General features: G+C 39.8%; 1 protein-coding gene across 1 annotated transcript; it reads left to right on the top strand.

The window, feature by feature from the left end:
• The first annotated feature begins 13,179 nt into the window (after nt 1-13,179).
• On the top strand, nt 13,180-69,175 carry glra4a (glycine receptor, alpha 4a). The gene is made up of 9 exons (XM_028590232.1): nt 13,180-13,247; nt 49,165-49,295; nt 53,162-53,229; nt 54,614-54,837; nt 55,731-55,813; nt 60,010-60,147; nt 60,473-60,687; nt 62,774-62,923; nt 68,858-69,175. Exons 1-9 carry the CDS (start codon nt 13,180-13,182, stop codon nt 69,173-69,175), a joined length of 1,395 nt encoding a protein of 464 aa, XP_028446033.1.
• Nucleotides 69,176-72,089: the final 2,914 nt, after the last annotated feature.

Genomic DNA, 72,089 nt, shown 5'->3' with positions numbered 1-72,089 from the left:
GTCAGGTTCCTCCGAACCCAAGCTTCTCGTCGAGAAGATGGTGTCAATTGCGCTGAGAGACCAGTTGATCACATCCATAATTCTTGTTTTTTTGTTTTTTTTTGGAGCAGTGCAGAGAGAGAGACTCTCGAAGTACACAGAGACAAAGACTAGACAAGAGAGCAAAGCAGGGCAGGCTATGAGAGGAGAGGGAGAGAAATGCGACCGCCTTCGTTGGGAGCCAGAAGAGAATAATTATAAATGGCCTTCATAGTGTTACATTTTCAAGAGTGATGATAAATCCCTTTGTTAAAAAACAATCACAACAAATCATTGGTGGAAGCAACTGGTCAGTTGTATGGAGGGACGCTTCAGTATATCTGGCTGACCTACTACTGTATTGCACCACTTTTGTTTCTTTAGAGACCACATCATATCTGTCTGCTGCTGCCCACTGTTGGGTTACACATCTTACCAACCAAATCTCTCACTTTTCACTTTCTAACTCTCTTCACTTTTTATTCCTCTCCCATTGTCCCAACCTATAACTTTATGATTCTCTTTCTCACCCTCTCTTGTGTTGCCCCTGGTTGTTGGTCCGAAGCTCTCTTAAATATTCATAACCAGGGAGAGTGTTGAAACTGATGAGGAGAGCAACATATCACACACACTCTCAATAAAAAAAAGCACACCAGTATTGTACCTTGCTGCTAGTGCAGTAAACTACACTGGACAGAAATGCATCTTTAAACAAAATATGTCACTGACGGACATATTAAAAGTCTGCTACCTTTTACTGATCTATTTTTTTCTTTACCAGTAATCCTCAACAGATCCCTACCTCCTCTATACAGACAACCTTACCAGTCAGTAGGAGTCACTTTATGATCCCTCACTAACTTCCCACCTCTACAATGTGTTTAATGGCAGACCCAGCCAAGGCAGATCATTGAGGAAATACAATTCTGATAATACATTAAATGTTAAAACTGGTCTGGATAAAGGAACAGACACCAAAGATTGCAAATAAAAAAATGTACCTTAACAAAAACCCTTTCAAACTTTTTGCAGGAGATTACAAAACATGATGCAGTTCTAAAAGGTTATCTGTAATAGTTGCATACCACTATTGCATGCTAGAAGAATACTATAGCTCAGGCTGAAATGGTACAGATTTCAATATTTAGTATCAGAAACTATATCTATATGATGCATAGCAAGGTAAGATTCTGGTCCCAGGAGACCCATTATGTGCTCACTACACATGTGTGAAAGTATACTTCCTGGTACAAACATGTACTCCTCCTGAATCTTTATTTTTGAGTGTGCAGCAGCGAGTCCCTGGCTGAACTGTAAGGCAGAACTCCAGGTTTTCTTTCTTTATGTTAAAAACAACAGAGGTCATGACTATAAAAGACCTCAAACTTGAGTTGTTTACAGTGTTGTTGAATCTCCCGCTGTTTTTCATCTGTGGGCTTATTTTGATGCTGTGGTGTGAGAACACAGTTACATACAGTAGCTGAGACAGACGAAGGTCAGGCCCCCCAATACTGTAAGATTGTTGTCTTACAGGTATAGAGAAAACTAATCTTTTCTTTAAAGGAACACGCCGACTTATTGGGAATGTAGCTTATTCACCGTAACCCCCAGAGTAAGACAAGTTGATAGATACCCTTCTCATCTCCGTGCGTGCTGTAACGCTGTCTGACGGTTCCAGCATTAGCTTAGCCCAGCACAGATCCTGCAGGTAACTGGTTCCAACTAGCCTACTGCTCCGAATTGTGACAAAAGTGACAAAATAACGCCAACATGTTCCTATTTACATGTTGTGATTTGTATAGTTACAGCGTGTATAAAAAACAACGTAACATGAGGCACAGCAGTCTTCTAACAGTAAACAAACCGGGAACTATATTCTCAGACAGGCTTGCTGCGAGCATATCACTCCGCCCAAGTACTATATTCTTCCGCCTGAGAATATAGTTCCCAGTTTGTTTACAGTTAGAAGACGGCTGTGTCTCATGTTACGTTATTTTTTGTACACGCTGTGACTCTATAAATCACAACATGTAAATAGGAACATGTTGGCGTTATTTTGTCACTTTTGTCACAATTCGGAGCAGTAGGCTAGTTGGAACCATTCACCTGCATGTTCTGTGCTGGCCTGATGCCGCTGTAGCCGTCAGACAGCATTACAGCACGCACGGAGATGAGAAGGGTATCTATCAACTTGTCTAACTCTGGGGGTTACGGTGAATAAGCTAAATTCCCAATAAGTCAGCGTGTTCCTTTAACTTAAATTACTTTAATCTGTGTACAGTTCTGACTGTTTAAAGACATATTTAAAGGGCTAACCTAATCTCACTTCTCTTTAACTTTTTATCCAGTAGTCTCATTCAATCATACACAAACTTTCTATATACATGTGTTAAGCCTCATGTCTAAGGAAGACATGATTTGTCCCACTAAAATTATATGGCACAGAGATTCATTTACACAAATTTCTGAGTAGTAAGGAATGACTAAAAGAGCAATCAGTAACTGTTAATTCTGAATCATATTGTGAGTATAGCCATTGCAGCTGTTGGTCGTGCACTTCCTGCAAAGCAATGGGGTAATATATCACAATGAACTATTGCTATTACTCTTGAGAGATCCTTATCATAACCCAAGGTACAATACACTTCCTTCTGCTTAGAGAAAGATCATGATTTTGGATAAATAAATGATTGGTAAATTCTGTGACGATTACTGTTAGAAATGTTACATTATAAACAACTGCAGCTATGTGGGTTGGGTGTGTGACCTCAGGATATATTCATTGATAACCAGAATCTGAGGTTTTGGTGGGAAAAGTAAAAGCTTTTGAATTGTCTTCTGCAACAGTCTATTGGAAATGACCCCACAGGTCACCAAATAAAACAATGAATTATCTGAATGCTATAAAAACACCTTTTCAATATATCTACAACCTTCAGTTTTAGCCTGGTACATCCCGTGCCACCTCACGTAAGCACATTCCTGATACTGCACCATGAATCATCCTCTTCCCGTTTACTGCACTTGGTTTCTTGTTCTCTTGCTGCAAGCACAATTGTTGGTTATCCCCTCTTTCCTCTGACTGTTCTGAAATGAGTATAGTTAACCGTCTTTTTTTCCTATTTTCCTTTAACCTTGAGCAGCTGGTATATAATGTGCAAAGCAAATGATTTCTGGGAAAGGTAACCTCTCAGGTCTGTTACCTGCTTAAGTGGAAGACTATGTCAAACTTTTCCATTATATATATATATATATATATATATATATATAAATAAAGATAAGATGCAGTTGCTCCTGGTTTCATCATGTCAGAGAAATGTCTTGTTGAACTCGGCAGGTTCGTCTGGACACATCTGGCAGCTGAGAAAAGCTTCTACCTTGTTTATTTTGTAACATCTTATTATGTACCATAACTCAAACCCCTCTTAGACCCATTTACTCCAAGAAACCCTCCAGATCCCATTGCATCAATAACAATTGAAAGCAGACAAACAAACTTGTTAAGATTCAAGGCTCCTGAATACACAAAGGGGTCCATCAACTGTATGTTAATTGCCTCCATTTTCACCCTGACTAATTTAGCACCTAATTTGTATTGCAGCTTAAGAGTCACTGATCAATTATAAAAACGTTTTCAGAATCCACGCACACAAATGCACTTTCAACCGTGGCCCAATATGAATAAGAGGAGCCTATCCATTGCATATTCCAATTAATAAATTTACATTTAAACAGACATGTTCATTTCAAATGCCCCAGTTGGTTTGTTGGTGTGTTCCGGTCACTGTGAAAAGAAGATATCACCCCTGAGTAGGACTTGTACGTCTTTGTACTTCAGTCTGAGAAACTGGGTATACTGTATGGGACTAACCCAATTTCAGGCGCATTTACTTAAACGTCAGATGGTCCTTACTATATCTGTGCAGGTTTACATGGCCAAGTAGGACCATTATTCATGTTCAAACATCACAGCCCACTTCCAAGTCAGGACAGCTGCTCAATCAGACTGTGCCAGATGATTCTGTTGATATATAACCACATAAAAAAACATGTACATCAAAAGGAGATTTAGACACAACCTGAATAAAATTAACAATAACAACATATGTGACAAAGCTCTCTAGTGGAAAGGAGGAATAGTGTGACATTGTTATAGGGCCACACAGCACTAGGCTGCCCTACATGCTAGAAATCTTTCTGTGCGCTGGTGCCCCACCGCATGCAGCAAGTGTCCTTTTAATTTTTTAAGTGTCCTATATTTTTTTTCACCCAAGCCCCTCAGGCAGCCTCAGTCTACTGGTTTCTTGTTACCATGACCGCAATGTTCCCCTAACCTTGACCAAGTCACTTTTGTGCCTAAACCAAACCAAACCAAACATTAACTTAAGATATTAGATGCCACTTGTATGTGTTGTTCTGTAGGGCAGTTGCAAAGGACAAAACACATTTTCCCGTTTAATTTGCAGGACCTGTTGGAAACTGTTACTGGGCTTAAGGATGCCGTTTTTGATGATGAAATGAGATTAAACTAAAAACTAAACTTCTTTTTTTTTTTTAAAACTGCACTATCGTTATTGTCGGGAACCAAGCAGTAAGTGTTGAAAAGCCGATTATTTGAGAATAAATAACATGGGGAGAGAGATAAGGTGTATGACTTGAAACAAAGGTATTTGGCCAGGTTCAAACCATGGATACTGTGGTTTTGTGGTGCGCACCTTAACCCTTTGCTACCAAGACATGTCATGAATTATTTGATTTCCAAAGTGTATAATTACTATTTCAAATTGTAAAGTGTGCAGCACAGGTGATTTTCCACAAAAGGTAGAGGTTAAAAATGGATATGTACTATACTGTCTCTGTTTGGTGCAGTTACGAATCATACTTCAGAGACTATGTGAACTTCAGCGCATCCATGATTGATCATAAATTCATTATTAATTTGAAAAGATGAAGGACATGGGTTGAATAAAACTCTAAGTATACAAAGAAATGATGGCACTGTATCTCCCATAAGACCAAAAAGATTCCTTGGTGTGAAGGAAAACTACAACCAAGAGGAAGATTTCTTAACTCTTCACTGCTTGTGTTATTTAATTAAAATTGAATGCATTACCACGTTGCTTTGCATTCTATTCATTTCTGTCACATGCTCACAACAACAACATGAAAGAAGCCACAGGGCACGGTATTGTTGCCTGCACTTTTTTCCAGCCCTGCGAGTGTCACAGGCATAACGTGGAAAATAGGACAGGCATTGAATGCTCCTTCAAAATCCACTCCAACCCAAATGAGTCGCACAGATGCTGTTCAAAAACTGCGATCTTCAACAACCTCTAATGAGCTGTCTCACATTAAATAAAATAAAAATGTAAATATTTCCCCCAAGAAATGGTTCCACAGCCAATTAAGTACATTTGCCTCAGTAAGTTAAAAGGAGAACAAAGGCAGTATAGAGCACCTTATTTATGGCTGCTGCAGGTTCCTGCCCCATAAAGCTGAGCGCAGCTGCACATTCAAGTCAACACATATAGAATTGTATTTCATGGTTACAACTGTTTGATACAGCAGCTTGTGTGTCATAAAAGACGTTGCAATTAAAACCCACCATCATAGTTGGAACATGACACAAAGCATTACAATGGATCTATGGAGGATGGTGGGTGAGTTATGTGTGTGGAAAAAACACAGCACACAAGCATGCTGTTTATTCTTGGTTTCTGCAAACACTATTGAATGCCATTTACATGGATGTGTATGTGTCTATAGTTTAACAGGCAGAATCTGTGTTTTTGTAACCATACACATAATTGAGCACTTTGTTTCTCCGGCAATCATAATGTAAAGTTGGTTTGTTTTACTTAAATGCTAAAGTAAACAAACCTTTTAAACAATAACTACATTTAATTTAAATATCAAAATACGTTGTTGCCCTCTAGAGCACACAGTTCCATCACAGATTGTTCCATTAAATTGCACATGCATGTGTGTTCATGCGTGGGCCTTCTTGTTTAAAGACAGCAGTTGGGAGGTATGGTCATCATCGTCGTCATTCCTATCTTCAACACAAAAAAGAGGAACGTGGTTTGGTGCCTCGAAATAGAAGGAATGGAAATGCAGGTGCGAGGGGTTACATGGTGTCCAGTTTGCCATTTAGTCCTGTCATCCTGAGAGGCAGAGACAGTCTCCTCCTGAAGTTGGAAATAAGGCTATGAGAGTGTAAAGAGGGGCACAAGTGGCCTTTTCTTGTTTGAGAGATGGAACAGAGTTGCTGTTTACGTTTGAAGATCTTATCTGGAATTGAGCAGTGTTTGCTTTACTATTCTATGCAAGACCAAAGCACCAGCATCTGTCAACTTTAGAGGAATGTACCACAAAGCACTTGTTGTTGTTGCTGGAGGAAAGTGTTCCAAACAGCAGGCTATGTTGAAGACGCACACAGCAAAGATACAATAAATCATCGCTTGTTCAATGCCTACTATAGCATGCAAGATGGAGAGCACTGGAATGCAAAACACTAAACGGAGATCCCATCTATCTTTGATCAGGCCTCCAAAACATTCACTGGTGACCTTTTCCTCAGTGACCTGCCTAACCTGTGTCTCTATATCTATGTCTGTCATTTAAGTTTGACCTTTTATTTCCATTTTAGTCTGTCAAGCTATTGTAGTACTGTAGTTTAATATTACAGGCCCTCAGTCAAGCTTTGACCAGCCTTTGTGTAGCTCGGTGCAGTTGTTTGGCAATATCAGCAGATCCCGCGCTCTCCTCATTGGAGTCTAGACTGGCAGAAGGCAGGTCAGAGAGAAGGAGCAAGGAAACAACAGGACATACTATATTTTCATTTTTATTCTATCTGGGTTAATGCATCTTCGGTAGAGTCAAGAGAATGCAGCGTGAGTTTTCCTTATAATATAACTCTATGTCAATCAAGTGATAAAGGCTGTCTGCCTCAGTGGAACTCTGAGTCAGAGCCAGTGAGGTGAATTACACTGCAATAATTAGTTATTTTTCTAGTGCTTAAAAGGCTTGTGTTGAATGGGTGGGGGCTTATTTTGATATATTTGGCTATTATTCACTCCCCAGTTTCATGGTAGTAATACATGAACATGGTGATACTGCTAAAATAGCTTTACAGCAGGCATTCCCATGTGAAGGATTAGACAGTAAAACATGGGTAAGTAGGTTAGGCCAAAGTTTAACCAGGAGGCAGCCCTGCACAGCAATGGATTACAATAGACAATAATGACATTAAACTTTGTTTTCAACTCAAAATCTGTGAACTAGATAAGTTTTAATAAGGAACTATTTTAAAAGCTGTCTAATCACTAATTCCTCATTCTTTGTAAGACTAGTATTATCATTGTTTTCCTGTTTCTCTAAATTAAGAATGCTATCACAACTGATAAGATGACCGAAAGTACAACATTTTTCCTTTAAAGTAATAGTTGGACATATTGGGGAATATGCTTATTTGTTATCTTACAAAAATAATGAGATGGAAAGATTGATACCACTCTCATGTTGCTATGATGCTGGAGCCAGGAGATAGTTAGCTTAGCACACTAGACTGGAGCATAACCATCTGCTGGCTCCAGTTTGATATTCATCATATTTATTGATTGTCACATCTAACTCTCGCAAGTAAAGCAAATCATGTGTCTTCAATCAAGTTTATTTCCAACAATTTCAAAGCTTAAATTTGCAGGAAAATATATGTCTTATATAACCTTATTACAGCAACAACATTCACCACACAATGAAAATCACCACATCCATGTTATGTCATGTTTTACTTGACGAGAGGATACACACCAAATATGTCTGCATTCTAGAAGAAAGTGTTAAAAATCTAATTTTGGATTAAATCAACATGAAGATGAGGCTGCATTCTCACAAACAGATACAAAAGTTATATGTATGTATATATGTAAGATGTTGGTGTCTAATGCCATTTTTCAGCCGGATTTGTGTCTTGTCCACAAACTAATCATAACAATGGAACTGCCCAAAGCAAAACCAAACCCTAAACCTCAAATAATACTAGTGGAAGTTCCTTTAATACACTTTTTCTCCTCTCATAAGTTCTTTGAAGGAGATTGCCTCTGAATGGAGGGCTGCAGTGCTGAAGTGAACTACGTGCTCATGAATCATAAAAGAGTCTTTGACTACCACTAATATGAATAACATGTAGAGCCCATATTGTGTTAAACTTACTTTGACATTGTAATCTTGCAATAATTTGGCTGACTGACTCTGTATTGCCTTGTCATTTCCTTTGCGGCTACCGTGTCCGTCTGTCAAAGCCTATCAGCTTTCTATTGGATTGACTGTCTACTTTGGCTGGCTGTACAAATTGAATGGATGCTTTATGCATGCAGACTGATGGTCATGTCTGTCTGGATTATTTCTTTACTTTATACATCAGTGAAGACCTGGGGATGGTCATCTCTACACATTTATGTAAACACGGGAGGATTCATCATGTGTCACACATCTAATCAAGTGATTCACAACTTTTGACTTTTCTCCTGAATAAAGTTGGTCTGAAGTCAAGTTTTTAGAGCTGAAAACATGATTGAGCAAACAGCAAAGGCCATGAGGATTAGGCTGCAATGGGTTGAGTCCCATAATTATGTATGAGGAGGTTAGATATGACCAAGCACGTTCTTCATTGAATGGTGTGTAGTTTGTGAATAGGTTTATCTTCGTAACTTTTAGAATACCTTATCAAAAAGATTCAAAACACTTATCTAACACTGCCTCGTTTGACATATAAGTCCACAGAAAACTACAGTACAGTATTTAAGGTCTAAGCATTGAAAAATGAGACCACAGAACATTTTAAAGATCGTATCAAACAAAAAGTAAAGCCTTTATCAATGAATCTAATAAAAGGAGCAACAAAACAAGATAAAAACTAAATGAAATTCTTTTTAAAAATCGTACTGTATTGGTTCCGCTCTTTGTGTGTTATTGTACTACATTTAACATGCATTTCTGAAGCACTTAGTGGGGGCAATTTTTTTATGTTTTAATTTTAACAGTCAGATTTTATGATTATCAATAGTACTAATAGCAGTCACATAATGCAAATTAATAAAACACTTGGCTGAAAAGCTAAGTCTTAAGTCTAGATTTATAAACAAAACTCAGGTAAAAGATACTTAAAAAACCCAGAATTAAACGCGACAGAGAAGAGATGAAAAACATCGCTAGCGTCAACATCCAAAGACTATTATGACTATCGTTAGAACAAATGAGTCAATGATTTGTGTAATTGATTTATTTTTATGAATGGTTTTATCATACCTAAGGGAAATTAAATATTTTAAAATATGTTTACTGACCATTTTCTAGTGGATATAGATAACAAGCACATATGCCACCTTGCCAATGACAACACCTTGACAATATAGACAAATCAACATTTACAGACAATGTGCAGATACATTGATGGAAGAGGACACTTGTTTCCAAAGTCCTATCAAATCCAGACAGCTGAGACACAACAAGAGAGGACGGCACCTTGACCTTGTCTCTATGCAAGTTTCTCTAAACATTTTGAGGATAATCACATCTTTAAGCCATAAACAACATGGACCACTGCACAGAGCTTTTCGTATTCACCCAGACCAACAGCCATGCAGAATGTTATTTACTCTGCAGCTGAGGATAAGGAAGAGGTTAGGCCACAAACTACTGCTCCAGCCGCAGGTCAATCCCTGGCACCAGATTGGGATTTTGTGCTAGGCTGAGCAACCATTTCTCGGGGACTAAAAACCTCCGAGGCACAACTTAGGCAGCTAAAAACCACTTTCACAGCAAATGCAAGAAAGCTGGACACGATGACAACATAATGGATAGCTGATAGTTGGAGAATTACATAGAAATGTTCTCTCTATGGGAATATTTCTAGTCTAAATCATGGTGTCAGGATCTTTCTTTCTTTCTTCACAGAGCATGGCCAAGTAACGAAACAAGCCTATGAGGCAACGTGTGCAAATATTAGAGCCAATCTCAAACACGGTCTCTTCAAGTTACTGTGTTAAAAGGTCAAGTTTGGTATATGACCATGAATAAAACCGAAGCATGACTCGTGGTTATATTAAGGTAGGTTGGTCAAAGAACACGTTCCATTCGGTTGTAGGGGTTAAAGGGGAAAGAGGCTGAGTGATGACCACTGCTGGAATTTGACCTTTCATTGGCAAGCCACCCATCAATATACAAATCTGAGATCAGGGCAGGTTAAGAGGTTATGGAGTGACAGGCAAGATAAAAGGGTTGAGATTTTCAGCATTTGCTTCAGATATCACTTATTAGCAACTTATTTTCTTTATGCAGAGTTGTTTATTTCCATGTTGAAACATTTAAAAACTTGGAGGTGTAAGTGGTTGTCTGGACTGACATATTTCTTCATTACCGGCAACATGGGCACTGTAGTTTATTTTGAGTCAGCCCCACATACACTATCCTGCTGCTGTAAATACTCACTAGCAGACCAAAGTTGTATTAATCCGCTGATGAAAATAGTCCCCAACAGATGCACCATTTACTCCTGTTTGAAGAACTTTTGCTTTTTGAAAAGTGAAACTATGTATTTGTGATGTTTTAAAGGAATAGTTTTGTAAATATATTTGTTTACCTTCTTACCGTAGTTACATGCGAAGATTGATACCACTGTTCAAAAGTGTAAAAACAACACTTTGGTTTTAAGGGGGAATTATATTCTACACTATTTCTTGATCTGGTACAGTCAGTCTTGACTTATACTACAGTGGATAAAGTCTGCCTGCCAGCTCATAGCAGAGCCAAAAACAAAAGCAGCATTTGATTGATACAGTATTAATAAAAACTGTTATAAATTAATTATCAGAGTGAAAAGTCAAAGAGGCTTATGATTTTCAGTCTAAGAGATAAATCCAATACATGTTTCATAGCCATGCTTCACTAAAGGAGGAACAAGCAGATTGAGTAATTGTGTAAAGCAAAGGTTAATCTGCTGTGTCTGCCCACATAAAAGAGTGACACCTCGGCATGCTTAGGAAACACTGGATCTGCTAGGGGTTATACACTCGGAAAGACAAATGACTACAACAGATGCAATTTGATGGTCGGACCCTGTGAGTGATGTGTCACAATGTGCAACTGCCCTGTGATCTCTAATACACAGAGACTTTAATGGGTCCTAAAGTGCAGATACACTGATCCATAACCCAAAACACATAGCGGGTGTCTTTTAGACATGCAGTATCAGATTGCTGTAGAGATTTATTCAACATATTCCCACAAATAGAGTGATTATGGGAATACTGTATTAGAGACATCCCAATGCTTTGAGAAAGCTAATGTAATTCTTAAATAGGTTACTGTTGAAGTCAGTGAATTAGTGAAAGCTAAATTTGTGTGTAGTCATAAAGGACTGATAACTACTTGTAGGTACTGTTAAAATCGGAGTGGCTATACTGTATGTACCAATAGCTTTTTCTCTGATACAAAATATACCATGATTCAGTTCAAAAAGTGGTGGATAGGGGTGTGACTTTCATGCTGCGGCCCAGAATTGGAGACGGATCTGCAGTAATTTTAGTAGGCTCAATCAAGTCCTTATGCATTAGGATTTGAAAATGTCTCACTTTAGTGACTACAAGTGGTAGTATCATGAAATAGACTAGGTCTATATTCCGCCTGGTTTAAAACTAAACTTACAAGATACACAAGTGACTTCAAAACAATAAAAAAAAAACTAAATAATTAATGTTTCAATAATACAGTACACTTCCACAGTACATTAATACTGAAAAATAAATTTCCTTAAAAGTTACATGTTAACATATGTTTTTTTACCACTTGGGGGCAGTGCTACAAGTAGAAACACACCACTGACATTAGCCTTCTAATGTTGATAGAACTTGGTTCGAACTAACCTTTAGAGAACCATTAAATTAACGTTCCCTAAACGTTCTGTGTTAGTGGGGCAATTGCCTATTTAAAGCTATAGTGCGTAGTTTCTGTCGCCCCCATGAGGAATACTAAGTAATGACATCAAAACTGTTGGCGTGTCCCCATGATCGCGCACCGCCCCCCACCTCTCCTCCATGCAGTTGCTAGTAGCCAAGGAGGACACAGAGGATAAAAAAAAAATAAATAAATAAAAATACATGATGGATACATGATCTGAGAAATACAGAGAGAGTTTTGTGGACCTGAAAGTCTTAATTAACTTTGTATCAGCTCATTTGGCGATTGCTTGAATGTAACAGACGTTTGATAACATAAAAAAATATTATGCACTGAAGCTTTAAACGTGCTGCAGACAGCTGCAACATTAGCATTTATTTTAAGTTGTGTTTCTGTCCACCTGATGAATGTAAGCCCAATTATCCACTATGTTCACCAACTTCTTTCTCTCTAACTTTGTCTGTCTGCCATTTGGAGGTGCACAGGTTGTGCACTGTGGGTTTATCAGAGCTTTTTTTTCGCTCAAACAGTTGCCTGCTGCGGCTTACAGGAGAGTTGGAAGTGACTCAAGAACCCCCAAAACTCAAAAGTTAGATTAATTTAGAGATAGCCTACTTATTCAATCGACAACAAAACTCTACTCTAGGCTGCATGGTGTCCTCCTAACTTAAATGTTTAGTTGGATATGTTTCACTCCAGATTGGTCATCACCAGAATGCATTCAACACAGCAATTTAGCTCATCATCACAGCAATCACTCCCTCCATCCTAATTAAGCCTAATTACACATGAGGCAGCCATCAAAACGAAAGCTACCATTCCTTTAAATCTTCACCCCCTTTTTTTAATTTATTGATGTGATGAAGGAAAATACACGAGAAAAAAATAAAAATAAAAGCAGGCGAAAGCATAGAAAATACACACACTGACACGAAATCCGACACTCCCCTCCAACATAAGCACCAACACACTGACTGACCAGTGCTGTCCAGCCGTTTGAAGCAGTGAGCCTGCTGTGTGCAGCCCTCTGGACTTGGTGGGAGGGGGAGAAGTTTCCCCAAAGACAAGCTTGGATCACTAAGAGAGACGATGCCTTCCTCCTTCAGCCCAGTCTCACAAGCTACTTTGTGGATTTGCTGATTTCCGAAATTAATTTTTCTGCAAGTTATTCAACGGGACTGAGGAGAGATTTTAAAGCAGAGGATGCTCCCACAGGTCATTCGGATTCTGTATGTCTTGTCTTTCTGCTTTTTCCAAGGAGGCTTTATCAGGTGAGGCGCACTAACATGTATTATTCTCTCCGTGTGTTTGCGCGAGTTATTTTCTCTTATTGTCTCCTCGACATTAACTTTTCGACCATCAGCGGCGACGCTATACTTTGCTGTTCACGTCACATCTGTCATGTCATAGACTTTTTTGACTTGATTTGTATACAGCTCTCTAGATAATTATCTGTTGTTTGTTGTTGTTTTTGTAATTGTTGAGGCGACGGAACGGTTTAAAGCTACCCTTAACTAACTATCAATGTATCAGGTGTTGCTGCCATTTAATAAAATGTAATTGAAGGACGAGAAAAAAAAAGCCTGTTAAAGAGCGCTACATGCGAGAGGTCGTGGGCAACCAAATAAAATCCATCATTTTACGCACAGAGCAAACTAGGATCACTCAACCCACAATACAAAAAAAGAAAAAGAAATCACAATTTAAAATCATGGTCGCAGTTTGCAAACTGACAGCACATGCACATTTAGTAATAAGACTTCATGCAAACAATTTACTAAGGAAATACGGCATCAAATATCAAACCTTGTTGTCTTAGTGCTCAGAGAAAACCTGTCACGGTCGCAAACTACCTGTGGAATTGCCGCTTGTATTGCATGACTGATTGGTGTCTTTTGGGGGAGGTTAAAGGGTAACGTTAATGTAAGATATTTTATAGGGTTCATTAACAATTTACCAACATGTGGGAAACATCCCATTCATTGCTTGCTTACTCAAACCTGAAGAATTTGGATCCCCGTTTTCAGAAACAGCAACACACCACATGTCTCTTTCCTCCCTCATTATCTCGCACAGACCATCCACCAGCAACCAAGCTCCCTCTTCTCTCTTCCTTCCTCCCCCTCTCTATCCTTCTAGGTGGCAAACACTTTTATTTGCAGTGAACACTTTCCTTATTTCATGCCCTGCCAACCTCAGGTGTGAGCGAAAGGGAATTAAGATCTGCATAATCCTGGAGCAGAACAGAGCTGTGACTCTGTGAACCCAGGGGCGAGGAGAGCAGCTCTTAGCCTGGAGAGCAGTCAACTGACAGCACCTCCTCTCAGAAATGATATGCTCTCCTACCATCCTGTCCCCTCGCCACGTAGGGAGAGAGCGAGAGAGGCAAGGAAGGGATCGAGGAGAAAGAGGAGGGCAGGTGTAAAAGACAGAATGTAATGAAGGTGTGGAGAGGAAGGGGGATAGATGGAGGGTGAAAATGGGAATGGAGCAAACTGGGATGGAGAGAAATTTGAGAGGGCGATTCATTTAGCTGGAGGCGGCATGGAGATTAGTAAAGTGAAGGATGGGGCTGGGAGATGGAGAGAAATGGTTCACATAGGGAAGAAGAGAGGAGATGCAGAGAGAGAGAGAAAGAAAGAGAGAGAGAGAGAGAGAGAGAGAGAGAGAGAGAGAGAGAGAGAGAGAGAGAGAGAGGGGGAGTGGGTGGGGGAGAGACAGGAAGTGTTGTTAGAGATTTGAAAAAAAGATTGCCACGTAAAATAGTGCACAAGCTGGATTGGTATGATATGTTTCGGACAGGATGGTAGTTGACAAGAGGAAATGAAAAACAGGAATGAAGGGTGTAATAAATAAAGTTCATATCAAGGCTTAAAAGGGTGGTGGCTGAGGGGTTACGAGATCTGTGTGTGTGTGTGTGTGTGTGTGTGTGTGTGTGTGTGTGTGTGTGTGTGTGAGAAAGTGAGACTGTGACACTTAAAAAGAAACCCAGAATTCTGAACCTAATCTGCCACCCAGTTTAGCTGCATGTGAGTTTTCTTAGAAGGTTTCATTAAGAGACTTCTCAAGGGAGAAATATAATACAAAATAAATTAAAATGTGCAAATTTGTACAGTCATGAAAACAGTGAAACAGTGTTCATTTTATGGCCAAATTGAGATGTTGCGTTGGGTTTATTCGTTGCAGTGTCCACAGGCTTGTTGCAAGCTTAATATTTTTGTTCACTTTTCCTCACGATTGCCTGCAGTCGCTTGACATTTTGCTCCAGATTGGTTGCATTTTTCATGCATGTTGTTAGGCTGCATGTTACTGGTTTATTTCAGTGGTTTACATTGCGATCCTCTTTGTTTTTCAATATTAATTAGTTTGAGTCTGGGTATGTTGAAGTTAGGGCTGAGTATAGGATCAGTGTAGATTAGATAACTAAGTTTTAGTAACTCATTTATACGATAAAAATAGTGTTCCGTTGGCCTTACACTAAGAGATATAATTTTATTTTACAAAACCTTTTTTGATTCAACAAAAGAAGTCAAAGTTCTGAAATATTAAATGTTCACACTGTTGGCGCAAATGTGGATGTTTTAAATTTTGGTGAAGTTGCACTCCAGGGCAGTAGAGGGCACAACATGGCTACTGTGGTGGCACTCACTATTACACATTATAATAATTATTATTATTCAGAGTTGTGCATGAACACACTAAAAGTGTGGTGAACTGAACGATTCAGTTTGCAACTTATGAACTTAAACTGTAAAACCGTTCACTCTCGCGACAGTTAACAACGCCCACACACTGTGTTTATTTATTTATTTATATCTTTTATTTTGAACAATGTAAATACAACACAACATCCAAAGAAAATAGTAATGTAAAAAAAGAAACCGTTATATAACTCCATAATTTCCAGTACTTAAAGACCTACATTCAAAAAGGGGTAGGAAGAAGTAAAACTTATGTACTCCTACCCCTTTATACTCTCTTTCCTATTAAATTAAATGTGTTAGCTACAAAACAGAGTAAGTCAACAGAGATAAAAAAAATGTAATCAATGAAAATTCATATATTTACCTATAAACAATAATTATACACATACTACACATTGTTCAGTGTATGCCCAAATTATTAATTAGCTGTATTTATCTGTACCTCTGGAATATAGTTTTTTTGAACGTCTTTTTAAATTGGATTGGTTTTGCAGCACCCAAGGATTTATAGCACCCAGCATGCCGGTGTTATGTCCAAGACTGTTTCCCTGTCGATATGAGTTTACCTATACTCATATCTAAACAAAACCCTAACCACGGAGGGAGCACTACGGGAAACATAATTTTAACAGGAGGGGAACACTATTCAACCAGGGAACAGATTTCAACACAACACCTGTTTTGAAAATATGAGGCTTAACCGGACCGAACGTCAGCCACATTGCCAACGAATTTGAAACGACACATTGAGTAGAAGCATCTGAAAAGTTTGAGCAGCTTAGTTTAAAAAAAAAAAACTAGTTAATTTTTTAATTGTGTGAACTTTGGGCTAGCTTGTATTAAGTATGAACTTGCACAACACTGAAAATCTTAGCTGTGGAAAATGCTTCTTAGGCACATAGATATTTGCAGCAAATGGCTATCTGGTGTTGTTTTGCCTAAATGGAATCAGCCATACAAGAAGTTTGACTAAATAAAAGTCTAAAAACTTGCAATTTATTTAAAAATTGGTAAATACATTACATTACATGTCATTTAGCTGACGCTTTTATCCAAAGCGACTTACAATTAAGTGCATTCAACTTTGAAGGTACAAACTCGAGACAACAAGTAGTAAGTGCAAGTACATTAGCTTTAAATAAGCAAAGCTACAAAGACACTTTGTAGCAAAGTCCAGGTTTAAGAGTTTTTTTTTCCAAAATGTAATACCTGATCACTTAACAAGAAAACAAGATAAGGGATCTGACCAAACATCCAATGCCAGCTTTTGCTCATTACATGGCAGTTTTTAATTTAATGTTATTGACACATTTTGATCAGAACCAAAAACATAGAGGTGCGTAGCCCAGCCCCGTTTGAAGTAGTGAGCATTCAGTTGGAGACTATAAAGACACTTGACATATTGTATATTAAACTCTGATTTGCAAGCTCCTCCATCTGCTGCGGAGTGTCATTAACACAGTGTTCACAGTGGGGTCTTAAACTGCTTTTTGGATTTGTGAAAGTTTGAGTTTGTTTCTGGTACACTGCTGCCCTAAGAACATTGAGAGACTTTTGTTCACTCTATTCGGAGGAGTTTTAGAAACTCAAAATGATCACACATGCTGACTTCACCAGTATGTGGAAAATTGTGCAAATGTATCCACACCCTCTGGTCATCTGATGTGTGTCTGTTCATTGGAAAATTGAGAGTGAAGCGTAGTGAATTGCATTGAAGTGAAGGGCATAGAATCGCATCAAGGATTCCTGCTGTCCTTGCCTCCAGTCAGTGAGAAATCATGAGTCAGAACTGCAATTATCAGAGAAGAAGTCTTATCGTTTGATGGAGCTGGGTCCTCATACTGTAAGCTTGGTTATTGGGTGTCCACTTGATAGTGTGTGTGCATGTGTTTGTGTTGTGTGTATGTGAAAGAGAGAGGTAGATTTTTTTAATTAATTAAAAAAATTAAAACAGCGCCATCTAAAGGCCAATTGACAACATATTTGGCAAACAGCCTCATTGGCACATGAGGAACAACTTTCTTAAGTTTTGTGTCCATTGGAATAACCGTATGCAAGATACAGCTGTTCCTGTTTCCACAACCACCTACAGGAAGTTGGTCTTCCATAACTTGCGCATTGTTTTAGCTATCAAAATTCTTTTGATAAATTTTTGTCACGAGGGTCCTCGAAGTCTACATGCAAGTTTTAGTGCTGATCGACTCACGTCCCAGGAGTAGTTAGACAAAGTAGGCTTCCCATAGGTCAATATTTTGCTGATTAATTAAAAAAAATGTAAACAGCGCCATCTTATGGCCGATTGCCGCCAACTTTGGCACAGATGCTGAACCAGCCATGGGGAACAACTTTGCCAAGTGTCAGGGCAATCGGAATAATTGTTGCCAAGATAACGCAACTTCCTGTTTAGAAAGGAAGTTGCTATAACTTGCGCATTTTTTCAACTATCAAAATTCTCTGGATAACTTTTCGTCATGAGGGTCAACAGATAGTACCTGCAATGATTCAAGAAAATTGAAATCATGGCCTAGGACGAGTTCGAAAGAATGTAAAACACCTGAAAAATTCATAATTAAAAATGGCCGCCTTCCGGTTGGGCAGAGCTAATGAAGGTAAATGGGAAATATGTCTGCAATGATTAGAGCAATATGGGTATTAAATCTGGTGAAGATCGGAGCAACTATGTCCAAGTTAAGACCTTCCATGCCTTAGGGGGCGCTATGGAGCCCGCTTACAGGTATGGCCCAAATCACTGTACAGTCTCACAAAGCTCCCAGGTGTTTATGTTGGTGCCAATTTTTGTGAGTTTTCGTATATATTGAGGCCGTCAAAAATGTGCCCAAGGGCTAAAACCAATTAGGGGGCGCTATAGAGCAACCATACCACTCCCAGGCCTAAATGTGTATTCAGATGAAAGGGTTTAATATTCTGCACATGGCTGCAAAATTTTGAGAGTTTTCGTGCATCCTAAAGTCCTCAAACAAGTGTTCGTATAATGAAGATTTTTGCACAAAAAACAAGATTTTGGAAATTTTTGTAAAAATAGCTCCATGGAGTTCAAAATGAGAACTATCTTCCCTATCTTCCCTCAAAAGTTGGTATATTAACTTCTTACTTTTTTCGGAATTAAGGCACACGTTAGGGGGCGCTATGGAGCCCCCTGGCAACACCCGAGGCCAAGCACTACAGAACTTGACACCTGTGCAAATTTTTGTGAGTTTTCGAGCATGTCAACGCCCTCAAAAATGCGACAAAGGACTCGGAAAAATAATAATCTGACGAAAAACAATAGGTTCCTTCGCACTTTCAGTGCAAAGCACCGTTGGGGCCTTGCACTTTCGTGCTCGGGCCCTAATTAAAGCTGCGAGCAGCGTTGGATGGGCCCTTGCTCCTCTGCGCACATGAGGTTACTGGCGTACGCCGCTCCTTGCGACCGTGCATTTGCGCGGCACTCAGACACTGCAAATTGTCACCAATGAAAAGGGAACTCCCTGCTGAGTTCAATGATACCTCACACAAGACTCTACATCATATAGTTCATTAGCTGTAAAAAGGGGCGTGGCTAAAGCATATGAGGTGGTCCAAACCATCACCAATGAAAACGGAACTCTCTGTTGAGTTCAATGATACCTCACACAATAGTGTACAAGAAACGGGTCATTAGTTATTAAATGGGCGTGGCTTAAGCATATTGGGTGGGGCAAACCATCACCAATTGAAAAGGAACTCTTTGCTGAGTTCAATGATACCTCACACAATAGTCTACATCAAACGGGTCATTAGTTATAAAAGCGGGCGTGGCTAACGCATAGGGGGCGGGTCAAACCACCTTTAAGAACCACAAAGGCACTCTTTAGAACATGCCCCCAAAACTGCCGTTTTAACTAAGTGAGAGCTCGACACTGCAGCTGCAGCAACTTTTTTCTATCGAGAGTACTTGCATATTCATAGCGATCAAGATTAATGTAAAAATTGGCCAGAGTTTTCCTTTAAGTAAGTGGGTCAGTTGCAGAATTATCAAAATAAACAAATTATATGACATCTTTGGAGATGAACATCATGCTCTAGTCCAGTTAGGGATTTAACAAGGACATTTATTTTCTACTTTAAAGAAAAGTAGAGACTTTATTGCTTAGTCATGTTCCGTTTCTCATATTTGGTTATAAATATGGGGGAAATGTTTTAATGTACTGTCACTTGGCTTAAAGGAAAAATCCAACATGAAAGTTTGTTACACTGATTTTTAGTCACTGAACACACTGTTCAAAACCACTTGGGATTTGCATTTCAGTGTCCATTTAGTTTCTTGTATCCCCATAGAAGCCCAATTAAAATGATGTAATGCCACTGAGATACTTTCAGTGTTACTGCAATATTTTAGTGCAACAGAAAAATGTTCAACTATATAAACAATCATCTTCAAATGTCAAATTTAAGAATCAAAGAAAGTATTCTAGACTCTCCAGTTTGTAGAAATGCCCCAAAATCTGTTTAAGGCTGAGAGCTCATTATTTTCAGTTTAAAATCCCTGTTAACGGTCTCTTACTCATACTGCCAGAAAGCAAAACAACTTTCAATGCATTCTTTTCCAATTAAAATGACGAGCCTTACTATGAGTCCATTTAAACCCCATATGAGCTGCATTATATCAGCAACATCTTATAACATAACTCCATGTTTAAGCTTTTTTCCAGCTACTGCACAGTTTTAAAATTTCAGTGTGTGAAGTGCAGACAGAGTAATATGTTTCGGGACTTCAGTGTAAAGTTTTCTCTGCAAAGAAGTCTCCCTGCGGTGGGGAGCGGATTTGAGGGAGTTAGCTAACATTGGCTTGCTACTTCCACCCACCTAACATGCCTTCATCCTACCAAAATGAGCCGAACAAAGGTGTCACTCTGGCGATAGCAATGTGTTTTACTATGATGTGACAAGGGGTGAATGAAACATTAAGTTGTTACATTTAACTTATTTAGAGGCCGGCCGGCTGGCTAGTTAGCTGGATTGTCTAGCACCAACCACGGTTCAGAGAGGTCTAACGTTACAGTCTTTATATTAAATTTCACGTTAAAACATTAGTTCTAATTTTAAAGTTTTTTGACTGCTCTTATGTGTATTGGATTGATCAGGTGAGATGAAAAATGAGAAGAGCCTTCTGTATGCGATTTCACAGTGGTTTGTTTACTTTCCTCACTGCCATTTTCAAGCTGAATAGCCAATCAGATGGATTGGCTATTTAGCCGACAGCTGACATGTTCAATCGGCCAAAAAAAGGCCAATGTAGGCAGACGTGTAGCGACGGTGCTGGAAAAAACGTAAAAGCTAGGGTGACCCAACTTGGACCGATGGCCGACATCGCCTTGGTGTGTTAGGGCCTATAAAGAACAAACCTTTCATTGAGATAAATTTATTTTAGTAATCTCTGCATGGCAAGGAGTTGACCAATGGCAAACGGACTTCATAGTGCCGTCCTTTGAAGAAACACTGAATCAAAGTATCCAAAAATGGAGGAAGCTAAAGTAGCTTATTAGCTGCATTGCAGGACCATTTCCCATTGGAACTATTTTTGAACCATAACGGAATGTCTTGATTGGACGTTTAAACAACGGCCATTCAACGTCTCGTTTGCTGTGGAAATTATGTACAATTCGGAGAACATCCTAACAGAAGCCCAGTACAGGAAAATTAAGAAGTTCAGATAGCTATTGAGACTGACTAGCACTTGCATGTCCCTAGGCAACCAGTTCTCACTCGCAACTCTTAAAATACTGACGTTTGGTTAGTGGCTCTTAGCATCAGATACCGGCGCAAAAATCACCCTTTAGCGTCTGTATGGGACACACCGGGCAGAGCAGTAAGATGTAGCTGTAGCGAGTAGGCTGTATATGTACACTGGAGTATTATTTTTTCCTCCTACTTCCACTTTTACTTGAGTACATATTTTTGATGAGTTTAATACTTTTACTCCGATACATTATTTATGTGCTGCAATGTTACTCGTTACAACCAATCACCGTGAATTTGGTGCAAATTTGACCAATAACCGGAGTTTCCCGTGACTTCAACCAATCCCAGCAGTCCCACATGCCAGACTTTGTATCAGTATGTGACTCTGAGAACCAATGACCAAGTGGGAGTGAATTAATTTCCTTGTTTCAGATATGACGACGAGACGTACAACAAAACGTACAGCGAAAGACCGTGCAAAACATTTCAGACTGTCCTGCCAACCTGTACACATTTTAACATCAATGTACACTGTGATGTTTTTTCACTCTAAAGTCGCTGAAAGCTGCTGCTGTTTCAATCCTGTTGGCTCTCTGCAGCTGATGGGGCTGCTCAGTTCCCCCCGTGACTGGCGCGCGCACGCACACACACACGCACGCACACACACACGCACGCACACACACACACACACACACACACACACACACACACACACACACACACACACACACACACACACACACACACACACGAAAAACCGGAGTGGAGACGTACAGGATGACCTAAATTGAGGACAGCTACGCTCGTTATTGTAAGTGCAATGATAAGTTAAAGTCCTATAAGTACTTTATCAAACCGTATGAATGTGTGTCCCAGGCCAGGTTAGGAAATGAACTAACAATGTAAAGATCAACAAGCCACTGACACATATGTTCAAATTTGATAATAATTAATAATAAATTATTATTTTTTGTCTTAAATCCACCAACCATTTTCATATTATACCAACATTTTCAGCATGCTGAGCCTTTTTGGTAAGGGTACTAGGAAAACTCAGCCCAGAGTAATTTTATTCTCTCCAAACAAGTTTCCTTTTTAGGATAAAAACAAAATTTGAAATAATATAAACAATATGATATTCAAACTTTTGACTGCTCTCTTTAATAACTACATAACACAATACTTGTACTTTTACTTTCAGTACTTGAGTAGTACATTTTAAAATAAACTACTTGCAATACTTAAGTACAAAAAATGTTGAATACTTTACTACTTCCACTTAAGTGTTGTGCTTAAGGGCCGGGACACATCAGGCCGATTATCGGCCGTGGGACAGTCTGGCGAGGTCAGTGACTCAAATCTGTTCGGTGTGTCCCGTGCCCTCGTCCGTCTGGGGGGCTGTCGCCATTCATTTTGGCCGACCTGACATGTTCGATCGGCGGCAGGGTAGTCGGGACTCACCCGGAAATTGCGAGCGGAATGAGGTGACTAGAGTCTCTCAAAATCTGATGACAATCTTTTAAACTGACCTTTGTTGAGCTGAAATGAAGACAGATTCAGGAACTGCACGGCCTATTTTTTCGCTTAAAATGTTATCAGAAACATGTTTCAGTGAACTATTTTAGTACAATATGAGATCGTATTCTGAACGGCCGCCATGACAGTCCAGGTCTGAATTTCCGGAGAAAACAAACCCATGTGACGCGTTCGTCCAATCAGCTGCCTGTTTTCATTTCTTGGGCAACATTACAGATTAGCGCCGCCTGCTGTTATAGAGATGTATTACATCTCGTCTCCTCTCGTCTTTTTGGTCTGTTCTGTGGCAGTTTTTTGGACCTCGGGGACGCGACTGATCATATCGACGGGGTTTTCTGTCAACGGTCGGCCGTCGGCTATATGTGTCTACACCTTTAAGAGCATTTCAACTTCTACTTAAGTCACTTTTTTGATGGAGCACTTGTACTCTTACTCAAGTCTGGGTCTCTAGTATTTTATACATGTCTGCCAGTGTGTCACTGAAACATACATTTTGTAACCCCACCCACGATCTTTTCCTAAACCCGTTCTCACTCCCATCTCGTAAAATACTGATGCATGGTTAGTGGTCCCAGACCCGGAGTGTCAATAATTGACGCCAAGAGTACCGACCTAGAGCGTCTAAATATGACCCCCGAGGGCTAGATGCAAGTCCCGAGACCGTCAAAAAGTGACACCAAGGGTCCCGACCCAGAGCGTCAAAAAGTGATGTCAAGAGTCCCGACCAAGCGTGTCTAAATATGAATCAATAACAAATGCCAAAGGCACCTGACCAAGCATCGCTGTTTGACAAGGGTGAGAATATGTTGGCTGTTGCACTCAAGTGCATCGAGATATTGCATCACAAACTTAAAGTATGTAATGAAAAGTGAGTAAGGGCTTCCTACAGAGAAAAGTTAATAGACAATAAATAAAAAAACAAAACAATGTGTGCTTAAAACATTCGTTCAAATGACTTTTATCAAAATGGTTTCTTTTGAGGCATGTTTTAAAGGGGAACTATGCAGTTTTTTTTAGCTTAATTTACCTTAACTGAACAGCATCGGAGTCATTGGAATGGTTATATGACTGCCAAAACTGCATAGCGCCCCTTGAAGAAACAGCCGTTAAACAGCAGAGAGATAGTATTCCTCACAGGAAACACTCTGGGAAAAAAAAAACACAATTTAGCCAGTCCACACTTCAAAAGTTTAGTTGTTGGTCGAGGACACAGTCTCTCTGTGATAGATTTTAATTAAATTCTGATGGTAGTCCCAGCTGGTATATGGAAGTATCTGCAACAGCAAAGTGATTTCTGGAGGCTAGTACACAGTAGAGGGAAGAGGAAAGCAAAGATTGTGGGCTTTCATTTTAAATGTTTCACAACCAACAAGGAATTGAAAATGTGGCGTCTCCCTTACAAAAAAATGTGCATGTAAAAAGCTTGGGTGAGAAAATTTCCACCTGTGAATTTGATTTGATGAGCAGCGAAAACTTTTGCATACCAGTTTAAACTTTAATTGTTGCATCTAATCAATTAGTGTCACATAGCTGCAGATAACTATTGTAGGATTTAAAAAAAGCTCATAGAAAAAACAAACATGCAAAGAAAAAACAAACATGCAAAAAAACAGACATGCTTTGAAGTCACATGCAATTTTGAACACAACAGTGTAAGAAAAATATCAACTAAATGTTACTAAGATTTTACCTTGAGTTAGACTGTCAAACATGTTTAGGGCTCTTTTATCCTTTAAAAAAAAAAAAAAAACAGGAACTTCCTGTGCACTTGGCTGATACAGTGTAGAGCAGCGAGGAGTGCTGACAAAAAGGAAGCGTGAAAGAAGGACAGATGGGATGTTTACGTGAGTTAATGACTAAAAAATGAGAGCCAAGCTGGAGACAGAGGCAAACAGACGGTTTGCTCCCCACATCCAGCGGCACCACGAACATAGTGGTATACTTATCAATGAAATATGAAGACGACAAGGGATACAGAAAAAAATTCATCAAAAGATAAACAAAGAGTTTATATTTTCTGGTAAGCTTTAAGTTCCAATGACGATGTGTTGAAGATTAAATTGCTTGCTTGTAAATAAAAAATTTTTTTTTATTCTGCTCATCCTCAAAGGAATGTCGGGATTTGTTATCAACAATCTACAATTGGTTTAATTTTTACAGTTTAAGTCACTAAAAACACTTCCCTCCTGATTATGAATATTTGTTATGAGCAATTCTCTGTGGAAAAGGGAGTTGAGATAATGTATATTTATTTGGTTTCTCCGTGTTTGTAGACAAATGTCACTATTCATCCCTATTCTCTCTTTTCTTTTGAGAATAGGAACTTTATGTGGACATTGAGAAAATGCAGAAATCCTTGGCCTTTACACAACTCTCACACTACAGGAAAAACCAAATGATATGTCCAAACCCTAATCCCCATCACAGTTTCACCGTTAGTAAGGAAAAAGTTGCATTGCTGTCCATGGGTTGCTCTGTGTATGAGGCAGAGTAGCCTTTTTTTATTTTGAGAATGGAAACTATATGTGGAAATTGAGAAGATGCCAAAATCCATGGACTGCCCCCTAAGACATATATGCCTGTGTTGGGTCTCTGAATAGATGACGGTTCTGTACGATTGCACTTCACAAAAGGATATAAAAAGAAGTTTAAAAAAAGAAAAGAAAAGGGAGTTGGTGAGCACACATACTTGGCCACACAGTCTAATTTTAAATTCCTCACAAGAAAGCAGTGTCTGACACAGATCTGCCCATTGCTTCAGCGGACATTAGATTTGTGTTTGGATATATGGTGGTGGTGACAGCCTACTGATGGTCTCAGCAGTCGGCCAGCGCCTTCAGTGTTAGGCTGAGACCTTGGGCTGAGAGATATGACTGATTGTTTTCTGGCCATTTCAATCAAACCACATATGACCTTTCCTTGTTTCTGTTATAGGAAATGTGCATAACAACCTCCTTTTTATTTTCACTGAGATCCGGATGCTACTGACAAAAACAGTTGCTTTGACCTCAGGTTGTATATCCTCTGAAATGTGCCAATCAACGTTTATCTTATTAAGAGTCACACCATGAGTTTAAAAGCATCTTACAAATAATGTATTTTTCATCCTGAAGGAGAAATGTGTGTCCCTCCCAGGTTATTCTTTGCCCACACTAAACCATGCATTTATGACATGCCTCTGCTGCCAGCCAAATTCAATACCCCAAGCAACTGAATAATACATGCATCATGAAGTGTAACTGATGGGCATCAGCATACCTGCCAATACCTGCTTTTCAAAATCCAGGAGATTTGTGCAGGGGCATGGTGGCACGACTGTTAAGTGTACTGTAAGTGTTAGTGTTAAGTGAGTTCAGCTTGCATCATGTTTTCTGCTTCTGTCTGTCCTTTGTGCGTGTGTGCCCTTATGTGCCTCTTCTGCACGATGGTGCCGGTGTGTTTTAATGTGCTGGGTAATGTAATTTTTCCCGCTCAATGGGAAAATCAAAAAATCAATGCGACAAACCTTACAAAAAGTGTGGAGATTGTCGATACGACTAGGTAAGATGCATGTAAATTGTTGCGCCCAACACTGTTGAAATTTACGGAACACTGCCTTCACCTGCCATTTTTATCGGCTCGCTTTCGGGTCTGACTCTGAATTTTCTGCCAAGGTTGCCAGGTTGAGGTGACAAACGAGTTGAAAATTGTATATGGTGTGTGGATTGTGTGAATAGGATGCATTTCATACAAGATCTGGCAACTGGTCAACATTAGACAAATATTGGTCAGATTGTTTATAAAGGAGTTTTGGCCATGCAAATTACGGGAGTTTCCCAGGAGAAATAACAAACCAGGAGAGGTCCCGGACATAGGGTTAAAAAACGGGAGAAACAGTTTTATCTACGCATATATGTTAGCCTGCTAATGCTAAGCTGGAAGAGTATTAAAATGCAACATTGTCCATTGGTCATGAAGGGAACCATCAAAACCTGTCAGGCATTTATTCCCAGAGGTTAAAATCAAATGTGTTTTGTGCTTTTGCACTTAATTCGTTTCATAAACATGAGAAAAGGTTTGCCAGAGGTAAAATAAAGCATTGAGTTTAAATGTCACCTCTTGGCCACAAACTATTCTAGCCTGCACACTGCAAGTATATTTAATCCAAGATAAACCAAAGAATATGGGTAGGAAAAGAAACATTGCTAATGTATGTCAAAAATGCATTAAATTAAAGATACCTTAACCAATATTTTCATATTAATATTGGATTAAATAGAGTGTGGTCTAGACATACTCTATCTGTAAAGTGTACTGAGATAACTCCTGTTATGATTTGATACTATAAATAAAATTGAAATTGAATTAAAGGACAATGTATAAAGTGAAATGGGTAACTAATAGTGGCAAGCCACAAAAATGTATCCCCTGACTCTGCATTTCCCCTCAGCTCTATGGAGCCTTTTAAGCATCTTTTAGTTCATTGTTATGGTTTTATAGTTTGTAACTTTACGGTTCACTCCCACTGCTCATTTTCACCAGCATCATTTTTCAGGTGCAGGCAGCTGTTTTCAGTGAAAAAGCCCTTATAAACCCACTGCATACTATTTGCCATGTACTAAACAGCAGACAGAGAAAAATAGTGATTAGCTGGTCATAGAGTAGATTCTCTGCATGTCCTGCACTTGAGTTTGAGGTAAACTGTGCTACATCGTGTCTCCCCCATCTGCAGCACTGTTGTCGGCCAGTGCGTCAGCATGCAGACCGTGGCGAAGGACAGTATTAATTAGTGATCAAGACAAGAAAGTCTCCTATATTCCAGGGCTTTGATTATGTTGCTGCCTTGATCTGTTACCCACACTATTTGGCTAAGGGAGATAGGGTCTTACATTTCTTCATTCAGATCTATTTGCGAGCCATTCCAGGCTTGGGCTCATAATTACAGTTAATGTGTCGGGCCAGGCCGGGCTCGGGCACAACATGCACAGGTAGGGTCGGGCTTGATTTTTTTTGGGCCCAATCTAAGCCTTAGTTGGTCAACATAGTGCAGCATTTAGCAGCTAAAGAGACAGATGTTTTCATCAAGAGGCGGGGGTGACCAAAACAGAGCTTTCAGGAGAGTGAATAATTTACTTGGACACAACCTTGAAATGCAAATGTTTTAGTTTGAATTTCTGCTCCTCATATGGCTTTGTTAATTAATCAAAAAAACACAACAAATACTGTTGGATCAGTATTGTATGCATAGGCTTTGGATCTGACAAGCTTTCAGTTAAATGTACATGGGAATTTGTTTTTTTGTACCTATGAGGGAAGACCCATACCACAGCTTTTATATTAGCACTGCAAACTTGTTTTTACCACTACTGACAATGGACAGACTCTACAGTCAGGCTGAGTGTTTGACCTTTTTGCACTTTGCACTTTGTAGTCACAACAGGTACCGTATACCATCCATCCATCCATCTTCGTCCGCTTATCCGGTGTCGGGTCGCGGGGGGAGCAGCTCCAGCAGGGGACCCCAAACTTCCCTTTCCCGAGCAACATTAACCAGCTCCGACTGAGGGATCCCGAGGCGTTTCCAGGCCAGGTTGGAGATATAATCCCTCCACCTAGTCCTGGGTCTTCCCCGAGGCCTCCTCCCAGCTGGACGTGCCTGGAACACCTCCCTAGGGAGGCGCCCAGGGGGCATCCTTACCAGATGCCCGAACCACCTCAACTGGCTCCTTTCGATGCGAAGGAGCAGCGGCTCTACTCCGAGCTCCTCACGGATGACTGAGCTTCTCACCCTATCTCTAAGAGAGACGCCAGCCACCCTCCTGAGGAAACCCATTTCGGCCGCTTGTACCCTGGATCTCGTTCTTTCGGTCATGACCCAGCCTTCATGACCATAGGTGAGGGTAGGAATGAAAACTGACTGGTAGATCGAGAGCTTTGCCTTCTGGCTCTCTTTTTGTCACAACGGTGCAATAGATTGAATGTAATACCGCACCCGCTGCGCCGATTCTCCGACCAATCTCCCGCTCCATTGTCCCCTCACTCGCGAACAAAACCCCAAGGTACTTGAACTCCTTCACTTGGGGTAAGGACTCATTCCCTACCTGGAGAAGGCATTCCATTGGTTTCCTGCTGAGAACCATGGCCTCCGATTTAGAGGTGCTGATCCTCATCCCAACCGCTTCACACTCAGCTGCGAACCGATCCAGTGAGTGCTGAAGGTCACAGGCCGATGATGCCATCAGGACCACATCATCTGCAAAGAGCAGCGATGAGATCCCCAGCCCACCGAACTGCAACCCCTCCCCACCCCGACTACGCCTCGATATCCTGTCCATAAATATTACAAACAGGATTGGTGACAAAGCGCAGCCCTGGCGGAGGCCAACCCTCACCTGAAATGAGTCCGACTTACTGCCGAGAACCCGGACACAGCTCTCACTTTGGTCGTACAGAGATTGGATGGCCCTGAGTAGAGACCCCCTCACCCCATACTCCCGCAGCACCTCCCACAGTATCTCCCGGGGGACCCGGTCATACGCCTTCTCCAAATCCACAAAACACATGTAGACTGGTTGGGCATACTCCCAGGCTCCCTCCAGGATCCTTGCGAGAGTGAAGAGCTGGTCCGTTGTTCCACGACCAGGACGGAATCCGCATTGTTCCTCCTCAACCTGAGGTTCGACTATCGGCCGAACCCTCCTTTCCAGCACCTTGGAGTAGACTTTACCAGGGAGGCTGAGAAGTGTGATACCCCTGTAATTGGCACACACCCTCTGGTCCCCCTTTTTAAAAAGGGGACCACCACCCCAGTCTGCCACTCCTTTGGCACTGTTCCAGACTTCCACGCAATGTTGAAGAGTCGTGTCAACCAGGACAGCCCCTCCACACCCAGAGCCTTGAGCATTTCTGGACGGATCTCATCAATCCCCGGGGCTTTGCCACTGTGGAGTTGTTTGACTACATCAGTGACTTCCGCCTGGGAAATCGACAACAATCCCCCGTTATCCTCCAGCTCTGCCTCTAACATAGAGGGCGTATTAGTCGGATTCAGGAGTTCCTCAAAGTGCTCTTTCCACCGCCCTATTACCTCCTCAGTTGAGGTCAACAGTGTCCTATCCTTACTGTACACAGCTTGGATGGTTCCCCGCTTCCCCCTCCTGAGGTGGCGAACAGTTTTCCAGAAGCACTTTGGTGCCAACCGAAAGTCCTTCTCCATGTCTTCTCCAAACTTCTCCCACACCCGCTGCTTTGCCTCTTTCACGGCAGAGGCTGCAGCCCTTCGGGCCCTTCGGGCCCTTCGGGCCCTTCGGTACCCTGCAACTGCCTCCAGAGTCCTCTGGGATAACATATCCCGGAAAGACTCCTTCTTCAGTCGGACGGCTTCCCTGACCACCGGTGTCCACCACGGTGTTCGTGGGTTACCGCCCCTTGAGGCACCTAAGACCCTAAGACCACAGCTCCTCGCCGCAGCTACAGCAATGGAAACTTTGAACATTGTTCACTCGGGTTCAATGCCCCCAGCCTCCGCAGGCGTAGGGAGGCGACCCTCTCTTCCACCGGGGTAAACTCCAACGTAGCGGCGCTCAGCCGGGGGCTTGTGAGTATACCCACACCCCCCCCAGCGCCTCACACCCTGGGCAACTCCAGAGAAGAAAAGAGTCCAATCCCTATCCAGGAGTACGGTTCCAGAACCGAGACCGGTAGATCTAACCGGTAGCGCTCCACCTCCCGCACCAGTTCCGGCTCCTTCCCCCACAGAGAGGTGACGTTCCACGTCCCCAGAGCTAGCGTCTGCTGCCCGGGTCTGGTCCGTCAAGGCCCCTGACCTTCACTGCCACCCATGTGGCAGCGCACCCGACCCCAGCGGTTCCTCCCACAGGTGGTGGGCCCATGGGCCGTATACTTACAAATTAATTGAATTGCTCTGGCTATAAGAGGAAAACCAGGCAGATACTGTAGCTAATGTGGGAGCACTGCTAATGTGCAGGCTTCAGGTGGCTTAACTGGGCGTTATAAAACAACAGTTGTGCCTACAAATACATGTGCTTCTTTGTTTCAACATATTTCACTCTGTGCACAGATCAAACCAACGCAGCATACTGTGCAGGTCAATAGGTAACAAAATATGTGACATAGTGGCAAGATGATGCAATTAAGTGGACCTCTCCACTCTTCTTCAGATTGAAATGGCCACTTATTGACTAGAGCAGCACTTTGGTCTGAGGTTCACTGCTATACGTCATTATGTTCTCTGCAATTAGGAACATGAAGTGGTGGCCCATGATGAAACCCTCCATCATGTCATTATGTCTGACCATACAGTCCATGCTGATTAAACTTCACTTTCGGGAAGAAAGTGAACCAGAGCCCATAATATATGGTTGGACAAAAAGAAACAGTGGGCAGTGAAGTCAAACTAAAACTCTGCTTTGCAATTGAATCAAAACTGAACCATTAACTGAACCATTAAGAAGGACCATGCTGCTATAAATCAGTAACTACAAAGGCCTGTAATTTATCAGCCAAATACTGCAGGCTAAAGCTTACAGTAGTAGAGCACACTGCACGTATTAATCATGAAGTAAAATTAACACGTCAATCAAACCCTTTGGCTTTAATTTTGGTCATTTTGCCGGTTTTGTAAAAAATCTAAATTTGTCCTTAATTGAAATTAAACTAAATCTTTAACACCCGCCATATTTTGGGGTGGCGTGCCTAAATTAAAACAAATGTACTATTATATTATGTTAGACCCTTGCAATAAATTTTGACATTCAGTTTAAAAAAAATTATGTCATTTTTGGACTGCTTTGAAGGCACAGGGATAGACATAATCTCAGCTGTGAATTGTACCTGCATTATTTTACACTAGATCAGTCTTTTTAAAAAATATCTACAACTTACCTAAAACACAACAGTCTAATCTTTCATCCAGTGCATGTTGTGCACATATAAATGTGACTTTTTATAATACCAGAGGTTCTTAAAGGTTCTACATGTGCTTGCTGCCCAGCTTTACAAAGGGAATTTGGGGGGAAATAACATAAGATATCACAGAAAAGTTGGAATTAAAAAGACGTTTGTTCGTACTATTAACATTATTTGCAATGGTGCACTTACTATAGTCACTGAAGAGCATTCCTATGTAACGTAACATCTCACTGATTAAAACAGCCTGTGTGGCTTATGTACTGTACACACTTTGATCCTTGCATACTAACACCCAGGTCACTCATGTAAGGAAACAGGCCGGGCTGTGGTGAAAATAAAAGCCAAAACAACAAATAAAATCGTCCCTCTTCCTCCATTTTACTCCAGCCGAGGTCACACATGACCAGTTAAGCAGAATTTGTCAGGCGGTAAAGGACGTCAAAAGGGTCGTTGAGGGGGATTACAGCTGTGTTTGTAAAATAACACAATGGCAGTAAGGGGGTCTCTCCTCTCCAGCAGCATGAAATGAGAGTGGTCCATGTTGGGACACAATGCAGGAGCCTGTGTAATTCACTGAATTAAATAGTTTCTGATGTTAGGGCACACAACTCTCACACACTACAGGAAGAACCAAATTACATGCCCAATCACAGTTTTGCTGTCAGTAAAGAAAAATGTTGCATTGATGTCCATGGTTTGCTTTGTGTATGAGGAGGTATGCCTTTGAAAGTTTACCTTATTGACATTTACAGTAGCTCTCTGCACTGTAACAGCAAGAGATCCAAAAGGTTCTCAAATAGTCGGTTTTCATAAAAATAGCTCTGTATTGATGGTTGGACATACTGTTGGTGTCCATTATCTGACACTTTGTGATATAAGTGGGCTGTTAGCCATAAGTGGGCTGCAGGTGATCGTCTTTTATACACAGTACAAAGCTGCTTCAAGGGTAACACACCACAGATCACTGTGTACTTCCACAAATCCCTTGTGCTCTGACCTCTGGATCACTGGCAGAGTTTTTCTCCCCACATTAGTGAGATGACTGTCCTTGACAGGTGACGGGCTATATTAATGATATAGTGTGCTCAAGTGAAAATAAAAAAAGCTGGACAGTAGCCGAACCAAGATTTTCTTGGGAGAACACAACTGTTTAAGTTTTAAAGGTTGTTGCAAATTTCAGGTTGCATTGGTGCACAGCTTCTTAGAGAGAATGATTTAGAAAAAAATGCAGCTTTGACTAGGACTCTACCAAGGATGTTTTCTCATAATTGCTGTCTGTAATTTACAACCAATTGCACATAAGATGTAAAAGATTTGACATTGTATCTCCTCCGAGGCTTATTTCATCATCTGCCATTGAAGCAGAAATAAATCACTGTCTTTGTTGATTCCTAGAACTGATGAAGAGATAAGTAAGCCTCATTTTGGAGAAAGACCATTAAATATGCATTGCATTTGACATGTTAAACCAATTTAGTAAACCTAGTGAGTTTAGTCATTTACAGTGGGTTATTTGAGACAAGCAATATAATGTCATTGTAAAAAAGATTGAGTTTCTGCTGCTATGCTTTTCTATTGCAAGTGTGTATGTTATTTAGCATTTTTTTATAGTTATGAATGGTTCACCACATGAGCAAATGTCTGGGGCAAAATCATACACCCCTTGTTTTGCACCTCTTTCAATTAAGTGGATGGAAATGGGATACTAAACCTATGGCAGGATTTGCACAAAATGTTTGAGACTCTGAAAGTAGTCTGAGCCATATTTATCTGAGTCAATGAGATCCTATCCTGAGCCTTTAATTAACTCATCCCCCTTTTTTTATTCAATCAATGGCCTGCCAGGCATTTGTTTTCCCCTGAACGGACAGATTCCTGTAAGTTGTTGAAATAATGTTAGTGGGGCCAGGCTGATAATCATATTAACAATTGTTTTATTAATTAACAGTTTAATGTTTAATAGTAATATTTATAATGTATCACATATTTATAGGGAGTAATAGTAGAGACTTGTATAAGTAATCGATAATGAATGATAATTATATAAAGTTCATGTGTCGATTTTAGAGTATACATAGTTTTTACTGTTCTACATTAAAATAATTTAATAAAACAGCCTCTCATGCATGTATTTGATTTTACAAGGGTAGATGTGAATATAGATGGTTTGCCACCTTTTTTGACTTGCATTTGTACCTGCATGTGGTGAGGTCAAAGGTCAATTTATTTAGAGTTACAGTTCAGTATTTGAGCATGTTGGAATTCATAGTGTTGTCTAGACCTACTCTATCTGTAAAGTGTCTCAAGATAACTCTTGTTATGATTGATACTATAAATAAAATTAAATTGAATTAGAGTTAATATTTAGATACTGGTCACACCTTCTAAAGTTAGTCTTCACCTATAACCTTTTGACATGGTTCACATACTCTAACTGTGGTTGGTTACGTTGGTGAAGTTCAGCTGAATTTGGACATATTGTTATTGCCACATCCAAGATATCCTAAAAGAAGCTGAACCTAATTGCTGTACACAAAAAATGAGGCAACGCATGTGTTGAGTTGGCAGTAAAATTCAATTAAAGCCCTTGTTTGGTGAAACAGTTAAAATTGTCATTTTAAGGTAACCTTAATATTTCAATGCCCAATTGTCTTAATGATGTCACATTTTGAAGTCACATTGACATTGAGTAAAGATTGTAGACATCGTGGTCAGGAAGAATGCGTTCCGACTTTTTTTATAATGAGTCCTTGGAGGACACAACTTGGATGCCTGCCTTGATGTTCAAAAGATGTGATTTTATCGTGTTTAGGTTCCTGGTGATGCACACATTATTAGGCATGCATGGCCATACTTTGTGCATGGTTATCTCAGGCCAAATACTAGGCTCAGAGCTTCCTAACCATCCATAATAGGACTGGAGACCTCTTTTTATCATGTTCAACAGTGTGAGTCCTGAATTTATTATTTCTCTCACTTTGGTGCTTGACCAGTGAGACTCCCTCCATCTGTCTGTATGTCCCCACAAGACGCCCACATTGTTTCCTGAAAGAGTGTGTCAAATCCTGTGGTTCTCTTGGGATGAGATTTCAATAAATGGTACACTCGATAACTGTGTCTAGTACTCTGTTAATAACACCGGGTTATGCTGTTGTCATTAATTACCCTAGTAATGAAACATTTTAGATAGGTTTTTAATCTTTGTCACATATGTCTGCAGGTTATGGCATATTACACCAACAAAAAACTATTCCAATCCCAGTAAAATCTGGAAGGATTTACTTTGCTCTTATACAATGGAGTGTGGGGGTATTGTTGCAATATTGATTGCAAATGTGTGTGGAGAGAGGTGATACTGTATCTCAATCTGTATGTACGGCAGATTTGTGTACAAGAATCTCTGAATGCGTACTTAAATTTGTTAAAATGTACAGGAATATGCAAACATGTATCCAGATTTGTACAAAGATTTGTGAATATGAACACTAATCTGTAAATGTGTTCACAGATTTGTCAATGTGTACATTAATTTTTAAATGTGCATTAGTGTGTAGGTTGTGTGCAGTCCAAAGAAGAGAAAGAGAGATATGAAAGTAACAGTAACATTATAGCTGTGAATGTAGCAGTGCAGTGTGTACAGTTTAGGATATTTGTCAGTGAATAAATCCTACAACTCCTCAAGACCTAAGCCAAGTTCCCTGGCTTGCTTGCCACCTGATTAAATAAAAAGGGGTTAGCCCCAAAGTTAGCGAACTTCGGCACAGGCTCACTAACTTAAGGTGGACTACCTTTATATTAATTATCTTGAATACAGATAGAGTGGTCTTTACATAGGTAATCTGGCTAGCCTGGCATTTGCCTCCAAAACTGTTACAATACAGCTTATCCTTACATAATTTATGGTCACAAATGTACCAGCATAATTACACAAAACCCAAAATGTGTAGTCTATTGTTATCAAAGGGTAAAAACCAACTTCTACCTTTAGACGTAGTGAAATTCTACCTTAGCAGCATGAGTGAAATGAGAAACTAGCATTTCACAAAGCTTTTCTAGGCTGCCTCCCTTGTGGGTATGATTCAGAAAATCCCTGGTAGACCCAGCTCCATGGTGGCTTTGTCATGACGCTGTTGGTTCCAGCCAGCAGCTTGATCGAGCGAAACAGGCCAGCGGCTATGCCTACAACTTCCTTCGTCCTCACTGTCATGTCCAAAATATGGGTCATGTAGAGTGCATCGGCTGTCTTTGTGTGTGTGTGTGTGTGTGTTTTTGTGGGAACCATATTATGTATGACAATCTGCTTTACCTCTTGTGGGCTGAAACATCACTTCTCTATACAGATTGACAGCAAAACCCCAGTAGCTTTTATTTTTTGGTTTAAGGCACAGGTGAACCATAACTGGGGTCAAGCGCACACTGACTCACCCGTTGGCCCTTGGCTTTCTCATGCCTCTCTTTTAATGCAGTAACTGCTATGGTGCCATGGTCCCTGGGGCAAAATGAGAAAGCTACCAAACCCTATTTCCTACATACGTAAGCAGCAACCATTTTATAACTATAAGGGAGTAGCCAGAGGAAAGTCTGAACTGTGGAAGACTTACCAAGGGCTAATACCATATATAGAAGGGAAAACACAATTGCATAAATCACTCAAAGCAGTTAGCAAATGGCTAATAGGAGAAAAAGATTATCGCAGTTGGAAATGACCTGCGGGTAACAGAAAAACAAACATATGCTATCAGAGGATGTGATTTATACTGCGACTGATGGGAGCCGACACCTCTATCCATATAGGTGCATTTAGCAAATGGAAGACGTTAATCATCACAGTCATGCAGTCTACGGCTTCCAATTGCATGTTCACTGTACACAGACTGTTGACTACTTCTGTAAGAATCCAGCTGGAGAGATTTCCCACTGGCCTTTACAACTGAAGCAGGATGGGAGGGCTGGGGAATGCAGAGCCCCAACATGTGGAGGCACACACAGCTGATGAAACCCTCTTTTTATATACTGAAAATGCATATGCACACACACACATGCGCACACACACACACACACACACACACACACACACACACACACAAAGCAATTCCATTTCCAGTTTGGTTGCATCTAAAAATAATTTTATTTCTCTAATCGCTGCATTTCATTACCTTGACTACATGAGTACATGGAGAAGATTAGAGATAATATGCTGCTTTGATCATGGTGTTTATACCCCCTGCATGTGAACACAGCAGTTCAGCTTTCAGTAAGGTCCATAACGGAAGCATAAATTGGCATGCATCAGCTATGATAGCTTAAAGAAAGCACAAGAAGTGTTGGAGGTACAGATGAAAATATATATGTATATATATATATATATACACATATACAGTGAGGAAAATTAGTATTTGAACACCCTGCTATTTTGCAAGTTCTCCCACTTGGAAATCATGGAGGGGTCTGAAATTGTTATCTTAGGTGCATGTCCACTGTGAGAGACATAATCTAAAAAAAAATCCAGAAATCACAATATATGATTTTTTTAACTATTTATTTGTATGATACAGCTGCAAATAAGTATTTGAACACCTGTCTATCAGCTAGAATTCTGACCTGAAAGACCTGTTAGTCTGCCTTTAAAATGTCCACCTCCAGTCCATTTATTATCCTAAATTAGATGCACCTGTTTGAGGTTGTTAGCTGCATAAAGACACCTGTCCACCCCATACAATCAGTAAGAATTCAACTACTAACATGGCCAAGACCAAAGAGCTGTCCAAAGACACTAGAGACAAAATTGTACACCTCCACAAGGCTGGAAAGGGCTACGGGGAAATTGCCAAGCAGCTTGGTGAAAAAAGGTCCACTGTTGGAGCAATCATTAGAAAATGGAAGAAGCTAAACAAGACTCTCAATCTCCCTCAGACTGGGGCTCCATGCAAGATCTCACCTCGTGGGGTCTCAATGATCCTAAGAAAGGTGAGAAATCAGCCCAGAACTACACGGGAGGAGCTGGTCAATGACCTGAAAAGAGCTGGGACCACCGTTTCCAAGGTTACTGTTGGTGATACACTAAGACGTCATGGTTTGAAATCATGCATGGCACGGAAGTTTCCCCTGCTTAAACAAGCACATGTCCAGGCCCGTCTTAAGTTTGCCAATGACCATTTGGATGATCCAGAGAAGTCATGGGAGAAAGTCATGTGGTCAGATGAGACCAAAATAGAACTTTTTGGTCATAATTCCACTAACCGTGTTTGGAGGAAAAAGAATGATGAGTACCATCCCAAGAACATCATCCCTACTGTGAAGCATGGGGGTGGTAGCATCATGCTTTGGGGCTGTTTTTCTGCACATGGGACAGAGCGACTGCACTGTATTAAGGGGAGGATGACCGGGGCAATGTATTGCGAGATTTTTGGGGAACAACCTCCTTCCCTCAGTTAGAGCATTGAAGATGGGTCGAGGCTGGGTCTTCCAACATGACAATGACCCGAAGCACACAGCCAGGATAACCAAGGAGTGGCTCTGTAAGAAGCATATCAAGGTTCTGGCGTGGCCTAGCCAGTCTCCAGACCTAAACCCAATATAGAATCTTTGGAGGGAGCTTAAACTCCGTGTTTCTCAGCAACATCCCAGAAACCTGACTGATCTAGAGAAGATCTGTGTGGAGGAGTGGGCCAAAATCCCTCCTGCAGTGTGTGCAAACCTGGTGAAAAACTACAGGAAACGTTTGACCTCTGTACTTGTAAACAAAGGCTACTGTACACAAAACATTGATTTTCTCAGGTGTTCAAATACTTATTTGCAGCTGTATCATACAAATAAATTTAAAAAAAAATACATTGTGATTTCTGGTATTTTGTTTCATCCAAAAGAACTAAATGGACATCTATTGTAGCACTTTACAGTGGCCAGCAACATGACAAAACAAACCTAAAGCTTATGGGGTGAGGAGTACTGTATGAGGATACTGCCACAGACCATCTCAAGCCCCTAAGCAGACACATCAAAGCAATCTTTTGCAGTCAGTATACTCCCTTTTCTCTATCTGAAATCCTGCTAGCTCTGTTTCACAGAGACTGACAGGAGGCAATCCGTGCTGATATCAGATCTTTAATGTGGAAAAGGTGGCCTGAATACAGAGAGGCTTAGAAAGACTTCTGGAAGATGGGTAGGTCTGAAGATGCTCTGTGCTAGATTCATCTCCCTTAAGGGGAAAGGTCTGTTCCTCAGGTTTATCACAGAGATTGCCATTTAAACTGCCACGGCTGGAAACCATGCGTTTGTTTGATTTAGCTTCGGGGAGAGCTAACAGGAGGTAAATGCTGAACACTTCATAATCAGGTAAATACACATTTCTTCCTCAAAGTTCGGTGTTTCTATGCTATACTCTCATTTTTTTCTTATTCAAATCTTGGTGGCTTGTAAAAGTTATAATCAGAGAATTGGGAAGCTGTTGACCATGATGATCTGTTTTTTCTTCATTGTTTTACACAGTGGACTAGTAAAGACAAGTGATTTAGTTTCACTAGGATGTAACAATGAGCACACGTCAGAGGACATTCACAAAAACAAGGCTTCTCAACTTCCCTATATTGCTCTGCTGGGAAGTGTTTGAGTTAATGAATGGCATGTTGGTTATGGGGCATAAGGATGAGCATAAATCCACTAAGGGCTCCATTTACTTGGGTTTCAAGAATTGATGTGCAATGAAACTATAAGGCCCAAAAGCACACAACCACCCAGCAGTGGCAGTGACAATATCAGATCAAAATATAGTTAAAGGCTCAGATTACATTACTACAATCCTGGTATATGAATCAAGCATACAGCATACAGTGAGCTCTCATGGATCTGACATTTCTGCAGTTTCTTAAATTCCACAAGTTTTAAATGTAAGTATATTTCTGAGATGAGCACAAAAAGATTGTATTTGCTAGATCAAGTGTGTGGCCTCAACAATGCATCCTGTCGTGACCTTTTCACAGAAGATGTGTCAATTATGGAGTAGGACTGACTTTTTAAGTCACTCAACCACAATGTATAATAGTGACAGAGATTAGTTAGGGCTGCATGGGAAAAGGCTGGGGTGGTAGTTGGAGTTCAGTGTAGAATAAACAGGCCATCATGAGCATAAATCTGTCATCAAACCGCAGCTCATTGTGTGCCCTTGTCATTACTGTGGCACAAGCAGGGAAACATATTTTTTGCTGGGTAGTCCAGAGATGTCAAGTCTCATTCCCACAAGATTAAAGATTGCATTACAATTAGAATGCATGCGCAATGGCGCAGAGTTGTGATTTACTCTGTGCTAGCATGGATTATTCTAAATTATTAAACCCTGGGGTTTGCATTAAGACAGCTAAATATACCTTGACAAGAAGTAAATTCTACCATTAGCATTGGCTCATGGCTGAACTAATTATGTTTTACTACAAAACAAAAGATCAAAGATAACACAGGGTAACAGAAATAGTTCAAAGATAGGGATGCTATTGAAAGCAAGCCCAGTAAACACTGCCATATCTAATGGGAATGTGTCTCTGCCATTATTTAAAGTTTGCTTAATCAGCCAACTATCTTTGTTCTTCTATACTTTCAGCTGTTTAGCCTTTTGACTCTTTGATCCACACATATACTGAGGTGTATAAAAATAGTAAGGTTGCTGAGGCAATGTAATATACACTATGTTATATTGTATATAACTATTCTTTTTACTTCCAGAACCACATAACAGAACCAATGAAAAGACTAAACCCAACAATAAATTGTTTTGTCCAAAAAAAAACATGCTGACCCTCAATACGATGAACATGGGTGCCATAATTTATGAAGCCAAAGTATATAATTTTGTAACATTTAAAATTATTAAGTAGAAAGTAGCAAAAATATAGAATGTTGGCTGCCTTATGCTTGAACAAAAGCAGCAAAACAGAATGCAGCCCATAGTCTTTAAAAAAAAACTGTAATCAGTATATTAAGTCTTTTGCTACTGCATAATGACAGATATTGCTCTACAGATGGAGGTAATATGCAACAATGAACTGTCTGAAAAATTCAGGAGTAATTTCAAATCCATTCGGCTCATATTTTATCTACTATACATTGAATATGAATATATGCCCTGTAGGCTTCTCCCATGACATCATAAAACCGTGGAACAATTTAGAGTAATCTGCCTTGCAAAGGAGACCTCTGTACTGGAGGCTTATTCTGCACATCATTTCACGTAGGTCCTACTAAACTGACTTATTGTTGACATACAGAAAGTGTATTGAAGTGCGGCATTATGTATTTTGTCATGGAGTTTTACATTCTGACTGCATCCATTTTGGCCCCTATGCGTTGTCTAAGTATGTTTTCTATCCTTATAAATACTTAAGTTGTGATCCATGTCTCCTCTTTTCACTGGACATCCAGATGTGGTTTACTCATTGATGTTAGCCAGGCTCAGTGAGAAGGTTTCTACTGTAGACAGCCCTATCAATGTTTCCATACCTAGAGGTGTCACTGTGAAGGAGTGACAGTGGTCATGTCATTGACGATAGATTTGTAAGGATAAATTGCAGTGTGCTCCAAATCTCATTCCCCATGAGCCTATTGATCAAACGGGACAGCAGTAGCCATAAGCCATCACATACAGCAGTGTGAAGACAATGGGCTACACAGGTCATGAAAAAAAAAAAAAAAAAAAAATGACATGTCATTGGATTACCATGAAGCAAGCTATGGTTGAATGTACTTTAATAAAAAGGCCTGTCACAAGTCAATACGTATGGTTTGGTAAGCCTGATAGAAAGTTAAAACTCCTCCATTCCGCCTCAAAGTAAGAGCCCTTATATGAGAGCAATACCTACAACTCAAGTGGATGTCAAGGGCAATTGGACAAGTAGGAAATTAGAGCAATGTGTTTCAACAAGCGGCAATAGCAGTTTTGTTCTGTTTCCCATTATGCTAATGGCAGTAAAAAGTTAGTGTGTTCATGCATGGATGTCTAATGGGCCTGATATCCCCCCTTGCTTCCTTGTAGGAAAACAGTGAACAGCCATAGTGCGATATGATGTGCTTTTCTTTTATCACCATCTTCTTAATAAAAAAAGCAATTACAAGAATATGTTTGCACTCCATGGGCAGCATCCCATCCAATTAGAGCTATTTTTCTCGGTTACTTCTGAATCTGAGTCTCAGTGAGGTTAAACAGAATAAGATGATAACTTACAGACAAAAATGCTTGTTGTTTAGGTGAAAACCAATCAACCAGTCTTGTGGACTGAAGGTACTGTATGTATAAATTAACTTATATCTAAAAGCATTAGAGCACTAGCAAGCATTTATGTCAGTCCATATTTGTATTATATACACTGAGGCTTTATGTTGTAAGAAATAAAAGAGGAAGCAGGGAATTTTGTAAGATGTAAAGAAAAGTTGATCTCTTGCTGACTTCGGCCACCCCCACCCCTCTCTCCCCAGTCCATTTATGTCCACTTACATTTGAGCCTTATGTACTGTATACAAAATGACAGCTCCAGCTTCTTTTATTTTACTGTGTATGGTTATATATTAATTCTAACTAAATTATATATTTCACTAGAAATGGGTACAAGTTATGCTGCCTTTCAATCCTTGCCTTTGTACAAACCTACTTTTCATACCTTAATAGAGGCTTCTGAATGATGAGCTGCTAAAATAAGCTTTAAGGATCCATTAACCCACTTCGTATTCTCATATTGCCAGACCTGTATCAGCGACAGAGTATGGTCTGGCTACACCGCCTGTCTACTATGGGATACAGGAAAAATGCTCTGGTTTGTTTGTACTGTATTCTTTTTAAACCAATCACAACCGTCGTGCTTCTATAGCGGAGATGGTGAGAGGGGAGGGACATCCAGTGCTGGATGACAGGCTTCATCCCAGCAATGTACATGCGTTGAGACAGACTACCCACTTTGCAATTTACGTCATAACTGGAACTCTACATGCATGTCAACCACAAGCTGCAAAAAGCCTAGTATCTGTAGGAATTATATCCATATTGGACAAATCTACATACACTTCATGGTTTAAATCCATTGCCAACATTCAGTGCCAATGCAGGAAGTAGTTCTAAGCCGGAGAAGAATTGATGTTGTTCTTGTCCGTTGCTGTAGGGTTAGGTTGCACACATATATAGTGTGTCTGGATCCACTCTGATTAGGTCTCTTTAACTGATCATTATGGATATACACCTATTATATAAACAATGTTTGCCACCACAAACTGGCTATTGCTGAAGGAGCATTTTTCTGTGAGGAAAAATTGGAAAGAAAGGCAACCATGGTCATGCATCCATGTTTCCAGAAAATGACTGGATGCTGTTTTCCTGAACCGTTGGTCATGTGTACACATGCTTTGATTAAAATGAATGGCTGACTGAATTTTTTACCTAAAGCCAGGTGGGGTGAAACGGTAATAAAATGCAAAGTCATTTTACAGATGAGCTCCTCATGTAGTGGCTTTCCGTGGTTTATCTGCTGACAGCACAGCCTTGACAGGTTTGTCACAACAGTGTTTCCCTGTCATACAGTAGCTGTAGACTGCACTAGTTTGAGTTTGTGAGCACAGACTATCCAGAAATACTGAGTTTTTAAGTCTGTGTGGTTACTTTGCAGGTCTATATTTGCAAAGGATGCCAAGAATAAAACCATGTATTCAATGTCTATTTAGGATTCTCCTCAGTGTAAAAAAAAAAAAAATCATTTATGAGCAGCTGTTTAAATTCTAAATTTGTATAATCACCTCTGTTACTTCTAAGTGTCTATACACAACTGTGTTTTAGCGTTGAATCAGCTTTGCTGTCAGAGCCAAATAAAGTCACTTACTAACAAGAGTGTCTGCCAAAACTTGCTCTATAGTGGAAGGAAAGAAAGAGCTGTTACGTATTCTAGACAGCAGTCTGGCACGGATGCTCAAATGAAAGGGAGGTAGAGGGAAGTAAAAGGTCAGGCTCATTAAATGTCAGCAAAGAGCATCTTAATAATTGAATCACTCAGACAAAGAACCACATAATTTAGCTTTGAGAGCTTTGAGGAGCCACTTGCAGTCACACTTGTAGTTTTATAGTCACTCAAAACTGCAGATATAATTTTAAGATTGGCTGTTGTACAGAAGATTAACCTCAAAAGACCTAACGTCCAAAAACAATTGCATAAGATATACTACACAGTATATTGTTTACCAATGAAGACATTTTTTGGGGGGCATCCAGTTTTGTCGTTTTTACATGCTGCACTGCCTTATAAACCTGTCAAGAGTCATCCCTCTCGATGCAAATTTAAAGCAGATGGGTTTGTGCCAAAAATGTAAAGATAAAAATCTTGGGCCGTTTCTGTTTCCATGATATAAGATAGCCACCATTGAAGCATCACACCATACACAATAGTGAGGAGTCCAATTAGAAATGCACGAGGGCTGATCGAGAGGTGATGTAATCCCTGAGGGAAAGCAGAAATCCACAGCTCCTCCCACTGCACAGGGTGAGAAGTTCAGCTGTAGACCTCATCATAAAGAGTTCACTTAAACTAGGATTAGGCAAGAAAAATAGTTGTTAGGCAGAAATCGAAACTAAATGTTCATATAATACGAAATGTTGAATTTCTGACACTTTGAGATGCATGTAAGTAAGTAAGTAAAGTTTATTTATAGAGCGCTTTTCACAGATAAAAATCACAAAGTGCTTCACAAGGTACAACCACATTGAAATACATTGGAAGATAAAACATTTAAAAAGTCAAAGAAATTAAACCCAGTCTGCTAAAAGCTTGTTTAAATAACAGTGTCTTGAGTTGCGTTTTAAAAGAATCAACAGAATCAGCCACACGGAGGAGCAAGGGCAAGGCGTTCCAGAGTCTGGGGGCTACAGCCTTGAAGGACAGGTCTCCCCGTGTTTTATAGCGAGTCTTTGGGACCATTAAGAGACTTTGGCCTGCTGATCGAAGGGCACGGCCTGGGGAGTATGAACGTAACAAGTCAGCAATGTATTCTGGGGCCTGACCATTTAAAGCTCTAAAAGTTAAAACCAATATTTTAAATTCAATACGAAATTTAATAGGTAACCAATGTAGGGAGGACAAAATGGGATTAATGTGTGTCCTTCTGCCAGATCCTGTTAAAAGCCTTGCCGCAGCATTTTGAACCATTTGAAGATGATTTACAGCAGATTTGTTAAGAAACATAAAAAGAGAGTTACAATAATCTAAACATGAAGAGATAAAAGCATGAATAGCCATCTCAAGGTCAGAGTCTGTTAAAATTGTCCTCAATTTTGCAATATTTCTTAGATGATAAAAACAATTTCTGACCAGAAGGCTCGAATGGCAGTCCAAAGACATTGAGTGGTCAAACCAGACACCAAGATTTCTGATGCTCGACTGGACAGTGGAGCTCAGAGAACCAAGATGTTGGATGATGGATGGAATTTTGTTGTCTGGGGCTACAATCAGGGTTTCAGTCTTTTTCGCGTTTAATTGGAGGCAGTTACTAGCAAGCCACGATTTTACACAGGAAATACAGTCCAATAAATCCGTTAGTTTGTGTAACTCAGAGTCATTGAACGAGCAATACAACTGTATGTCATCCGCATAAAAATGGTATGACACATCGTTAAAGTTGTTCAAAATTTTTCCAAGAGGGGTAATGTACAGTAAGAATAAAAGTGGACCTAGGACAGAGCCCTGAGGAACACCATTTAAGAATGGAGTGGTTTCAGACAGAATAATGTAGCAGATAATTAAATACAGTTATTCCTGAATGTGAAGAACTTGTCTTTGTGCTCCTAAATAAAGAATTTAAAGATAAAAGCTTTTCATCATTAATCCACCCAGAACCACAAAAAAGAAATGCTGCAGATTTAGAGAATATTGCTATTAGACCCATGAACAATTACTGACATAGAAACAATGGGTAACACTTTTCAATAAGGTACACAAAAATGTAGGTAGTTACTGAGGAACAAATGAGTAACAAATGGTTAGTTACTGATTGACTGTGATTCAAGCACTAATGATTAGTTACTGGTAAACAGACTGGTAACTACTGTTAAATGAATGAGTAGTGAATGGTTAGCTAATGATTAGTTACTGATTAATTTAACATTAGCTACCAGTCTGTTTACCAGAAACTAATCATTAGTGCTTGAATCACAGTCAATCAGTAACTAACCATTCGTTCCTCAGTAACTACATTTTTGTTTACCTTATTGTAAAGGGTTACCAAACAATGACAAAGTAAAGCCTAAATGTAACTGTTCCATAATGCATGTTAAGACCTTATCTGATCATATACTGTAAATGCATACTGTGTGCGGACCATTGTGTTTGATCAGTATCAAGAGGCGTCATATAAATAAGATGTTTTGCAGCTGAGGAATCTCTTGTTTCATCATTGTTTATTAGCATCAACAAACAGAGATGACTCACAGACAGCTCTACAGATCCAGGCTGCATTTCACTGGAAATTGCATTGGAAGTGTATGTGTTAGTTAATAGTGTTGACTTCAAGTACTGACTCATGAATGAACAGTATAGAAGTTAACCTTGTGTTAAGGGCTAGACCTGCTGTGTCTTGGCTTTGAGGGAACTGAGTTCTGTAACTGTAGTGAACCACCTTTATGATTTTCACACCAGAAATGTCACATAATGGACTTCTCTCATCATCATCGTCATCAGCTGCCTGTGTCAAAATACATTCACCAATCTATGCTAGAACATGCAGATCTTTAAGAGGCCCATTCTTCTTCTATCAATATATCTCGAAAACTACAACATTTATTGTCACAATCATTTGTCTCTGAAAGCTTGTGACCAACTGTCAGAGAAATCACACTTGAGATCAAACACAATATTTTATTGTTTTGTGTAGATTCATAAAACAAGCACAACCCAAGACAGAACGTTTATTATTAATGGCTTTCTATCTGACCATCAATCCATCTCCCTGTGTACCTTTGTGAGTTTGTAACTGGGTGTGTGGGAGAAGGATGATATGAGTACCAATGTACTATAAAATCATCAACACTAGAGAGTGGACTTTAGCAATGGAGTCAGGGGACCAGTGAGAGTTGAGCTATATAATGTGAGAAAGACTGAGATGTGGGCACAGCTCCTCTGGGAAAATCAACAAAAGGTGTAGGGTGCTTGTGTTATTTTTAGTCCTACAATACTAGTAGTGTGGCAACAGGGATAGAATCTATTGATATGATTAGCATGGGCATACATTTCATCTAACAGATGGGGGGAACAATAAACAAATAAAATTTCTTAAGAGCAATTATTGAGAGGGAGACAAATAATGTGTGTAGTTGTGGAACTCCACTAGGTAGGCTGGCAAAGCTATTTTATCCACTTTAAACATGAATTTTTAAAGTGGATGAAGTGATTCTTTTCTCTAATACAGCTGATGCTGAACTAAGAACTGAGCCTCCTAGCAAGCAAGCTAACTAACTAGCCAGCCGGCCACTAAATTAGTAAAGTTTAACTTAATGTTTCATTCACACACTTGTCACAGCGTAGAAAAACATAACGCTCTCGCCAGATGAGTGAAAGCACGTGGGTGGAATTAGCAAGTTAGCTAACTAACAATCCAACAAGCTACCAAACAAGCTAAGTAACTTTATAACTGCTAACATAGCAGACTTGTGGAAAAATACATAATTTTTTTGTCATGACTAATTTATTAATGACTCAGCATCACTTGTACTATAGAAAACAATCACTTCATTCGTTGTTTATAGTGAATAAAACAGCCTTGCCAACCTATTTACTGACGCAATTCATTCTCTCTCATGTCCCACCAGACTTCTGTGCACCTTAATATAAAGGGAGAAAACCAAGCATTGAACCAAACCACTGTGGGTTAAGCAAACTTTTGCCCGGTTTGCGTTTGCATTGTTTTACTACTTACTGAATTATTTGAAGTATTTGTTACTTAAAATACACAGCGTGGTTTTAATGATATTTTTTATTTTTGGTGGGGGGGGGGGACCTTAGATGGTGTGGGTCCTGGACAGACCGTCAATTCAGGGGAATTGATCTAAGATTGGGAACCATAGACCACTGAGGAATTGATCTGAGACTTGGAACCATTGACAAATCATGAGTTAGCAAGGTCACTTCAAATGTACAAAGAATTTCAGCCTTTGGCTGACAATAAAGTTGTATCGTATCGTATGTAGGTGTGTCAGTAAGCAATCTAATGACCAAAATTATCTTTTTAAAGTAAACCTTCTTAAACGTATTGTTGCTCAATATTCTGTGGAGTAATTCTCAAATATCCCCCATATTTAACTATAGCGTCATAATTATAACACAGGGAAGTAGTCAAAATGATAGCCATCACTATAGCTTCATTCAGAAACAATTCCTAATTGTTGCCTACACAACTAAAAGTGGAAGATCGCTTAACTCAGCTTTACTCTTGAAGTATATCCTCTATAAATTCCTTGATCCAAAAGCCCCTGGCGATACCTTTTTATGTTGCTCTAAATACAGCTAAGAGGCTGTAAGATGGGTGATCAGCGACTAGCTACACCTACTCATGAGAACACAGGGCATCAGCAAAGCTGTGCCTCGGAGGGCATTAAACCAGCCATCTGTACTTCGGAGTTTCAGATCATGACAGATTGTGAACTGTTAACAATTGTATCAAGAGTGTGGGGTGCAATCAGCTGTGCTACAGCAAGGGTCAGTAAGAAATCAAATACATTGCAAACCTTAAAGAGCATTTTCCTTGTTTCCTTATACACTTCTTTCTATCTCTCTTTAATATTTTCTCCCTCTCTCTCTTTACTTTTACTCTGGCCTGTTGGTTATTCCTGTCAGTAGCTGCCTGAGCCTCACTGGAGCTTGTATCAACTCCTTCCTTTCCCCGGTGTGACATTCGTAGCATTACAATTGAGCCATCAATCTGTCAAGCCTTACTCCTGCTAAGCCATGAGCTGTGGGAAGCACAAGAGAGGGACAAGTTTACCTCTGCTTCTGTTTTGCTTCTCTGTAGTTAGGGCCTAAAAAAACTGTAAATCTCAGACATGTGAAATAGATATGCTTTTAGTTGCCAGCTGAGGCAAGTCATTCATCGTCATTTTTCACACTCAGTTTCCCAACCACCGCTGGGTATTTTTTGCTAATGACTGACTTGGTGATATCTGTTGGCTTCTCATTCTGTTAGATTTTCATTATTATTATTTTAAGCCTGCTACCTCTCATACCACACACACTCCTCTGCTGTTTCTCAAATCTTCTCTTTTTTGTCTTCGTATTTGATCCCCCCGTTCTCCCTCCCTGGGTAATATCAGACTGAGCTCCTGTAAGGAGGAGATAAAGCCCCCCGGCAGGGCAGGACCAGCGCTGTCGCCCTCAGACTTCCTGGACAAGCTCATGGGGAAAACATCAGGATATGATGCCCGCATCAGACCCAACTTCAAAGGTACGATATATGCCAAGTAGGCAGGCCATCACAATAGTCCTCAAGAAAATAAAGCTAAATAAAATAAAACAAAGACCAGTGGATCTGTGCTGTGAAAGCTAAACAGCTGACCATTCTCATGTGTATGTGCTGTATGCTATTCCATCAGAAACTATGATCTGATACTGAGATTTCTAGCTTCTCAGTATAAATATTGCATCAACTTGTCCAATTTTTCACTTTCACACACAGTGGTGTAGTTTATTTGTATTTTAATTATAGTGGGTATAGTGTGATGTTGACTTAATTAAGAGACATAATATTTGACCATGCCGCACAAGCACCCTGCATCCCTGTCTCCACAATTATGTCTTGAAGGAAACGTAATTGCTGTCTGGAGTAGGTTTACTGGTAATGTTTTTTTGGTGCTACATTTTTGTACCACACGCACAGGGAGTACTTTGTGTGTTAACTCTAGGCAGGGGTTTTCACAGTTTGACACTGTCAACTGTTTCATTAGAAATAATCGAGACATCTGCAACAGTGGCTTGTGTTCTGTTTAGAGGAAAAATTCTAAAACCAAAAAGAGAATTTTTTTTTTATTTTATATATTTTGGTTTCATGACAGTGGCGTAAAAGAGCCAACACCCCTATCCAGGATGATGAAGGCGTGGCCCCCTACTACAGCACGTGATGATGGCGCAATGTCCATGAGTAGGCTACCATAAATAGGACAGGATAGGATCATAGAGACACAGCATATAAGAGATAAGATGACTGACAAAATCAGGAGTAGCCTACGCGCATCACAACAACAAAAAAACACTGGTGAATGCGCACCATAACACATGAAAAAACACACAAGGGCAGTCCTTCTAGGATTTCACTGCCTTTTTTTTTAGATTGTTGCAGCCCAAAATGCCTGATTTCATGGGAGCTTTTGTAAAAAATTGCGATAAAAGTTGCAATGTCTTTTGTATGTTTGTTGCAATGAAGTTGCAGAAGGCAGTGAAAGTTGCAAAAAAAAGTTGCAATTTTTTTATATAGTTCTTTAAAAATAAAAAGGAAACTTGTTTTGGGGAGAATAATAATTATTACTATTAATTAATTACTCTGGGCTGAGATTTCCTAGGAACCTTACCAAAAAGGCTCAGGATGATGATGTTGGTATAATATGAAAATGGCTGGTGGATTTAAGATAAAAAAATAATTTATTGAATGAATAAAATATGAACATATGTTACTGTCAGTGGCTTGTTGATAGTTACATTGTTAGTTAATTTCCTATCCTGGCCACACACATTCATAGAGTTTGATAAAGTACTTATTGGACTTTAACTTATCATTGCACTTACAATATTGAGCGTAGCTGTCCTCAATTTAGGTCATCGTGTTGTCTCATCTGCGTTATTTCCTGCACCCACCGTGTGTGATTTTGTGTGTGTGCGTGCGCACGTCAGTCACGGGAGAAATGGAGCAGCAGCCCCACCCGCTGCAGAGAGCCGACGGTATTGAAACAGCAGCCGCTTCAGTGACTATAGAGTGAAAAAACGTCACAGCGTACATTGATGTTAAAATGTATACAGGTTGGCAGGACGGTCTGAAAAGTTTTGCACGGCCTTTCAATGTATGTTTTGTTGGTAAATGTGAGACGTTCGAGTCACACACGTCTCGTCTTCATATCAGAAACAAGGAAATTAATTTCGAGTAATGAAAATGCAATAGGAGGCCCCGGCTGTCAATCAATATATTCCAGTGATGCGGGAACCTTATTGGTCCGGGCCCGTAAGCACGGCTTACCCTGCTTAGCAATAGTTACGCGTCTGTTTCATGATGGTGCTCCCTAGTTTTGCATTGGCAAGTCAGTTTGCAGGCTATATAGCTTATTAGCTGCTCAGCTGCAGCACATTAAAAACAGCATGTAAATAATACATTAATTAAAAAAGGTGACATTATTCTTGACAAAAAAAAAAGCACCAATGGGATTTTAGCTGGACTTTAAAAACATGACGAAGAGCTATGATGACCAAGATTCTATAATTTCTAAGTGGATTTATGTTTTTTTATGCGTGATGGATAATGATATCCTCGGAAGTGTAATGAATCTATAATTATGTGTATCATGTCTGTGTTTAGATTTTACTGAGTTATGACTCAGAGACGGAGACATTTTTTTGATGCAAATTCAAAGCAATCGGGCCTCAAGGGGTTTAAAGTGCCATCATTGCATCCATGAGCTGTGTGTCACAGCTGCTGCTGTTGCTCCAACTGCTGACAGTGTTGATAAGCAGGCAAAAAAAATGAGCCAAACAAAAAAAACTAACTTCCTGTTGTTTGTAGAACACTGGCTTGCACCTGTCCCTTTTCCCCCATGCAGCATCTTTGCCTCACATCTCTCCCTCCAGATGCACACCTCACAAATTGAAAATCTCTGTTTAGGCAACAGCAGCACTTTGGTTAAGGTTAGGAAGAGATCATGGTTTTGGTTAACTGTTAAAAAGTACATACATCTTTTGTCATAAGTAGGCCATGCAGTAGGTGCTAATGACAGGATGTTGTATTGCGAGAGCCACATCCAGGATATTCTAGGGGGAAAACAAACTAAATAAGTTGTGAGTGAAAATTATGCAAATATGTTATGATGCTATACGTCATTAAGTTAATAAAAACCTAATTCACAAATTTGCTGTTGGAAAGTAGTAGCATAAAACGTAATTCCAAAAGTCAGGGTTGCACACTGATGATATTCTCAGACACCAAAATGTGGGCAGACGCATCTCTGTGACCTTCCTTGCTCTTAGTTTTAACAATCCCAACATTATCGATTTTAACACAATTACACTTAATGGTACATTGTGTAGGAATTTCTCCCATTTAGCAGTGAAATTATATTTTGTATTCAAACGAATAGTGCTCTCTAGCGCCTCGCTTTTTCAAATGCGTGTTGCAACTGCGGTAGCCGTTATGTACCAAGAAGCTATGACATGTCTTCCAATAGCGCTTCATCGAGTTCTCTTTCGGGTGATGAGGTTTGTTATTTCAAACAAACTGCAAACTGTATTGAATCATTAGTGTGAGCATGTATAAGTAATTACCCTTGTAATTTAGACCGTAACATTGACTTACCTGTCGAGAAGAAAGCCGGCAACTTCAGCGTCCCTTTGAAAGTCTTTCTCCTTCATTAGCTCTTTCCACCTGGGAAAGGCTACCCCGATATTTACCCTCGTGTTTTGAATTCGTCAGTCACGTTGCCTTTTTAATTCCCTTTTTCGCTTTTTTGGCGACGAGGATTCCCTCTCCTATGGTTCAACATAAGTATGATCCTCCATTATGAACTAAAGTGCAGTGCAGGCTTTCAAATTTGCCAGGGCAGTGACAGGCGCCTCTCACTGACCTCCTTCTCCGTTTCAGCTGGTTTCAGTCACCTGACGCTGGCTCTGAATGAAAAAGCGTTGCTAGCGCTTTATGTCCCTCTCAGCGATTATATTTAGTTTTTTTTAAATGGCGGAACGGCATGGAAGCCTCCTTGGACTTTGCAGTCTAATGTAAATACAGATAAGAAATTCTTTGCCTAGGAGGATAAGATATTCACATATTTATGAATGAAGACATTGATTTTAGCTAATACAATACTTAAAACACTACACCGTGTACCTTTAAAGAAAGGCTAGTGTCTTTAAAGAGCAGGCCCTTCAATAGCAGAACTAGAGCTTGCATGACTGTGTTGCAGTAACATTTTCATCCACAATTACTGTATTGGATGAAACTTGAAGAAACTGCCTGGAATCTTGAAAAAAGCCACAATAGTTTTTTTCATGTGGTGTTATCTCATTAATCCCATCTGAGGAGAAAGATGTGTAAATGCATGTTTTTTTTCCTTTCCTCAGGCCCAGCTGTGAATGTCACCTGTAATATTTTCATCAACAGCTTTGGGTCCATCACAGAAACTACAATGGTAAGAAGACCTTGGAGATTTCAAATGTTTCACTCTGAAAAACAATTCTGAAAAACAGTATTAAAAATATCACTGTAGTTTATTTGTTTCTAAATATAATTATGGATTATGGTTTGTATTGGTTTAGTTGTAGTAGTCTTAAAACACTCCATCCTCTTTCTGTCCTACCAACTTCTTTGCTAATCCACTCAGTGCTGAAGCCGTTCCCTCATTTCTGTTTCCTGGAGCTTAACAGTGCAACCTTCAGAGACCAATGGGTCACTGACATGCTGATAATGAACTGTCCACTCTGCAATTAAAATGAAAAATTGAGAAAATTTATGAAAAGGGATATAGAAGAGGCACGAGTGGTTCGGGGAGAAATGGCTGTCCTCAAGTCTACATTTATAGTGTTATAACTGCTGGATCAGCACAATGCAGCAGTGAACTGTTTAAAGGTGTCTAGGTGGGGGGGGGTGGAGGGTCAGAACAGCTCAGAGAACGACAACACTAATGATTTCATTGTGTTCGCTGGTGAAGCATGTGTTTCATTCTGATAAATGAAGTGAACAAGCAAGAAAAAGGAACAATGTGCAATGCCCAAAGATGAATTTTGAATTAATTGCACAAATTGGAATTCTACTGAATTATTCATGTATGCTGGCTGCAGGCAGGAGTGATTATGTTCAGTACTTGTCCTTGGTATGGCTTGCATTGCTAACCCTCAGCTCACCAGCAGCACATGGCTGCAACGATTGACCAATCCGTATTCAATCAGGTACTTTAGCAAAATCTGATGAATATTGTAAGGCAGGGGCAAGAGTAATGTATTTATTATTTGGAACCATTAAGGTTACATTAAAATGATGGATCATCTGTAATAATGTTAGTGTGTGTGCACTATATTATTATTATAATTTGGAGGTGTAAAAGTTGAATACTGTAGTACTTATATTTACAGAAGCATTTTTAAAGCACATTTAAATCCCTTTTTTAAAAATGTTTGCGGTTTTAAATCCTCCATTGTGAACAGTGCACCCCACATCAGAGTGAAGTCATGTCCTTGTCGATAATGACATGAAGCACGATGGACACATGTAGCCTACATCATGGTCCATTTCTTTGTCATGTGGATTATATCATTGCATATGAAACAAAGGAAAAATACATTTTGTAGATTAAGACTTTAGTTATATTCCATCCAAGACTGTTCAAAGTTTTATCATGGTTTCATCTTCTATAGAGTAAAACAGCTTTGGCCATCTTAAATTTATTATCAGTTAGAATGGACTCCAGAAACTTCTCAAATCACTACTGCAGAATGATCCACTTCTAAAATCCCCATCTGTACTGCAACCTTCCCTGCTGGTTTATTTTCCATTAACTACCCTGAGTTCTTCCACAGGACTACAGGCTCAATGTATTTCTACGGCAAAATTGGAACGACCCTCGCCTGGCGTACAGCGAATACCCAGACGACTCCCTTGATCTTGATCCATCCATGTTGGACTCTATCTGGAAACCTGATTTATTCTTTGCAAACGAGAAAGGAGCCAATTTCCATGAGGTCACCACTGATAACAAGCTACTACGGATTTTCCAAGATGGCAGCGTTCTATACAGCATTAGGTAACTACAAATATTAATCCCAAACCTTAAAGATTGGAGCTGTTGAGTACCGTTGTGGCCAGATGAAGATCCTTCTCGAGATGAGGCGCCATTCAACTGCTTTGATATAATCAGATTGTTGTTGTGATGCAGAAATCTGAGATTTTGGTGGTGAGTGCAGGGTGTGGACAAAATGCACAGAAACGTCAAGTGGAGGAAACTTAAATGTGCTACTTTAAAGTCTGTTTGGTTACAACACTCTACACCAGATGGGTAATTTGCAAATGGCTTAATTATTGCATAACAACATATTTTAAGTCCCTGCTTGCGTGTCAAAGGAGTTCCAATTGTAAAATGATTTTTCTTGGATAGTCAACCAAACCAGCATGTGCACTAAAGATGTGCAAACATTTACTTGAGATGGATCAAACAGTTTTGTGTGCACTAAATACAACAATTCTCTCTCTCTCTCTCTCTCTCTCTCTCTCTCTCTCTCTCTCTCTCTCTCTCTCTCTCTCTCTCTCTCTCTCTCTCTCTCTCTCTCTCTCTCTCTCTCTCTCTCTCTCTCTCTCTCTCTCTCTCTCTCTCTCTCTCTCTCTCTCTCTCTCTCTCTCTCTCTCTCTCTCCCCCGTGGTGCAATGACTAATCAAATGGTGGAGTAACTCAATAACTTTTCCAATCTACTCTTTTTAAAAAGGAAAAACTGTTTTTTCATTTGTCCAATTTTATTGAATTGCACACATAGGCTACTCCTGACTCCCGTTTCATACTTTGCAAAACAAAGCATGATTTATTTCACTGTCACACTCTTGTAATCTGTTAACCTATTTGGTATCTTTTCCTTGAGCCCTTTTGTGCCTTTTGACATCCCCTATTGCTCCTCTTCTCTCTTCTAATCTCTTTTTCTATATAAGGCTGACTCTTGTCCTGTCCTGTCCTATGGACTTGAAGAATTTTCCAATGGACATTCAGACCTGTACGATGCAGCTTGAAAGCTGTGAGTCTTCTTCTTTTCTACGTCTTCCTTTTGTCTCACTTACCTCTTTGTATCTCCTTTTTTCCTGATTTCTACCTTATGCCTGGCTTGTAAAATTCCTAATCTTGCTATATTCCGAAAGATAGGAACTTTCGTGACTCTACATGCATTTCATTATTAGGGTTATATTCTTTGTCCATGTGGGGAATGGTTCCTTATGTTTTGTAATTACATCTCATGTTCCCCAAAACCAATAATACAAGAGCAAAAGTGTAAGGAATGGATTAAACACAGTTTGTCTGCTTTGACGTAAGGCACAAAGATTAGCATGTCAAGCTTACTAGTTTACAAGCCTACCTACCAAAGGGTAGCTCTTCCAACATTAAATCAACAAGCACATCCATTCTGTATTATTTACCCACTGTGGAAGCCAGTCAGATGCTACAAACATATTGGCTAGTCGTCGCGGTAAAAGACTTTACTCTTGACGTTAACAGTAAAACATAGCCTATTTAATATTTAAGACACCTTTACAATGTTCTTGTTTTGAAGTCAGTTTAAGTCAGCTGTAAACATTAAAGTGATTGTTCGGAGTAATTTCACCCTAGGGTACTTTGCACCATGACCTCGAGCCAAACACCCCCCCAGAAGCTTTTTTCAGCTGGGTTAGCGTAGCAGCGTTATCAGCTGAATAGCTTAGCGCAGGGGCTAATGGACCCACGTTTGTATCTCGTAAATGACCCCACTAATGCCCGAAATGATACCAAATGTCCACTGTAGTACATATAAGTTATGTACTCATAAAACGATGGATTGGAAAGTTTGTAAGTACACCAGAAGTTTATAAACACTTGTCTGCTCTCTTCTGCTCTCTGTTGCTTCTGCTGCTGCTGCTACCTGCAGTTAGACGAGTGCTTAGGGCCGTCTACAAATTACTACACCGAAAAGAGATACAACAAAAATATTTATTAATTTAATGATTAAATAAGGTAATGTCTCCAAACTTACCTCAGTTATTACTTGTCTCCTGCTAGTTTGGTGTTGTAATTTGTAGACGTCCCTAAGCACTCATCTTACTGCCGGCAGCAGCAACAACAGCAGAGAGCAGAAGCCAGAAGGCAAGTGTTCATAAACTTCTGGTGTACTTACAAACTTTCCAATCCATCGTTTTATGAGTACATAACCTATATGTACTACAGTAGACATTTGGTATCATTTCGGGCATTATTAGTGGGGTCATTTACGAGATACAAACGTGGGTCCATTAGCCCCTGCGCTAAGCTATTCAGCTGATAACGCTGCTACGCTAACTCTCCCAATGTTAGACCCAGCTGAAAAAAGCTTCTGGGGGGTTGTTTGGCTCGAGGTCATGGTGCAAAGAACCCTAGGGTGAAATTACTCCGAACCATCACTTTAAGTCATCCAAAGACCGTGTTTTCAACCAATTTACGATGCAAATGTTAGCTATCTATAACTGACTGTTTGGACAAAATCAACACCTGCTATGTACAACTGACTGTGTTTGGACCAAATCAACACTTGCTGGCGTTTAATGAGAAGCCTGCGTTCATCTACCACTGTCTGACATCAAAGACTCATTGTTTTGAAAATTACTAAGAATAAAAAAAATATGCCCCCATTTTTATTGTAAACTGCATGTAACAGAAAGCTTAACAGTTGTAATGTTAGGAACAGTAAGGGATGGTGGGGCTACCAAATAGTCAGTTGTTTACAAATCTTTTCTTGTTCACATTTACTGTACATCTATTTAAACTGGAGTGTTCAAGAAATGTACAAAAAAACATTTGAAGCCTTTTAAAATATTACATTGATAAAATGTAGGAGAATAATATTCTCCGCTTTTAGTCTACCCCTGCCTTTAGCAGAGATATCATCTGTCCTTATGAAACCAATTTCACCAAAGATATAAATAATAAAACTTTAATTTTGTGTCCCTTTTATTATATCTGACCCACCCCGTAGACATGACCTAATTTCCTGTCATTGGGACAAAATAATTTAAGTGTAGCAAAAGGGATGAAACAGAATGAGCACTCGTACCAAGTCACTGCATCTTTTCAGAAACATCTCTCACAAATGACTAAGTCAAGCTGAATGCTGGTATCTCTACCTGCGTCTTTATCTGATTTAACAAGTGAAAGAGGTATTGGTTTGTATAGACCTAGTTACTCCCTCTTTGTACAGGAGGCAGCATGATTTATTTCTACAAATTAACACAGGGACCAACACAAAAAAATTGCAGAAAATACGTCAGCCAGCATGAAAACAAAAATATAAAGACCCTTTAGGAGTGTAAGGGAGGTGAATCAGACAAACAGATTTGTGCTTAAAGCAGCAATATGTGTATGTGTTTGGGTAACTGTATCACATCATACTGCCATTACCGGAGACGTAATCATTTCTGATTATAGGTGAGGATACTTGGCCTTGTGTTGACAAGTGCTAGTACACCACCCAAGGGTGTGATCACCTTGGCTAGAGCTTGATGTTAAGAGGACATTATAGGTTTTACTGCCACTACTGGAGCTGCGAAACATGAAGCAATAGAGAGGCGGGTGAAAAAAAAAAAGGTTATCTTTGGGGTTTGAGAGACCCAAGGCCAATCTTCTTTTCTGGCCTTTCATGCCACGGGCTTAAATAGATATATAAATAGAACTAACAATGCAATTCTGCCTTATTCTGACACATCAAAGTCCCATATATGCAGCTTATACCACTTCGCTTTGCCTTGAGCCATTTGGGTCCAGCGACCTCAAATCCACTTTGTAACTTACACCATGAGTGAAAAGCAAGACTAAGAATGTAAAGCATAACCATGGCTGCATTAAGATAGGGACTTTCATTAGCTTTTTAACATGAAAAAGAAGATGGCTTGTGACTAACAGTCATTAGACAGACATTCTGCCTCATAAATTAAATTTTTCATTGCACTTTAAACATTGTCAGTTATGTTCTAACGCCTCTGAGCTGTAGCTGGCTGAAGAAAAGACCATTTAATTATCTTAGGAAGGCATTGGATTGGTATTCTCCTTGCTTATCAAAGCAGGATGTGTGAATGACAGTGAATTATCCTCATGAACAAGATAAGTGTGTTTTAGTTGTTGTTTTCCAGGCGTGTGGGCAGGATAGAGGATAACATCTTGAATAATTGATGTCTTTGTTACTCGGGCCCTAAAGATCAGTATTATTCAGATGTGCAAGAAATTCTTTGTCGATGTTGCATGTGGCATGCATTTTTAATATACTTATAATCAGATAGCTGTGAGAAGGAGTGCTTTGCATTCAAAAAGATCAACCGTGTGTGGATGGAGTGATTTACTAAACTGTATTTACTTGCATAAATAAGTATATGCCATGCCATTATGTTACCGTGTGCATTACTATTATTGCATACTCTAATCAGCTCAGTATATGTCAGCACATACAGCATGTCCCACTGTCAGATATGCTCCTCATGTCCCCCCTTTATTCTGTAACCTTTAAGCAACCACAGCAACATGACTGGAGCTGTGGTGGGTGACCTTTACTGTGACAAACATGATGGCAGAGGGTAGCTGGTAGCTGGACAGATGGGCAAAAGCGACGTTATATTACCACAATTTTCCAAGTTTCATTCCCTCTCTCTCTGGGTCTCATTATCAGCCAAGGTTTCTGGAGGTTCCTCATGCACAGGTGTAATACTATGGTAACAAGATCCCAGTTAGAGTTGTGGTGTAGGACAAAAATTAGGTTAAGAAGGAGGAGGAAGAAGGGGATGAGAATCACAGCAATAGAGGAAAGAATAAGAATATTTAACAGCTAGTGCAGTGGTGCACTTGATTGTATGCAAGATTTAGGAATATACAGCAATTCTCACGAGCATGTTATTACAGTCTGAGCAGTAACATTTTAAGCAGTTTATAAAGATTTGACATGTCTGAGAGATTGTATATTAGAGATTATAAATAAAACTAAAGAGCATCTTATCCCGTTTGGCAAGTTGATGTCATTTTGAAAAATGTATGCCATGGTGAAATAATGACATGCATAATCTTAAGGTCTTAAATGTCTTAAATTATGTGCAAGATGCATGAAAAAATTAATAGGAGAATTCATTAGACTTTTCAATATAATCTAAGCTAAAGCGAAAACGATGACACATTTCTTACAATTTCTCCCTTATTTAAATATCTTCTCTTTATGCTCTCTGTTCACAGTTGGTTACACCATGAATGACTTGATCTTTGAGTGGCTGTCTGAAAACCCCGTTCAGGTGGCTGATGATCTCACCCTCCCCCAGTTTGTGCTAAAAGAGGAGAAGGATTTGGGCTACTGCACTAAGTATTACAACACAGGTACATGATGAATTCCATACATGGTGTTTCGAGAAACCAGGAACCCCATGCTGAAAATCCAAATTGTAATTGAATGCTTCAGCTTATTTCTTCTCCATAGGCATGTAAAATTAGTTAGTTATGCTATAGAGATTCAACTACTACAACTTGAACACTCTACACTGTTGGTTCTTGTTGGAATTTTACCTAAAAGAACAGCTCAACCAAAATGTAATTTTACTACATCTTTATCAAATATCTTTATCATCTTCTATTTTGCCATTCCAACAGTGTAATAAAAACTATGCTGTCAGACAGTTGAATGTACTATGTCATGTGCCTGCAGGTAAATTCACCTGTATTGAAGTGAAGTTCCACCTGGAACGTCAAATGGGCTACTACTTGATCCAGATGTACATCCCCTCCCTCCTCATAGTCATCCTTTCCTGGGTGTCTTTCTGGATAAACATGGACGCTGCACCAGCCAGAGTGGGTCTGGGCATCACCACTGTACTGACGATGACCACGCAGAGCTCTGGTTCAAGGGCCTCTCTGCCCAAGGTGCGTATAGTGACCAAGATGTATGAGGGCTTCTACATAGTGGAAGGTGCAGGGGGAGTATTTATTGAGAAAACTGATTAACAAGAAGTCAAAGATGCATGGGATGAATTGCCGTCAGGGCCACATGCTTTTACCCCATCAATTTAGTGGGGTTGTGGTTTTAAACCTGATATTGGGCTATTTAAGATATGTCTTGCTTACTGTAATGTATGATCTGAAACTCAATGGAGCACAACGAAAATAAACGTTCTCTGCTAGAGAAATTTAAATATTCAGAAAAAACGTAACCGTAATCATATGCAGTTATTCCTCCAATAAGCAGTATGTGTGAGAGGAAATAGGCATTACATAATCAGCTCAACAAAAAGGTCAGTGACTAAATCCAATAAACCCATTATGGCCAGAGTTTGAAACTTGTTCTGACATATTACCCCCAAAAGTAATACATGATTTCAAAATAACATTACCTTTTGTACCCGATATATCCTGCAAGGCCAACCCAAAAGCTCCAAGAAAGAAGTGACAGTCGACATAACCAGTATACCTTTTGCAGTCCTCAGTAATCGCTCCTCTAAAGTTGGGTAAAAGAGGCTTTTGGAGGGAGCTTTGGAAAAGGACGACCTATTACAGAGTATTTAGTCATGAAATGCTGACTTTGTATGAGGCAGTTCCTGATTTAGGACAAAGCTTGAGATTAACGAGGGAGCAGACAAACGAGGGCCAGGTGGGGTGAGGACACTGGCATGTGAAAGACATGCAGGGCACACAGATCCCCGGGGAGAATGTTAGGAAGCAGGGAGCAAGAGATACTGTATTATACAATCATGACGGTAAATCATTTTTTTCTGGTTGGCTAAAATTGTTTTAGAATACCTTTACAATAGATGACCGTCCAACAGTTTAACCAAAGTTCTAAATCCGTGCACATAGTATATTATAGTAGATTGCTGGTAACCATAGCAACATCACTTTAGCCTGGTGCTACATTACCAGTTAAGTCTTATTGATGGTTGGAGTTTGACTGCGTTTTGTGCAAAAACATTTTTTAGGTTTACTTAAAAAAAGTAAAAAATACAACGTTTCAGTCTTAGACCTTCATCAGGTACCTGATGAAGTGTGCGGGACTTTCTACGCACCTGCCCGACAAAAGAGGTGTGCAAAGATTTAACTAATGTTCCCGACACTTTATGGCTTGCGACCCCTAAAAGAAAAAAACATGTCTCCACAAAGGTTCTGGCTATAGTGTGGACGTGAGTCATTCCAACTAGTTTTTAGAAGCCTGAAAAGGTCAAAGTATCCATTATTTGACAAGAAAAAAAAATAAAGACACATTTTCTTAAAACAAGTTAGAAAATCTGCAGGTACAACGGCAGTTTCAATCTGTTGCCTATAGAAATCAACTTCTTTCCGAAAAAGAAGAAGGCAGGTTGCTGCTCTAAAAATCAAGAAAAAATAATTTCAAAATACTTGAAACAAAGAGATTTACATAGGAAAATATTCTCACTGCAGTTTTTAAGGAGGTTATATTTTAGGTTACAGGCAAAAACTACCAAAAACATGACAGTGAATATAATAAGGTTCTAGGTGTATATTTAGATTTTTGGTTTTTATGTTTTCCGGTGGCTATCTCTGTTCCTGAACACTAATGGTTACCAAAAATTAATTAACTGCCTGAAATATAAAAGACATGGAAAGAAGGGGTAACTAAAAGTATTTCAACCAAATGAAAAATGTTAAGCGAAAACATAATCAGTAACTAATAATTGGCATCTTAAAAATAAGAGTAAATGTGTTACAGCTGGAGTAGGAGACTTTAATGCAGTGGAAGTGATGATGTAAAGATGGCTGAGGGGTTACACACACACACACACACGCACGCACATGCACACGTCTTAAGCTGTGACCTGTCTCATGGCTATGTGTCAACTGCCCACATCCCACTGACTCATTACAATTCTAGACCATTCCAAAGATGTGTCATTACGTGCCAAAGTTGAGGAATGTGTAGATTGTGAAGAACCTTCAGATTATTTGTTAGCCTCATTGATTGGCTGTTGATGACTCTGTGACCTTGTCTGTTTCCCAGGTGTCCTATGTGAAGGCCATTGACATTTGGATGGCGGTGTGCCTTCTGTTTGTGTTTGCTGCCCTGCTGGAGTATGCAGCAGTTAACTTTGTCTCAAGGCAACACAAGGAGTTCATCAGGCTGAGGAAAAAGCAGCGGCAGCAAAGAATAGTAAGTGTATATCACACAGACACACACACAGACACACACACCGACACAGAGTGGCCGATTCTAAAAAAGTAAGCACATGGAGCACACACAGACACACACACAGACACACACACTCTCCAGTCCTTGTCAGCCTCTATAACATTGATTTGTGCCTCTTGTTATTGTGGGATGCTATATATTCAGGAACTGACAACATCAACACGCTACAGCTGGCTGTCATATTACATGAGGCAGATCCACTCATTTTAGTTCAGCTCATTTCCATGGTGAGCACTGACCTGTGAAGAGCCTTTGTGATCCTTTTACTCAGTCACTAAATTTGACACAGAGCAACAGCCTATCCTACCAACCCTGTGGCAGTGGGATACCCTGCATTCACACAGCAACACTAATACAATTCTTTATTCTGACCTGTTGTGGTCAGTGTGAGACATTTTGATGGCATTTTCCGCTGCTTTCATATAACATTTAAGTTATCCATAACATATTCATTTGCATGAGTTAATATGGCAAGCTAGCAAGCACCAAATAACTATTTTCTTTAGATATGTCTCTTCAAATACTGATATCTTTAAATACTGGTATATCTTGAAAGTGTTCTTCTGAACCATATTTTAATAAGGCATGCATTAATTCATCATTAATTTTAAATCAATCATTTAAATTTAATCATTTAAAAATTCACAACAGCAATCTTACTGGGTCGGACCTTGTAACATTTCTGTATCACTTTAAACATCCCTTTTTTAAAATCATTTTTCATCCAATCATACATCCCCTAAATCAGATCCCTATCTTGAAAGACGATTATCAAGGCAAACAACTTGTAAATTGACAAATAAAAGCGTTTACAGAGAGGTGAGAGACCTTGTGTGATACAGAAAGATTTGTCTCAAGAGGAACAGACGGGACATCTTGAAAATCCCATTAAACAGCTCACTGGCTGGGTAGCTTCCCAGACTCATGGCAAAGTTCCCTGAAAAGGTAGAAGAATCCAGCAGATTTACCGGGCAGCATGCCCTTCTGCATCGATACAGGAGAGAGAAAAGGATGGTCTTTAGAGGAGAAGACTTCCCCTGTCCACATCAGTTGCACAATTACTCCCACTGAGAAGTTTGAGGTCACAAACTATCCATTTGAAAAGTATTGACGCATGACCTGATGTGTTGTTCTAGCGAGTGTACAAATCCCAGACCGACGAGGTTTAATCAATGCACCTTCAGCTTTGTGTTTGACATCTCTGGTGTTCTCAAAACCAAACACCTAGAGCAACAATATCCACACAGCCTTCGAATTTACAAGAATAAAAATAGAGCTTCCATTTATAATATTTACAGAAATAACTTGAACTGGCTCCTTGAAGATGATTTATTCATCTTCAAAGCCAGTTCCCTAAACTAACAATTGCAAAAAATGTCCTGTATTATTGCACTCACAGAGCGTCTGCTTGAGTTTGTTGTCGTGGATTTGAAGTTTGCATCTTTAAATTAAATTATTTTTGGCATGGCACATTTCTCCTAGAGATGACCAAACTCTTGTTTTACAACTAAAGATGAAAAAAAGGAGCAATAACTCAATTTGTCCACCTTCCTTTCCAATGGAGGGGTTTGCCAGTCAGCCTGGGAGTGTCGAGTCGTTGCGGAAAGAGAATGACATCCCTGGTAACAACTCAACCTACAGGAACCTGAATCAGCACTGCAGCGCCTGTGCCAGGGTAAAAAAATGGAACCCCATGTCAACCCTGACCTTCAAACCTATTTTTTGTCGATGCTTTCAGTCTTTCAAATTGATTGTCTTGCAACTTTGACTTCAAACCTGAATATATCCTGGCATCTCTCCCACATCCAAACCCACTTTGTGCTGATTTCACCCTGTCCCTAAAGCTCCTCTCTTTCTGACCTTGTGCCCTTTTATAATAACCGTTACAAACTTGGAAATTCTTGCTCTTTACGTCATTCTTTCCCAATGTGTAACCTGTTTTTAAGGCTAATTTAAATTCAACATACATTTCCTCTCCTTGTCAAACTTTTAATCTCCTTTTTTTCAGGACACTCAAAAAATTTTGGTATTAACTAAAGACACAACAACAGAATGAACTAGAAAATTGGATGGGATGTGCCTTGGTGCGCATCCCAATAACACTGGCTAGGTATTAATAGCATTAGCTGTTAGAGCCTAATAAAAACTGAATGTATTGGGAATATGTGTAAAGGGCAGTGTGAACATGATGTTCACACTGAGATTCAGTGTGTGTGTGTGTGTGTGTGTGTGTGTGTGTTACATTAAAATTCCCCTAGGCTTCTTTTGTCTAGTAGCATAGTATTACGAAAGGCTGGAATAGTTGTTTTTATTTTCTTAATAATCTGACTAGTTTAAAGAAAAGAGTTCAACATTTTGGGAAACAGGTTTATTCACTTTCTTGACAACAGTTAGATGAAAAGATTGATACCACTCTCATGTATGTACGTTAAATATATACAGCCAGCAGTGGGTTAGCTTAGCTTAGCATAAAGACTAGAAACAGTGGGAACAGCTAGCCCGTCTCTGTCAGAAGGTAACAAAATCTGCCTACTAGCACCTTTAATGCCAGGATCAGACAACACCAATGAAGCCCAATTTTGACCCGACAGACACGTCGCAGACAAACATTCAGAGTCGTGCCTGATTATGAGGGTCGGGACTAACGAATGTGTGTCTTTGCCTCTTGTAGTGTGACATACAGTAATCAAAGATCAGCGATCTAACGTCTGGAATGCTTCACGACCACAACGCAGAAAGTCTAGCATGTCAGAATTTGTAGGAAGAGAGAGTGCTCGCCCCCCAAGAGAGTGCTCTCTAGTGCACATATGTAAATATGGCGAAAAGAAGGAGAGACGCTACTGGGGCTTGTTTCAGGAAGGAAGTTTAACAAACTCTGACTCTAACCCTGAACTCTGAGTTGATTTACCCTGAGATGGGAAACTTGAGTTTTCGGTTCCAGAACAGCTAATTTGAGTTGGTTCAATCAACTCAGAGTAGTTTCACTCAGAGTTAAACATGTGCACCACCACTATAAAAAGGCAGCATGAATGGAGTCATGATCCTACGATTCATCATGGTAACCACCACAAACAAATCGGTCGGCATACTTTACCCCTCTGAAACTGGAAATACTCATGCACAAATACAGTTCCCTCATCTCAGGGTTAACAAACTCAGAGTTTCCACTAAACCTGCTACCTGAAACGGACCTCTGCTGCTGTCCAGTGGAGTAACAAGAGAGAGCAAAGATACACACAGTGCCCATATAGGTTGTTTTTTTTTCATGGCAGGAATCGCCCCGCTTCCCTGCATTGCACACTAGTGGGCTCGCCACTAGCAATTATCAGTTTCTCTTTACTGACAAGCAAAAAACAAAAACAGTCTACACCCTCCTACAACCACAACCTGCACCTGATTGGACGAATGCTACACGTGGGGCTCCTGGATTTCAAAACAGACCATAATGGCGGCTCTTTTAAAAAAAACACAATCTCTTATTTTAAGAAAATGGTTCACCAATATGTGTTTCTGAAAACATTTTGTGAGAAATAGGCTACGCAGTTGCTGAATCTGTATTTATTTCAGACACAAGAGTCAGTTGAAAAGACTTCTGTGAGTTTTTGAGATGCTGCCCCTCCTCCAAAGCGGCAACCTATGAACTTGCACGTGATCTTGACGACAGCATCCGATAATCTGTCTGGGGGCTGGTTGGTGTCATACTTTTAGTGTTGCTACTCTTCCGTCCAAACACAGCAAGACTTTATGGCACTATGTCCGTCTAGTCTGACATAGGGACTGTCGTGAAAGACAAAAAAAATTAAGTAAAGTAAATGTTATTGTCTGATCTGTACAAAATCCAAAGGGTAACATTTTTATTTGTTACCTTGGGACAGAGTCAGGCTAGTGGCTAGCGGTTTCCCCATTTTCAGTCTTTATGCTAAGCTAAACCATTACATATTTAGCAAACAGACATCAATCTCCAGCATGATCTAACTCTCGGCAAGAAAGCGAATAAGCACATTTCCCAGCAGGTCAAAATATTCCTATAGTTTTTACAATTCTTTTAGAATCATTTAGCTGTAGAATCCAGAAAAGAAAAACTCAGATCATCACTGATCACTTTCTGAAAACAGCCAACTCCACAGTAACTTTCACATTGTGCTCCGGAGAATAATCAGTCTCAACTGATCTTATGCCAACAAATCATGTAGCTGCTGCTGAAAGCACAGACAATGAGCACCTATTATCTTTAGAGACACGCACCATTAGACTTTAGCACCATTTTATACAATCTATGTTTAGCACATGATGTACTTTATCGTTTAGGACAGAGTAGAAATGGATAATTAGGCTATGCTAGAAGAGCTACAACTCCCTATCCCCCTGTTGTATGGTGCAATTTGTCATTGGGGTCACAGATAGTCAGTAACTATAAAATTACTCACAATCCGGCAATTGTAAGGAGGAGGTTTATAGTAAATGAGGTTTGTTGCAAAGTCTTTAGCTTAACAGTGAAGGTGCAAGCATAGGGCAGTTAGCAGGGATCAGAGGAAGTTTTTAAAGGACTAAATGAAGATGTGCAGTAACAGCCAGGTGGAGACAGGTGTGAAATACATTAGTAGCACTGGGCCTTTGTGTCTCACAGCCAAGTCTGTCCAGCACTGAGATGCGGAGTTCGGCAGAGTACCAGAGAGCTGCCAGGGTCAGTAAGAGAAACGGGGGACGCAGAGATCAGAGCTGTTCAGGGCACTTCACACTGACTACTAATCATCCAATTTAGATCCCACATCTTCACTTTCCCCTGCTAAAGTGAATCTCTCAAAGTGTCAGAGGGCTGTCAGAGTTAAGCTGCATATCTATTAATATTCTCTTCAGAGGGCGGGAACAGTGTCTCATTCACTGTACAAAAAAAAGTGCCCCACCATTCATCAAAGCATAATGCCAAGTGCAATTTTTTTTGCCGGGGTTGAGATCATGACTTTTTATTAATAGGCATTTTGAAAGGTCTATCATTCTGCAACTAAAGGAGAGATCGAGGTTAATTTTTTGATTAACTTTTAAAATTATAATTTATTTTCTTCCTTCTAATGATGATGCCCTCTGATTCCTTTCTTCGTGTCAGAGAAACTTCAAAAAGCTTAATTGACTGAAGTTTATCTGAGACTAGACCTGTTTTACTAATTTCCACTGGTTGCGGAACGGCTCCGCTGTGGAATGGCTCCGTGCTCTGCCGTCCGTCAATACCCACTAGGTCCGGATTCGTTGCGGAACGGCTGTGGCCATGACTGACAGCGGAAGTCACGAGGACCCACGAGATCTCGCGAATTCACGTAGAATAGAACCACAAAACCAACAACAGTTTGTTTCCATCCAGAGGAATAGAGGGGAAACAACTCTGTGCTGGGTTTTCAAGGTGTAGTGCAGGGAAATATGATAAGATAGTCACAACTTGAGAAACGGATCCAAAATGTTTTTTTTATCCAGATGGTTTGAAGAATCTTTGCGTCGTTGGACGATCATGTGGGTTTTTCAATCGCTAAGCTTTTTTTCTTCTTCAGAGAAATGAATGCTTACCTCTGTGACATGAATGTACTGTAATGGTAACACATGAGAGGCACAATCAGAATGGGATTTATTGCTAAGTAAGTCCTTCTCTAATTCTGATACAATCTGGGCTTGTACTTAGCTTTCACACAACCACTGACAAATTCTTTACTGCATTTAAAAAGCTTTATCCCAGAATTGTGATGCTTTTTCTTCTGCTCTCACTCTTTTGCACTCTGCTACCCTTTTGTGCTGCGACACCCCACACTCATTTGGGAATCAGCCACTGAGAGGAAATGTAAAAAACCGTTAGCTAATTCTTGTTGACAGTGAGAGGCCAATCTGTTTTCCCTATGCTTGACTCCACAGGAAGAGGAACTTGTGAGGGAAAGCCGTGGCTTTTACTTCCGGGGTTATGGACTGGGTCACTGCCTTCAGACCAAGGATGGTACCGCTGTGGAGGGAGCCACTGTGTTCACCACCCCGCCTCCTCCGCCGCCTCCTCCTCCTCCTCCTCCAGTTAGCTTTTATGACGGAGGGGTACTCCACAAGCGTTTTGTGGATCGGGCAAAGCGCATTGACACCATATCCAGAGCAGTCTTTCCCTTGAGCTTCCTCATATTCAACATCTTCTACTGGATCACCTATAAAGTGCTGCGACACGAGGACATCCATCAAAATTTGTAGAACGCTCTGTGCCGACTCGAGTTGCTACATTTTAAGTTTTTGTTTTTTTCTCAGAACCGAAACTGCCTGTCAGATCTACAGTACATTACAATGAGGAAATGTGTCAAGAGGCTTATCTGCTTCTAAAAACCATTGCTAAAAAACTGTGTGCTCAGGTGCGTCTTCAGGATCTCAGACAAAGAGCTGAAAGACAAGGTTAAGCTGTGTGCATTCAGGCTAGTGTTGTTTGTAATTTGCCAACTCGTTTCGGTCTTGGTTTGATTCGTCTGGATTACAAAAGAGACAAAACACTGCTGGTACTTGTGGGTTCATGACCTTTGTTTGAAATGATTAGAGTTCAGAGAATACAATGTTGATCCTGCCTGGATGACACATACCGACTTGAATTTTGACACTACGCATCTTTGAATGAATGTTTTTGAAAATTCTAAAGATTTAAGGTTTTTTTACACCTTTAGATTATCTAATGGGTACGAATGGGTGCGGGGTAAGGAATGGGTCTTTGATATTTATTCAATAAATGATGATAATTCAATTAAGATTATATATATATATATATATATATAAAAAAACAGTGTATAGAGTGTATATTAAAGAAGCTGTTCATTAAACTGCACAAAGCACAAATATGTATTTCATTTTGTCTAAATTTAAATAAATTGTTATTCTGCCAGGAAACCAGAAATGATGTATTCCTCTTTAAGCTGAAGATTCGGGTGATTACTTTAAAAAAAGAATGCAGGGGTCGTTGAATTCAGTCACAGAAAAACTGCATCTATTTCAGTCCTTAAATAGACCCCATCAGCTCCAAATCCCAAGAGGGAAGGGGAAAAACCTTTAACCGAAGGTGAAAAATCAAACTCGACGATAAAGCAAATTGTAAATTCTGCAAGTAATCAGTTCACATCAGTGGTCTTTGTAAAGCTCTTTTATGATGGCTGTAATTGTTAGCGTTGAAACCATACACTTGCATAATCAAATCTGGTAGGAATCTGGACAAACCTGTTGAGAAAATTGCAAAAGAGCTCCCATTTCCTTCCTGGTCTCAGGAGTGGCTTAAAAAAGGTGTGGAAATGCAGGGCTGCATCGCCAGCGAGGGAGGACGAATGGGTTTTTTAATGGGAAATCAGAGGGTTGTTTTATCAACTAATGAGTTTGAAAAGGACTTGGTGTTCCACTGCTAATGACAATGAATTCAGAGAGGCAGCTGGAGCCTACTGTCTTTTGACTGCAATCCTAATCAACTCCCCTGTATTGTATGGTTCTGCAGGTAATGAAAAAGTGTGTGTGAGTGCAATTTCAAGCATGCCTTTGTTTCTACTTCATCAATATAACATTAGAGAGAGGATAGGGATCTTTTTAAACTTATCCAGTGTTCCATATTATCTTTTTGAATCACAGCCTACAAAACTGAGATAAGGGGGTTTTGTTGCATGGTTTTAGCAGGGTTGATGCCATATATGTCTTTGGAGCATAAATAAAGACATATTCGTTGCCACAGATAGCTGATGGTTTGCAGAATAGGACAGAATGGCATGACATATTCACTAAAGTCCTTCATACTAAGTAGATTTATAAAAACAATGTGAGGGCATGCACATGTCAAAAAGACTGGCTTTTACTTGTCACTGGCACTGCTTTACGCATCGGTTAAGTCCCAATTCTAAAAATAAGCAATTTCAAAATTGAAAACCTTGGACTGGAGCAATTCTTTTCCTAAAACCACTGGTAGAAAGGACCAATAATGGTAATGACCTTCATTATAAATAAATTAATAAATACCTTCATAGATCAGTTTTAACCCATTAATATGAGCAACTTTTGGGTTGCCAGGTTCTGAAAATGATATCCTTCTCCAGCATGACACTTTGTCTGATTATCTCTTTGACTTATTATTTTTTATTATGTATAGTAGATGACTAGATGGCTCATTGGAAATAGGAATTAACACTAAATTGAAAGGATAAACCTGAGCCAAAGTAAAAGTCTGTCAACACAAAAGTTGTTCTTTTCAATAGCTTTAATAATTTGTAAATCATTAACCAACTATAACAAGAGGTTAAACTTGCAAACCCTTTATTAAAAGTGGTATCACAAAAATATAGATTTAAAATAAGAGTTATTTTTTCTTGGTTATTTTCTTGATTAATCAATACTTCTATAAAAGGTTTTAAAATGGTAAACATTCACAAGTTGGAACCAGAGATTTTATGTCTCCAAAACTCACATTTTTCTAGTATTTCATTAGAGCTTTAAATGTTTCAATGAAAAGATCTAAACCCCATTTGTGACACCACAAAATACAATTATCCCAGGCCCAAAACAAAGAAGCAGTATCCTTAGTAGGAACATCGCCAGCAATCACTAAACTCAGTGATAGCATTGTTTCAATAATACAGACAAAAACAGCACGTTTGTGGCAATATAAGAAGCTTTTCTAAATCCCCTGACTGACACGCGCTAAAATAGGCCCACGATTTCTGGCACATAATGCTTCATCACCTCTCCCAGTAAACAGCATGTCCCCTAAGAATGTGTATAATTTCAAGGACACAGGAAGACTGATGGATTCCAATAACGTTATGCTCTTCACTCTAAAAAGAGAGTGTGATGATGACTTCAACAAATATACCCCCCAAATATTCATTGCTCTACAAACATATGTGGCGCTGTGTTCTGTGTAGCTGCTTTTTTGAAGACTTCCTCTAAGGATTGCTTTATGTATTGCTTTATCAGATTGAGTATAAATGAGCATACAATGAGCAGGAGAGAATATAATGCACATGTTGTAGCTGCTGGTCACCATGTCCAAGGCATGCCCTTGCTCTCTCCCTCGGGGGTAATCAACATGCTTTCCCCCATCCTCATTTCAACTGAATGTCAATGGTGCCAGAGCTAAAACTGATATGTGAGC

The sequence above is a fragment of the Perca flavescens genome, chromosome 10, assembly GCF_004354835.1.
Source record: "Perca flavescens isolate YP-PL-M2 chromosome 10, PFLA_1.0, whole genome shotgun sequence".
Lineage (NCBI taxonomy): Eukaryota > Metazoa > Chordata > Actinopteri > Perciformes > Percidae > Perca > Perca flavescens.
The sequence above is the reverse complement of the archived record's forward strand: the minus strand, read 5'-3'. Positions and strand labels throughout refer to the sequence as shown.

Bases quoted from the DNA above. Each gene is read 5' to 3' on its own strand.
- glra4a (XM_028590232.1), top strand. From the start codon at position 13,180: ATGCTCCCACAGGTCATTCGGATTCTGTATGTCTTGTCTTTCTGCTTT. The intron at 49,296-53,161 runs GTACGATATATG...TCCTTTCCTCAG, and splicing joins CATCAGACCCAACTTCAAAG to GCCCAGCTGTGAATGTCACC. The intron at 54,838-55,730 runs GTAACTACAAAT...TTTCTATATAAG, and splicing joins AGCGTTCTATACAGCATTAG to GCTGACTCTTGTCCTGTCCT.